At 49.0% G+C, this 72,089-nt stretch overlaps 1 protein-coding gene and 1 pseudogene across 12 annotated transcripts; both read right to left on the bottom strand.

Annotated features, from left to right (window-relative positions):
- Positions 1-30,432: 30,432 nt before the first annotated feature.
- On the bottom strand, positions 30,433-50,335 carry LOC147975676 (uncharacterized; annotated as a pseudogene).
- A 389-nt stretch (positions 50,336-50,724) lies between these two features.
- LOC125551408 (uncharacterized) lies at positions 50,725-62,258 on the bottom strand. 12 transcript variants are annotated; one of them, XM_087518299.1, is made up of 7 exons: positions 62,022-62,252; positions 61,202-61,945; positions 60,936-61,096; positions 60,680-60,786; positions 60,371-60,527; positions 58,355-58,515; positions 50,725-58,214 (listed from the first exon to the last, which is right to left on the bottom strand). In XM_087518299.1, the coding sequence occupies exon 7, from the start codon at positions 52,060-52,062 to the stop codon at positions 50,725-50,727; it is 1,338 nt and encodes a 445-aa protein (XP_087374425.1). In that variant the 5' UTR covers positions 52,063-58,214; positions 58,355-58,515; positions 60,371-60,527; positions 60,680-60,786; positions 60,936-61,096; positions 61,202-61,945; positions 62,022-62,252. The 12 variants fall into 12 exon arrangements, with proteins under 12 accessions (XP_087374425.1, XP_087374427.1, XP_087374424.1 ...); XM_087518301.1 differs by lacking the exon at positions 60,936-61,096 and having other exon boundaries at positions 62,022-62,255; XM_087518298.1 differs by adding an exon at positions 59,911-60,026 and having other exon boundaries at positions 60,680-61,945; positions 62,022-62,254.
- Positions 62,259-72,089: the final 9,831 nt, after the last annotated feature.

The following is a 72,089-nucleotide window of genomic DNA, read 5'->3' as shown; positions in this document are numbered from 1 at the left end:
AACAAGAGATATGTTGACATTAATTACCAAAACCACCCAGGGAGCACTTGTGCTTTCAATCTCCCCCTTTTTGGTAATTGATGACAACATACATCAAAGCTTTAGATAAAGATATAGAGAATAGCAAGTAAAGCTTTGGAAAGACATGTAACATGCATAGGCTCCCCCTACATGTACGCAATCATGTGAATATTGAATATAGGAGCATGTGAATGCGTAAACATGACAGAGTAAGCAATGTGTTACATGTATCTTGGCTATATGCATCAGAGCAAATGATGTGAATGTGAGAAATGTACCTTCATGATCATGAGTCCTTCTTGCAAACAGTATGTACATCAGCAAGAACTTCTCATTCACATGACTGTGATGCATATACTTACCTTGTGGTCTTGAGGTGGCTTAGGATGGGATGAACCTGTGCAAACAAGGTTAAATAACACAGATACACCTACTGACCAGAGCAAACAAGAGAAACCACAAGAGAACCAAGACTGGGATGACATGTAGAGTGAGTACTAAGTACCACATTGGATATAGACATGCCCCCAAAGGTAAAGATACGCAATAAAATCAGAGATTTCCTTCCCTTAGATGTCTTGCTCCCCCTGAATCTGCATGGGATATTGGGAGAAGATAGGGAACAGAAAATCAGAGCAACAAAAAAGAAACAACAAAGCTTGAGATAAAGCAAGCAACCAAACATGTCTTTCCCCTCTTAAAGACATGTGACATCTATCCTCTTGAACACCAAGCATCTGGGGTCTTTGATGATATTACTTTCTCCTAATTGAGAAACTCTCTCCCCTGAGTACTCTCTCTTTCTCCCCCTATAGGAAGGATTAAGCTTTGATGTGATCTCTCTCCCCCCCTTTGACATCAATTTCCAAGAAGGGCTCTTCTGGACATGTGATACAAATGGGTTGGTCCTTGAGTCACAGAGCAAAGCAGCATGTCTAATATGATGCTGGCAGAGCACAAGAATCATTGAGTGGAGCTGGAGCAAACAGAAATTAGGAATAAGTGGCAAGTTTGCTTTCCTGTGATGAAATCGGTGACTCCGAGTTGTGTGCTTCGGTTGCACCGAAGGATTTCGGTTGGGCCGAAGAGAACAAACCGGTGTGACCGAGTTCATCAGAGTGAAACCACTTGTCACCTCAGCTCACTAGACAAGTAACATCTCATAAGGATATGCAAGGAATTAACTGAAAGATTTGCAATGAATTGGATGCAGAAAATGCAGAACAAAAAGGAAAGAAAAGAAACTAAAAGTTCTAGATGAAGTTTTTTTTGAAAGGGGAAACAAATATGCAGATGCAAAAGCACGGAGAAACACTAGAGAACTTCATCTAGAAATGGTCGGTGACAAAGTCACCTATGTTAGAGTATATTGACTTAGGAGTCAAGTGAGAGCACTTGATCATAGGTCATACTCATCGTTTAAGCTCAAAATGGGGTTACCATTTTTCATTTAAGCCTTTTGATGTATTCACATCTTGTCGAGTTGCTTTGACTCATGCGTTGGAGTAAAGCTTCTCTAAGATGGAATAACATACCTTGGGTGGTGGTGTTGATCTTGTTCATGTAGTTGAACTTGTGTGGGTTGCTCAAGGTTGATGTAGTTCATCAAGGGTTGGGAGCACCACTTGGAGTTTGAGTTCATCTACCTACATGGGTTAGCTTTGCAAGGAAGAGCACTTGTGTATCCAAAATGACAATCATGAGACTCAACATGGAATTTGCCAAAGGATATGTTTGAATGGTTCCGTGCTTCCTTGTCTTCAAACACCATTGTGTAGAGACTTGGTGATGTAGAGATTGCTCAAGATGTGAGTGAGTTGCAATCTCATAGATTTAGATTCAACCAAGCACCTACACGGGTTAGATAACATGCAAGGTACAAATATATCCAAGACATATGAATAGCATCATAAGAGAAATATCGAGGATTAGTTATAGGCTCATGCCCCGCATGTATCAAATGGAGTTCCTACTCCAAGTTTGAAGCATCAATGATGTTCAATTCACCTCTCAACCTGCAAAACACTTTCTCATCAAGTGGTTTAGTGAATATATCCGCCAATTGCTTATCGGTGTGAACATGCTTAAGGTTAATGTCCCCTTTTGCAACATGATCTCGAATGAAATGATGACGAACTTCAATATGCTTAGTTCGAGAATGTTGCACGGGATTGTGAGAAATATTAATAGCACTTTCATTGTCGCATAGCAATGGAACATGTTTCACATATATCCCATAATCTTTAAGAGTTTGGGTCATCCAAAGTAATTGAGAGCAACATGAACCAACGGCAATGTATTCCGCTTCGGCGGTGGATAAGGATACCGAGTTTCGTTTCTTGGAAGACCAAGACACAAGAGATATACCAAGGAATTGACAAGTACCCGAAGTGGACTTTCTATCAACCTTGTCTCCGGCATAGTCCGAATCGGAGTAGCCAACAAGATCAAAAGAGGACCTCTTAGGACACCAAATGCCAAAATTTGGTGTATGGATTAGGTATCTCACTATCCTTTTCACAGCCTTAAGATGACATTCTTTAGGAGCAGCATGATATCGTGCACACATGCACACACTTAGCATAATATCGGGACGAGAGGCACATAGATATAACAATGAACCAATCATAGAGTGATAAACCTTTTGATCAACCGGTTCACCATCTTTGGTCAAATCAAGATGTCCACTAGTAAGCATGGGTGTAGTCATACCTTTGCATTCTTGCATATTGAACTTCTTGAATAAGTCATTGGTGTACTTCGTTTGAGAGACAAAGGTACCTTCTTTAGTTTGCTTGATTTGCAAACCGAGAAAGAATTTGAGTTCACTCATCATAGACATCTCAAACTTCTCCGACATTAGCTTTCCAAACTTCTCACTAAAATGAGGGTTAGTTGAACCAAATATGATATCATCAACATAAATTTGGCACACAAATAGTTCTCCGTTAACCCTTTTAGTAAAAAGAGTAGAATCAATTTTACCAATTTCAAAGCCTTTTTCAATAAGGAACTTGGTCAAGCATTTATACCATGCTCTAGGAGCTTGTTTAAGACCATAAAGGGCTTTGTGAAGTTTGTAAACATGATTAGGTTTCTTAGGATTGACGAAGCCGGGAGGTTGCTTAACATAAACTTCCTCTTCAATTTTGCCATTTTTAGAAAAGCACTTTTAATGTCCATTTGGTACAAGGTGATATCATGGTGATTAGCATAAGCAAGTAAGATGCGAATGGACTCAAGTCTAGCAACGGGAGCATATGTCTCACCATAGTCCATACCTTCAACTTGTGTGTAGCCTTGGGCGACGAGACGTGCTTTGTTGCGAACCACTTGTCCATCTTCATCTTGCTTGTTGCGAAACACCCATTTGGTACCAATGATGTTATGGTTGTTGTCGGGCTTCTCGACCAAAGTCCACACTTGATTTCTCTCAAAGTTGTGTAGCTCTTCATGCATAGCGTTTATCCAATCCGGATCCTCCAATGCTTTTTCAACCTTCATAGGTTCAATGCTAGAGATGAATGAGTAATGTTCACAAAAGTTAGCTAAACGAGTTTTAGAGCGAGTGATTCTCCCGGTTTGGATATCATTGTAGATTTGCTCGACGGGATGATCTTTGGCAATTCTTGCTCGAACTCGTGAAAGCTTTTGCTTGGGTCGGGGTGGAACATCCTCTTCATCTTGTTCTTCTTCTTAGCCTTCTTCATTGTTGACGTTGTTGTTCTCTTGTCATGGTGGAGAAGGGGGTTGTTGATGTTCATCTTGGTGCGCTTCCTCGTTTTCTTCATCTTGGCGTGTCCCACTTGTGGATGCTTCCGTATCAACTCTTGGTTCACCTTGTCGTGAGGTAGAAGCTTCCACTTGGACGGACAAGGTACTCTCCTTCACTTTCGTTGGACGAATCTTGCCAATGGACAAGTCTTGAATTGCTTCCGAAGGGTCTTTGTCTCCTACATCAATTGGCAATTGCTCTACTTGCGAGCCGTTAGATTCATCAAACTTCACATCTACTGTCTCTTCAACCTTTTGGGTGAAATTGTTGTAGACACGGTAAATGTGAGAGTTTGAGCCATAACCAAGTAGGAAACCTTCATGAGATTTAGGAGCAAATTTAGAACGACGATGCTTATCAAGAATGTAGCACTTTGAGCCGAATACTCGAAAGTATCCAACTTGGGATTTGTTACCGGTGAGGAGCTCGTATGCCGTCTTGCCGAGTAGCTTGTGAAGATACAAGCGATTTGTTGCATGACAAGCTGTCTCAACCGCTTTCGCCCAAAAGTGCTTTGGCGTTTTGTACTCATCAAGCATCGTTCTTGCGATCTCGATAAGAGTCCGGTTCTTCCTTTCAACAACTCCATTTTGTTGAGGTGTGTACGTAGCCGAGAACTCATGTGAAATCCCTTCTTCGTCAAGAAAGGTGTCCACATTTGCATTCTTGAACTCCGTTCCGTTGTCGCTCTGAACCTTCTTGATCTTCACGTCAAACTGAGTTTGGGCCTTCCTAGCGAAGTTTTTGAAGATCTTTTGGACCTGCGATTTGTCATCAAGAAAGAACACCCACGTAAATCTTGAAAAATCATCAACTATGACTAGACCAAATGAGTTACCACCAAGACTCTTGTAGGCATTTGGACCAAAGAGATCCATGTGAAGTAGCTCGAGTGGTCTTCTTGTGGTCATGATGTTCTTTGCGCGGTGACTTCCTCCAACTTGTTTCCCTGCTTGACAAGCACTACAAAGTCTATCCTTGTCAAATATGACATCTTTTATTCCAAGGATATGATCACCTTTAATAAGCTTATCAAGATTTCGCATACCAACATGACCTAGTCTTCTATGCCACAACTAGCCTTTAGAAGATTTGGCAATTAAGCAAGTTTTAGGTTGAGCCTTTTTAGTGAAATCAACAATGTAAAGATCTCCTCTACGTATACCGGTAAAGACCATTTTATGATTATCTCTATGAAACACTTGGCAATCTACTTCAGTAAATAGGACATTGAAACCGAAATCAGCAAGTCTAGATACTAAAAGTAAGTTGTAGCCAAGAGATTCAACGATCATGACATTTTGTATGGAGCTATCATGTGAGATGGCCACCTTATCAAGGCCAACCACCTTACCCTTTTAATTATCACCAAAAGTGACATACTTTCGAGGGCCGTCATTTTCAGCAAGCTCACGAAACATGTCTTTATCTTCGGTCATATGATCAGTACATCCACTATCAAGGACCCATTCCTTTCCTCCAGCCATGTAGCCGCGAAGATTTTCCATAAGACCAAAGTGTCTCATCGCATCATCGAGATCATAGTCACTATCATCATCATCCTCATCCGAGTATTCATGTTCAACATCATCTTGTGATTGATCAATTCCTAGAGAGGGAAATTCATTAGATAAATGATCATTTCTATAGTTATCTTTATGAATTCTAATAGCTCTGGAAACGATATTGCTAATGATTCCAACATCTCCTTTGGCACTCGTAAGATCAGTAAGCTCAAATAAGCAGTCACCAAATTTGGGATCATTGGAACTCATCTTAATCAAAGCAATAGACTTATGGAGGATTTCATCTAGATCTTTCAAGGAGTAATTAGGAAAGAGTTCCTCAAGAAATTTCCATATGGTGTAGGCACACTTAAGAGTTGGCAAACATCCAATCAAGTTTCTAGGCAAGCCTCTAGTGATAAGATTAACAGTTCTAAGATTGCGAATCATGTCAATATCTTCATCTAGGGTAGGGTGCAAAGGATCAACATGAGGTGCACAAGGGCTAGTAATGTACTTGTTCAAATGATATTCATTGAAAATCTCAAGCATTTCATTTTTCCACTCATGAAAATACTCTCCATCAAGAATAGGCACTCTATGTCTAAGACTCCCCAAAGTAGACACATCCATCTTCCTCCAATGGTGTTTAAACCAAGGCAATGGAGACCAATGCTCTGATACCAATTGAAAGGATCGAGAAGAGGTGTCTAGAGGGGGGTGATTAGACACTAAGTGCCAAAAGTTGCAGTTTTTTTTAATTCTTAAGTTTAAGTGGAGTTTAAGAACAAGTTTAACAAACACAATACATATCAAGCAAGCATGCAATGAGTATATGAGCAGCGGAAAGTAAAGCATGCAACTTGCAAGAATGTAAAGAGAAGGGTTTGGAGTATTCAAACGCAATTGGAGACACGGAGGTTTTTGTTGTGGTTCTGATAGGTGGTGCTATCGTACATCCACGTTGATGGAGACTTCAACCCACGGAGGGTAACGGTTGCGCGAGTCCACGGAGGGCTCCACCCACGAAGGGTCCACGAAGAAGCAACCTTGTCTATTCCATCACGGTCGTCGCCCACGAAGGACTTGCCTCACTAGCAGTAGATCTTCACGAAGTAGGCGATCTCCTTGCCCTTACAAACTCCTTGGTTCAACTCCGCAATCTTGTTGGAGGCTCCCAAGTGACACCTAGCCAATCTAGGAGACACCACTCTCCAAGAAGTAACAAATGGTGTGTTGATGATGAACTCCTTGCTCTTGTGCTTCAAATGATAGTCTCCCCAACACTCAACTCTCTCTCACAGGATTTGGATTTGGTGGAAAGAAGATTTTGAGTGGAAAGCAACTTGGGAAGGCTAGAGATCAAGATTCATATGGTTGGAATGGAATATATTGACCTCAACACAAGTGTAGGTGGTTCTCTCTCAGAAAATGTGTATTGGAAGTGTAGGTATGTTCTGATGGCTCTCTCTATGAATGAAGAGTGGGTGGAGGGGTATATATGGCCTCCACACAGAATCTAACCGTTACACACAATTTGCCAAACTCAGTGGGACCGAATGGTTAAACTCGGTCGGACTGATTCAGCAAACCTAGTGACTGTTAGGATTTTCGGTGGGACTGAGATGCAACTCGGTAGGACCGATATGGTTAGGGTTAGGGCATAACGTAATCTCAGTGTGACCGATTACACAAACTTGGTGGGACCGATTTTCGTAATAAGCTAACCAGAGAGTTGGTCAGGTAAACTCGGTGGGACCGATTCACTCATCTCGGTGAGACCGAAATGTTACAAAAGGGAAACAGAGAGTTTACATTGCAATCTCGGTGGGACCGATCGCTCATCTCGGTAAGACTGAAACGTTACGAAGGGAAACAGAGAGATTACAATCCCATCTCGGTGAGACCGAGATCCCATCGGTGAGACCGAACTGATTAGGGTTTCTGGCAGTGGCTATGTTAACTGAACTCGGTGGCTCCGGATAGAAAGAATCGGTGGGGCCAAGTTTGACTTTTGGTTTAGGTCATATGTGGATGTGGGAAGGTAGTTGAGGGTTTTGGAGCATATCACTAAGGACTTTGAGCAAGCAAGCCATTAAGCAACACCTCATCCCCTCTTGATAGTATTGGCTTTTCCTATAGACTCAATATGATCTTGGATCACTAAAATAGAAAATGTAGAATCTTGATCTTGAAGCTTGAGCCAATCCTTTGTCCTTAGCATCTTGAAGAGGTTCCACATCCTCTAGTCCATGCCACTCCATTTTTGAACTTATCTGAAACATACTAGGTAAAAGTTTTAGTCCAACAAGAGATATGTTGACATTAATTACCAAAACCACCCAGGGAGCACTTGTGCTTTCAAAATTGTACTCCATGGAAAAGGCAAAGTAACAATGAGGGGCTCAATTATTCTTCAATGAACAAGAAGGGAAAGAAGCTGGCTCAAAAACAAAAACGTCAATGCTGAGGAACCATATGTTATCGGCCAAATGATGTAATATATATGTTCCTATTTTGTATACACACTTAGCCATTATTATGCATGGGACCAATGATGTAATATATATGTTCCTATTTTGTATAACATATTTAACCGTCAAATGATGCAATATATATTGCCTTCCCTTCGTTCACTGCTCTCGGAAAAAAAAGTGAGAGAAAATAAAGGAAAAGAAAATAGAAGAAAACAAACAGGAAAACTGTTATATAGGTACTGGTTATAGCAGCAGCGCTTTTGTGAGAAAATAGCTACAACTAGTCAAGATTGCAGTAGCGGTTTCTACACGAAACCGCTATAGCTACATGGAGTAGCTATAGCACATTTTGCCTAAACACGCTACTCCTATGCCCACTTAACCCTCAAAATCCCTACTCCTCCCTTCATCCCGCCTCTTTTTCCCCAAATCCCCACACTCTCTCCCCGTCGCGCCGCCGGAGCCCTGCCCTCGCCGCGCCTTTGCGCTCGCCCCCGTGGCCGACCCCGGCGCCGGCTCCGGCCCCGGCCCACGACCCCGACCCTGAATGACCCCGACCCCGGCCCCGGCGCTCTACCCCGACCCCTCCCAACCTCGGCCGTCGTCGGGCCTGCACCCTCTATAAGCCCCCCACCGCTCCTCCTCTCTCTGGTAGCTAGGTTTTTTGGTTAATTTACTTAGGTTTTAGTTAGGGCAGATGTGATATGTGGACATGTGATGTTTTGGACATGTCATATTTGGAATTTGGACATGTCATTTGGACATGATGATTATGTGCAGGGTAAATGATCCGAGTGGCCTATGTTACGCCGGAATGTAGATTCATTTCCGTTCCCGTGAATTTCAGGCGCTCGATATGTCCATTTTTTAGCAAAGGTCCTGCCAAAATTTTCCGTGAATATTGGCATGATTTGTGCTAGATAGTAGGCATATCGATTGTTGGGAGTTGCTGGGAAACGACATTCCGGCAAACATAGATTTCTTTTTTATGTCATTTCTCATTTTTTTTCATAGTTTCAGAATTAAACGAGGAGACTTAATCATAGGAAACATGTCGAACAACGAAGAAACTAGGCCTTCTGACCAAGATGTAGACCAGATGGATTATGAGGGTGAACATGAGTACCTCAGCTATCTGACTACTAAGACGAGATTGTTGCAATGTCAAGGTTTGCAGGTCAGCCTCGATGATGGTACTGATGCCGACATCGACATCCACGTTCCACAACCAGCCGATCCCCGCTGGGCACTTCTGGGTTAACTTGTCCAATGTGAAATCGGGGCACGAGGATTTGCCTCCTCCAGTACAGCATGTGGGAGAGGACGATGAGATCACGCCGCGGATTGGAAGCTGCAAGGGTTGGGTGCTGCTATGGCCGAAGAATCTTATTCGTCTGGAGCCAGCCGAGAGCACACCAATAACCACACATCAACAAGCATGTGCGGAGACCACCACCCCGCCTAAGCAATTACCAGCTCTTGTACTGCCGGGTAAGAGCGGTGGATGAGGTGATGAAGGGGGTGCAATAGTACTGGCTGATGTAATCAGTCCTGTAGAACAGAGAATGGATGATGAGACGGAGGTCGACCCAATGGGTTTCCTCAATACAAATGTGTGTGAGTGTGACTTAGATATGATGAGTCAACCATATGACGAATCGGGCTATGAGCATGCTAATGAGGATATGGATGATCTGCCCGGGCAGGAAGGTCGTAGCAGGGATTGCAAAAAGTCTCTCTTCATGAAATCCTCACAGGACACGCCTGAAGATGCCGCCTCAACATAGGCTCAACTAGACGGGGGTCGTACAATGCTTAGCCCGGGAACACCGAGGCAGGGATTAAGGAAGGGTCTGGAAGGTGTGCCTAAGAAAAAGGAGAGGAAGAGACTGGGGAAGATAGCTGCCTCCAAACAAGCCAGAGCACATAGCAGCCAGACGATGGATTCTGAAGAGCATGTACTCGTGCAAGGTGCGGCCATGTTCCATCTCACGGGCGAGCCGATGCTACCACCGAAACTGCTGGAGGCACTATCAGGGGATCTCAGGAGACTGCATGACCTTGTGCTGTTGACTGAGAAAAGCCTACTGTCTGTGAGAACAACACATATGGGATCATTGGGATCCCTTCTATGGTCGGCGGGCACGGGGTCGTGAGAAGAGCAGGTTTAGGAGCAAGCACACGGGTCGTTTACCCAGGTTCGGGCCGCGAGGATGCGTAAAACCCTAGTCCTGCTTTGGTGGATGTATTGAGTGTTCTTGAGCTTTCTGAAGTAGCTACGGTGGTTGTGCCGTTCGAAAAAGTCGAATCCCTCTCCTGGTCACCTCGGGCCTCCTTTTATAGGAAAAGGGGGCTGCCACAGTGGCACACAGGAGGTGGAAAGGCCTACAGTGCGCGAGCTTATCGCATAGCATTACGGGACAAAGCACATTAAATGCGCTACGTAGGTGTCCATTAGCTTTATCGGGGACTGCAACGAGGCCTGTCCAGTCCGTCGCCACTTCGCGTTGCTTCGACACGCGCCCAGACCAGTGATGCATGCAGCGCCATGTAGGCAGGCAGGCAGCTGAGGTGGCACGATGGTAAGGCCTTCATGAAGATCTGCATGCCGCCACGCAGGTGCTTGCTGATTTGGCCTGAAAGCTGCATGTTGCCACGCAGGTGCCTGCCCAGCTGGTTGGGCTGGCAGCTACGGGCGAACGGCGGCGGAGTCTTGGCTGGTGCGGGCCTGGCAGTGGCCCTGTTGATGCCCTCAGCAAGGGCCTTGCCGGGGGCCCGGCAAGGGTCTTGCCATGGCATTGCTATCATCCCCGGCAAGGGTCTTGCCGGGGGTCTTGTGGATTCCCCCGGCTAGGATCCTGCCGAGGGTCGCCGTATTCTGGTCCTCGTTTGATCTTGTGTTTATGATCTTGACGAAGATTTGCATGCCACCATAGAGGCGCCTCCCGAGCCTTGGTTCCAACGCAGTTGTTTGGGTCAGAGCCTGTGGGCTCAAGGGTGGCTCGCTCTGCTAGTGTTGGGCAAGTTGTTCCGCCAAGGCTCTTGCCGAGGCTGCGGGGGGGACGCCTCGGCAAGGATCTTGCTAAGAGAGTCCACCTCGCCCTCTTTCCCTCCCGCGCTTCTGGTCTTGGCGTTGCCTTTGTCGTCTTGTGCTTCGGCTTCTCTCTGGCTTCCCTCCTCTGTCCTTCTTAGTGTGGCCGCGACGCGTGGCTCTGACTGCCCGTGCACAAGTAAAGGGGCGAAAAGGAGAGCCCCTACTTTTGTACACCGACAGGAGCCCCGGGTCTGGGCCATACATAAGCGCGATGCGTTGTTGGGTTAGGCCTAGAACGGTGCACGGACAGGTGGGGCGGATTTTACCGTAGTAACTTCTCATCCGCTGCGCTTCCCCACGACCCGCGTTGAACGCGCGACATGGAGGGTCGTGCGTGACGTGGGGTTCATGCGTGGCGCGGTTCCTACACACATGCGTCACATCGTGGTAAAGAGGTGGCTCACGCCTTCCCCATAAAAGGAGGAAGGCGTAGAGGCACGGCCCATTTACTCGGGTGGACTCGGGTCGTGGCCTTCAAGGCGCCCGCGCCCCACGATCACGGGGTGGGGAGAGGCCGCTTTGCCTATCCTTTCAATGTTGCTCGCTCGCCATGGATCCCTCATGCAGGTGGCAGGAGGTGGAGGCGGGAAATCGGGCCGTCGCTGATTGGGGCAGCGGGCCGGTCCTGATTCCCTGCGCCCCTGATGACCGGATTAGTCGAGTGGGGCCGCCAAGCCACGACTCTGCCCCTTTATAAGGAGAGGAGGGGGCGGCATTCCACATTCTTCCATCATCCGTCTCCTTCCACCTCCTCTTCTTTCTTCCATCTGCCATGGCGAGAGGAAGCGCTGGCCCTTCAACGGTGGTGGCGAGGGTCGCTGCTCGTTAGCGCGCTCCTCCTCCCCAAGAGCTCGTGGCGGCGGAACCGGCCACGAGAGGAAGGGGAAGGGGGCGAGGCCGAGGTCGTCATGGCGATCGGGGGAGAGGAGGACGGGGCGACGCATCGGTCTCGCCTCCGCCAGCGAAGCCTCCGCTCACGGAGCACCACGTCGGGGACCAGTCCCGCGAGTTCTTCATCAGGCTGCGCCGGCCACCGCGTCGCCGCCTCCGTCTCCCCACTACCTTTGCTCGGGAGATGGAGCTTGATCCACCCCAGACCCTCTGGTTGCACATGAAGGGCTGCGGGAACGGCGGCACGCGGGTCGATGTCGACTTCCCTGCCCCTCACGTCTACCTCCGTCGCGGATGGAAGATGTTCACACGCAACAACAGCCTGACGGCGAGGCTTGTCCTCTACTTAAAGTTAACAGAGGGCATCTTGCTTTCCGTCAAGGTCTTCGGATATCTCGAAACTCACTTGAAGTGATGCGTGGAGAGCTCCTCCGACGATGAAAATTCCTCCTCAAACGGGAGTGACGAGGAGGACAGTGACAGCGACGACGAGGAAGTCGAGCGGCAGGATGCCGACTCCGACTTCGACTGATCGCGCCGCCCCTCCCTTGGCCACGCGCCTTGCCGAGGGCCATCCTCGCCAAGCTCTCCATCGGGGTGCTCCCCGTCGTCTCCTTGGGCGGCTGGCATAGGAGGGCCGGAGAGGGCGAAGAAGGCGGGTGGCGGCCGTCAAGTCGGAGTACGCGGGCACCGACACCTTCGTCGCGTATTGCCGGCCCGCTGCCTCATCTTCCAGCTCCCCTCCCGGCACCGGGATGTTCTCTTGGTGCTTTCTGCTCCTCGTACCTCGCCTAGGCATTCTTTTCTCCCACCTGCCTTCTTGTTCCACCTTCTGAGGAGGGGGACAAGAAAGGTATTACGGGCATCTTGTATTTTTTTAGTTCGTAAGCCTGCGGGTACTTGTTAATTCTAAGACATGTAATCCCCTTGCTCATGTTTTTAATTCCGTTGAACTGTACCTGTATGGGATGTTTTTAATGAAAAAGGGTGCTTGACGGGTTCTTTGTGCGTGAGCGAGGCCCATGCCAAGGATGAACCCTTGTTATTTTTAATATAAACATGTCGCCCGGCAATAGGCCTTGCCGTCTCCCCACTTCGGTCGACCATTCTCGCTCTCTTGACGGAGGCAGGGGTGAAGTAGAGTTAGGCCCCTCGTTCATCTCCTCGCCACCGCGACTACTACCAAATTCCAACCCATGAGGTAGCTCTTTGGTACAAGAAAGGGGGAGCACGGTGGTTTTAAGAACATAAACGAGGTTTCACATGTCCCAGTTCTATACGGAAATGCATAACAGGGGGATGAAAGACTTATCTGGATCCGCAGCCCCCGGCAACCTTGGCTTGCCGTGGTTGGATCCTTGTATCTTCAGCCCCCGGCAGTCTTGGCTTGCCGGGGCCGGAGCACCGGTTCGTTCTCTTCTTCCCGAGCGGCTCGGCAGAAGTGTCTGCGTGCCCTGCGAACCAAAGAGAACAGAAAGACGCACACTCAACCTCTAGGCTAGGGGTTAGTCGCCGCTAAGCACTATCAACCCTAACCGAGGGAGAGACTTAACCTAGCATGCATGCTATAACTTAGGGCGCCAGCGCTTGCTTAGGATCTACGCCTGGCTTTATACAGAGGGTTACATGCCTTGCCGGCAAGGCTCGTACAAAAGGTGGTTCACCGGGAGGCCCGACAACCGCGCCTTATGGGTAAAACTTGCGAAGATGTTCGATGTTCCAGGAATTGCTTACTGGGACAGCATCTTCGGTCTCCAGGCGGACTGCGCCGGGCCTGGTGACTCGTATTACCCGATAAGGGCCTTCCCACTTCGGCGTCAACTTGTTGGAATTCTTGGTTGACTGAATGGGCCGAAGAACAAGGTCGCCTTCCTCAAAGCTTCGGGCATGAACCTTACGGCTATGGTAGCGGCGCAAGGCTTGCTGGTAGCATGCTGCTCTCACAGCCGCCCGAAGACAATCTTCCTCAAGGAGCATTGCGTCATCTTGCCACAATCGCTCTTGCTCAAGCTCATCATAAGAGAGCACTCGAGGTGACCAGTATATGAGTTCCCTGTGGAGAAATGCTTCTGCCCCGTATACCAGGGCAAAGGGTGTCTGGACGGTGGCTCGATTTGGCATCATCCTGATCGACCAAAGAACCGCTAGCAACTCATCAATCCAGCTCCTTCCGCTCTTGTGCAGCTTGTCAAAAGTCTTTGTTCTCAGGCCTCATAGTACTTCAGCATTTGCCCTCTCCGCCTGGTCATTGCTCCGTGGGTGTGCCACGGAAGCAAAACATACCTTGTTATCGAGGTCTCGAATGTATTGCATGAAGGCGTGGCTTGTGAACTGTGTGCTGTTGTCAGTGATGACTCTGTTTGGCGGACCAAAACGGCAGAGTAGTCACTTAAAGAACTTGACGGCTGACTGTGCTGTCACCTTCCTCACTGCTTCCACCTTCGGCCACTTTGTGAACTTGTCGATTGCAACGTACAAGTACTCAAAGCCCCAGACAGCACAGGGGAAGGGGCCCAGTATGTCGAGCCCCCAAACCGAAAATGGCCAGGAGAGAGGGACTGTTTGAAGGGCTTGAGCTGGTTGATGAAGCTTCTTCGAATGGAACTGGCACGCTTCACACCTGGTTACTAGTGTCGTCGCATCCTGGAGGGCGGTGCGCCAGAAGAAGCCTTGCCAGAATGCCTTGCCGGCAAGGGCCCTCGACACTATGTGGGAGCCACATATGCCTCCATGTATCTCTGCCAACAGCTCAATCCTTCCTCCCAGGGGATGCACTTAAATTTCACATCGTTCGGTCTTTTTCTATACAGGACGTCATCGACAAACTGTTACAGGGCAGATTGACAGGCTACTTTTTCCGCTTCTTCCTGCTCCTCAGGAAGTTCCCCTGTCTGGAGGAAACAGACGGTATGTTGTGCCCATACCGAAGCCTGGGTCTCGACGGCAAGGACCAAAGGTATCTCTTCCGCCATGGGGGCAGCCGTCTCTACGGCCAGGGCCTGGTGCCCTGCTGGAGCCAGCTGCCCCTTGGCAGGCTCGGAATCCACGGCAACACCCTTGCCGGCAGCCCCTAGGGGCTCGGCGGGAAAGTACTTGCCGGGGCCCGATTTCCTCTGCTTGTTCTGCCCCGTTGACGGTTCGACGGATGGTTGGGTTAACCGAAGCAAAAAGGTACCTAGTTCCACAAGTAGCTTAAATACAGCGTGCTTTGACGGGTAGTCAACGATATCATTCTCCGCTCGGGGAATGTGCTCCGCTTGAATATTGTCGAAGCGCTCCTCCAGCTTCCTCACCTCATCTACGTAGGCCTCCATCAACGGACTCCGGTAATCTTTGATGACCTGTCTGACGACAAGATGCGAATCACCCCTGACGATGAGCTTCTTCACCCCGAGGTATGTCGCGATCCTGAGACTGGCAAGCAGCCCCTTGTACTCAGCAGTGTTGTTTGTGGACATCTCCCTGGGAAAGTGCATCTGGATCACATACTTGAGGTGCTCTCCGGTGGGTGCGACAAGCAGCACACCGGCACCGGCGCCTTGCAGCAAGAAAGCCCGTTCAAAGTACATAACCCAGTCATGACTTGCTTCCTTGCCGGGGAGAGCGGTCTCCTGGATTTCCTCGTCGGGCGTAGAGGTCCATTCTGCAATGAACTCCGCCAAGACTCTGCTCTTGATTGTCGAAGTGCTTTCAAACTTCACCCCAAATCTTGACAACTCCAAGGCCCACTCCACAATCCTTCCGGTTGCATCTGGGTTGTGAAGTATCTGTTGCAATGGGAGGCGGGTGAGGACAGTGATCTCGTGGGCTTGGAAGTAATGACGCAGCTTCCTCGAGGCCATAAGGAGGATGAAGAGCAATTTCTGCATACTAGAGTACATTGACCTGGCCCCCTGCAAGAGGGAGCTGACAAAGTAAACTGGGTGCTACATCATCTTCTTCTTCTACACCACTTCACTTGGTTGCGCGGGCCCTGCCCTGATGGTGTCGAACTCTGCCGGGGGCCTTGCCTTGCCAGCACCAGGCCCTGTCGGGGGAACCTCTGACTTGCCATCTGCCAGTCCTGCCGCGGCCACTGCCTCTTCATCGACCTCCCTCTGTGCCACTAGTGTGGTGCTGACCACTTGATTCGTTGCCGCCAGATATAGCAGCAACGGCTCTTGTAGAGGAAAGGTATTTCTTCAGATCTTGCAATGCCGCCTCGGCCTCTGGGGTCCACTCCATTGGGCATGCCTTCTTCAAGATTTTGAAAAAGGGAAGGGCGTGCTCAGTGGACTTGGAGATGAACCTGCTCATGGCGGCAACGCAGCCAGCGAGCCGGCGCACATCCTTGATTCACTTGGGTGCCTCAATCTGCTCAATAGCCTTGATCTTGTCTGGGTTTGCCTCGATCCCACACTGCGACACAAAGAACCCAAGAAGTTTTCCTGACGGGACGCCAAAGACACACTTCTCAGGGTTCAGCTTCAGGTTGATCTTGCTTAGGTTGGCAAACGTCTCTTCTAGGTCTTGTACAAGGGTCGGCTTGTCCTTGGTTTTGACCACTATGTCATCCATATAGGCTTCCATATTGCTATGTAGCTGGGGCTCAAAACCAATTTGGACCGCCCTTGCAAATGTCGAGCCAGCACTCTTCAACCCGAAAGGCGTCCGTAAAAAGCAATACGTACCACATGGGGTGATAAAGGTTGTCTTCTCTTCATCTTATCTTGCCATGAAGATCTGGTGGTAGCCCGAGTAGGCATCGAGGAATGACAATAGATCACACCCGACCGTGGAGTCAACAATCTGGTCGATGCACGACAACGGGAAGGGGTCCTTAGGACAAGCCTTATTGACATCTGTGTAGTCAATACGTAGCCTCCACTTCCCATTTGCCTTGCGCACCACCACAGGATTGGCCAACCACGTAGGATGGAGCACTCCTCTCACCAAACCTGCCGCTTCCAATTTCCTGACCTCCTTTGTGATGAACTCATGTCATTCCAAAGCTTGCTTCCTTACCTTCTGCTTGACGGGTCGCTCATGGGGACAGACAGCAAGGTGGTGCTCAATCACTTCCCTGGGAACGCCAGGGATGTCGGATGCTTGCCACGCAAACACATCGACATTTGCCCGCAGGAAAGCGACTAGCGCGCCTTCCTATTTGCTGTCGAGGGTGGAGCTTATGGTGAAAGCCCCTCCCGTGCCATCCTCCTTGATGGACACCCTCTTGGTCTCTGGTGGTGTAGCTCTGGATTTCTTGCTCTTGCCGGTAGAGCTGTCAGGCACGTCCTCGACGGTAGCACAGCACTCCGAAGAGGTGTGCTTGCCGGAGTGGGTGCGAGAGGTCTTGCCGGTCTTCTTCTTCCCTCCCGGGGCCTCAACGGCAGGAGCAAGTGCCTTGGCGGCAGCTGCCGCAACTGCTTCTCGGTAGAGTTGGTCAGCGCAGATCAACGCATCCTTCTTGTCGGAGGGGACGGTGATGATGGTCATCGGCCCAGGCATCTTCAGCGTATTGTAGGCGTAGTGCGACACTGCCATGAACTTGGCCGGTGCTGGGCGGCCGAGGATCATGTTGTAGGGGAAGGGGATCTCGGCCACATCGAAGACGATCCTCTCCGTCCTGTAGTTCAACTCACCTCCAAACGTCACGAGAAATGTGACCTTCCCCTTTGGCTGGCTCCTTCCCGGACTGACCCCTTGAAATGTACCCATTTCCTCAAGGTCTCCATCAGGAATTTGTAGCCTTTTGATCACGACGGGCGAGATCAAGTTCAGGCCGGCCCCGCCGTCAACCAGCATCTTGTTCACCTTGAGGTTGCGTATCGTTGGTGAGACCAACAACGGCGAACACCCGACCGCAGTTGTGCATTCAGGGTGGTCCTCGGTGTCAAAGATGAGGGCCATGCTGGACCACTTCAGTGACTTCTGAGCGTCGAACGATGGCTCTGCTGCTGTAATCTCACGTGCCCACTGCTTGAGCTGGCGGTGAGAAGTGTGCAGCGAGGCGCCATCATCGACGCACATGGCCTCCGTAGCCTTCTGGAACTCATGCTCACCAGACTCGTCGTCCTTGTCATGATCATCGTCTTCCTGCTTCTTGTCGCGGCCCCGAGCGGGCCTCTCTTGCTGGTTATCCTTGTCGCGGCGACCTCCTTGGCCGCCACGCTTCTTGCCGGATCCTTCGGCACCATCCCGACCCTTATCCTTGTCCCACCTCTCATACTCGGCTTTTTGCTTTTCAGCAAGCAGCTCAACTTGTCAGCAGTTCTGGAGGTCGTGGCCCTTGGTGCGGTGGATCTTGCAGTACTGCTTGTCGGAGCCCCTTGGCTTGTCGGCAGCCGCCAAGGCCCGGCAAGCAGTGCACCCGGCAATCTCCTTGCCGGGGTCGTCTGCCTTAGCCTTCTTGGTGGTGCTGGTGTCGCCAGATCCCTCGACGGCAAGCACGGTCTTGTCCTTGCGTTTCCTGTTGCGATGCCAGCCCTTCTTCGTCGGGGCGACCGTGTCTTCGTCAGTAGAGTCGGTTTCCGCACCGGCGTCTTCGCCGGGGTACTTCCTTCCCTCTTCGGCCCGGGTGCATCTATCAGCCAGAACGTAAAGTTCGGCCATGTCCTTGACCTTGTTCATTGCCAGCTCTTCATGCATCTTGCGGTTACGCACATTCTGATGGAATGCGCTGATCACGGCGGCAGGATGAACATCTGGGATGTTGTATTGCACTCGGCTGAACCTCTGTATGTACTTGCGCAGGTTTTCACCTTCCTTCTAGGGAATAATATGCAAATCACTTGCCCGGCCATGAGCTTGGTGGCCTCCAGTGACGGCACCAATGAACTCGTGGCACAGATCTAACCAAGAAGAAATGGAATCCGCCGGCAAGTGCATTAACCAAGGCATGACATTGGGTTTCAGGGCCAACGGGAAGTAATTGGCAAGCACCTTGTTGTCACGAGCTCCAGCAGCTTGCATCGCGAAGGTGTATATGCTGAGGAACTCTGACGGGTGGGTCTTGCCGTCGTACTTCTCGCCAACGTCAGGCTTGAACGTCCGGTGGGACGGCCACTAGAACTGCCGCAGCTCACGGGTAAAGGCTGGGCAACCCACCTCGTAAGGTAGGCCGCCGGAGCCTCCCAGTGCTGGATGGTCCATAGCGGGCCACGCCCGCCTGTCTGACGGGTGGTGTGTATCGCGTCGGCGCTCGATGGTGGTTCGAGCGTCTTCATGGGCTCGCTCCCGAAGAACCTGGCGTTGGTCGCGGCGGGTTGTGGGGACCCCGACTCATAAGTCGTGATCACCGAATGCACGTGTACAGTGATCCCAAAGATCAATGCTCACTGAACACACAGAAGCTGAATAACATGAGTCTTACATCCATGCATACCGTCTTACATAAATTATGACCATTATGGTCAAGTCTTGAGTATAACTTCACAGCAGATATCTTCGTCGATAACTTGGACCCATGCCATTTGCCTTAACCCTACAGGCATTCTGACTGGGAAGCGTCCTAGCTCGCATGTTCGTCACCAAGGTACTCTTCAATATATCCAGTTCTTTCATGCCTGGCCAATAAAATAACCAGTGGCAAGCCAATGAGTACTTTGAATGTACTCGCAAGCAACCCATGTTTTGGTTCAAGATACAACAATGCATGATATAGGTAAATTTTTGCGGAAAGCTAGTTTTGAATGCAATGACATGTTCAACAACTCGTAAGACATGCATCAGGAGAATTCAAGTAACCAAGAGGACGGTTACAGATATCAACATAAAGGGAGTGGGCTCCAAACCAACTCAATCATGTCAAGTCCTTTGACTTGACCCAAGTAGTTCTCCCCACTTATCCAAACAAACACTGGTTTGTAAACATGTGGACGTAGCCCAAGAGCGGTTACCCAACTGTCCTTGACCATGGACACGGCTATTCGAATAGTTTTACACTCTGCAGAGGTTGCACACTTTACCCACAAGATCCGGGGAACTTCCATGTCATCCATGACCCGCGGTACCTCAAGTACCCGGGGTAAGCACTCGATCATTATCTTTCCCTAGACGACACTAACAAGCACTCCACTCGTTGTTTTGTATCCTCACGATGTACATCATACGAGACTCACTCAAGATCGTAACATCCGAGAGGGGACACAACGGTGTATCCGATGCCCTATGAAAACAGTCATGGCCGCCCTACCTGGCACGACCCCGTCCCGAGAGAGAGCACCAACTCTCCCCCGTCACTAGTAATGCGGGCTCCAAGCTAGTATCGGCCTAGGTAATCAATAATGCCCTTTCCCATACAAGGGTAGAGTGGTTGCGCATGTAAGGTTGGAATAACGGTCGCAACTTAAACCAATCCGTTTTGAAAACAACACAAACACTTGCCCCGGTACACCACTTCGTCACAAGTGGCTACCCAACTCATCATCTCCCCCGGGCATAAGTGGCACCCGATGGGGGTTTTCGAAAAGTCTTTTGAAAATACTTCGTCTCCATCACCATGCATATTCTCGTCCCTTTTTGCGTAGCACTACTTTAGCATCCTATCTACTCCCACCGGCATAACCCTCATAAGGAGGTAGGGTCATGCACAATGCAAGTATCAACGAGGAAGTAATAGAGGCAACCCATCAAAGTGGTTACCATATCATCATGATTCCGATGCAACACTAATAAAGTGCTATACGACATGCATAAAAAGGGTTTCATAGACATGGTCAAAGGGCTGCTTGCCTGGTTCATAAGAGTCTTGAGATCTTCTGGTCCTTCTACAAGTACTCCATCTACTTCGTCAACTAACATCGAAACAATCATAATAAGCAACACAACAAGGCAGAAAATAAAGTGCTCTAAAAATATGGATTTGACTTTTTAGGACTTCCCTAGTCATATGAAAAATAACCAGGGTGGTTTCATTGGAATTGGATTAGTGAATATTTCTGAACATTTCAATATGATGGAATCAAGGGGTTTATAGATTTGCAAGAAGTGTACAGAAATATATTTTTGAAAAATTAGAAAAGGCACACATTTAACAAACCATGATTTTAGATGCATCTAGGAGTTGGTTTCACTGGATTTGGAGTTCAAATGATTTTCCTATGAATTTGCAAAGTTGACAAATATGAAGAAATGGCTCATTATATTGTGTTGTACAGAAAGTATTAAGAAAAATGTTCATAAACTAAGTTATGAACTTAGAAGCATCTAGGAATTTAAATCATGGCATTTGGATCAATTTTGAGCTCTCTGTGATTTTCTAAAGTTTATGACAGAAATGGAAAAATGGTATTTGATAATTATTTGTGAAAGAAATATTTCTGTAAAAATGTGCAAATAGCACCATGAGGTAGGGCATGAATTTAGAAACCACTAGAAATTTGAATCATCAAATTTGGAGCTCTGTTGGATTATTTATGGATTTTTGAATTTGACTAAAAAAAGAAAAAGGGAAAAAAGGTTTAGGGTTTACCCAAAGCGTGCACAGGGCGCAGGATAGCCACTGGGCCGGCCCAGTGGCTCAGCCGCGCGGCGCTCGGGCGACGTCAAAAGCGGCTTCCTGCAAGTACGCCTTCACGAGGGGGAAACGGGTTTACTCCCGGCCCGTCTCCACTTAAACGGGCAGGGCCCGCCCACCGGGTCGCTGACGAGCGGGGCCCGGTGCTCAAGCCATCTCCTACCTCCCGCTCAAACAGAGCAGAGGCAGGGGAGGCGAGGCCAAGCGGCACGGGCCACCTCCGGCCACGCCCGGCACACTAGAGGACTCAGCGCGCCGTGGCACACCCGTCCATGTGCTGCACGCCCACGGGGGAGCCCGGAAAGAGGAGGGCTTCGGGTGCGGCAGACCAGGGCTGACAGCGGGTTCGGCAAGGCGAGGAAGGCACGAGGAGGAGGGGATGGAGCACGGGAGGAGTTCGCGGTGGTGATGAGAGGGTGCGGATGTGTTCATGGGGACGAGAGAGGGGTCGAGGCCCATGAATTTAAGTGGCGGCCGGCGGCTCGGCTCCGGCGATGGACGGGGTTGGAAGGCGCGAGGAGGGGAGTTGGTTGGTCCAGGGGATGCACGGGAGGGTGAGAGGGCCAAAGGAGTAGAGAGGGGGCTCAGGGGTGGCCTTAAGTAGCTGACCAGCGGCTCACCGTGGATGCGGCGTACGGGTGGCTGCGGCAACGGCTCGGGAGGCCAGGAGAGAGGGCGAGGGGCTGTCTACGGCGTCCGTGGGAGTTGAGTGGGGCGCCCGGAAGAGAGAGGAGGAGCGGGGCAAGGCTCCAGTGCTCGCGCGTGCGAGGCCATGCATTGGCCGAGCTGGGCGGCTCTCGGCACGCGCCGCAGGAGGTGAGAGAGAGGGAGAGACGAGGAGGCTTGCACGGTGGCGTGTTGCGGACATCGAGGCACCTCGACTGGCGCAAGGGGGAGGCCCGAGGAGGTCGGGGGACGCGGCGTCAACGGTCGAACGCCCTGCCAGGCGCTATAGAGCATGCAAATGGCCGTCGTCCGCGGCTTTTTGAGCGCACCCGCGCGTCCACTTGTGTCTGGCGTCTGCAGGAAGAGTAAACAAGAGGGAGGGAGGCTTTGGATGCTCTTTAACTTGCCAGGAGAGGGAGAGAGATGAGAAAGGGAGGGAAAAGTGGCTGTCCAGAGAAGAAAAATGGGGCTCTACCCCCCCTTAATCATGGCTCCTCGGGCAGGGAAAGATGCAGGGGGTTAGAGGAGGACCAGATGAGGCTGTGGGAAAAGGTTGAGATCATGGAGATTTGTGGAAATGTACAAAACATGCATTTTAAGTTTCTGCCAGAAGGTGTTTGATGTAGGTTTGGGAAAGCAAATGGACTTCTCTTGTAATGAGGCTTGACAGGGTCAAATGGCATGAGAAAATAAGAGGTTCCACCAAGATTGAGTTCATTTGGGCAAAGTTGCCAATGCAACTTTTGTAAACCCTAGAAATCAACAGAAATGGACTTTCCAAGATTTAATTATGCAAATCAATTCTCCTTGATGCACCACTTGGTGTAGTGTCATCATTTGAGGATTTGAACATGTCCACAAAAATTCAGATCAAAAGGACACACTTGGCAATGTAGAGTTGTTCAAACTTGTATCTGGACGGAGAGGGTTTTGGGGCACTTTTGTGAACCAAAGTTATTTTGATTGATATGAAACTTTGCAAGATCATCACATTATGAATATGTGACTTGCTAGAATTTTCCTGGATTTATTTGAAAATATTTCTTATAGAAATATTTCAAATATTTGAAATGAGCTGAAATAGTTCTGGAGGGTTTTGTCCAATATTTTGATCATGACCATGTGTTGAAACTCATATATATGGACAATATATGTCCACTGAGCTTCCCTGATTTTTCTCAAATATTTTTCAAGCTTTAAAATAATTTTAACCTATTAAAGACCATTTCTGGCCTAAAGAAAAAGCCTTTAAATAAAATAGGAAAATAACTTTTAAAATTATATTTTTGTGGTTTCTAGGTGTCCTATATCTAATAGGAGTCAAATATATTTTTGGAAAGATTTTTACTTCCGTGAATTAAGTACTTGCAGTACAAACCTCAATTCAGGGGTTTTTGGAAAACTATTTTTTGAAAATACTATTTGGCCAAATTATTTTTGTCAGAAATTATTTTTATGTCCTATACACATGGCATGATCATTGGTTCGAGGGTTTGGAGCAAGTAGATGAAGTATAGGAGTTGGAGGATTTATTTGATTTTTAGAGCACTTCCAAACAACAGACAAAATCCAATCAAGGCAAGGTCCAAAATACTCAAAAGTTTTTGTCAAACCACATTTTATCATGATTTATTAGCTTAAGTGTTGTGGCATGAAAATCAGGGTGTGACAGACCTACCCCCCTTACAAGAATCTCGTCCCCGAGATTCCCAGACTAGGCGCGGAAAGGGATACAGAAACTTGGATCTGGGGTAGTCTTCAAATCCTCATGTTGCTTCTGCTTCCATGTAGTGCTCCATTGTATCCTTGGAGTGCTTGAGGGTGTGGCTTCGCGTATGACGTTCTTCTTGATCCAGGTTGCTAATGGGTGGCTCGCGGTAGGTTAGATTGGGTTGGGGGTCGATGGCTCGGTGATCGATGCCCTCATAGAGATCGGGCTAGTTAGGAAGTCGAAAGCACTTCCGGAGTTGTGTCATGTGGAAACATGTTGTGCACAGTGGGTAACTCATGTGGTAACTCAGGTGGTAACTCCAGCTGGTAACTGTCTTCTCTTTGTTTCGTAGCGATCTCAGAGGGGGTTGTTAAATCTTGGTGTGAGCTTCCTTTTGACATGGAAATGCTCGGTTTCTTTAATAGGAGTGGTTTGCAGATACGCAAGGTCTTCGATGGGGAAGTTCACTTCTTGACGATGGTGGTTGGTATAGTTCTTCCTCCTTGACATGGCGGTCTTTAGATGTTCCCTAACCAGCTGAACAACTCTTCTTCCGTCTTCAGGTGGACACGCATGTCCTCAATTAAAGATGATAACTAACTTGCCTAAGTACTCTATGAAGGATATGGGGTACGTAGAGTGGGCTGAGGCATTGGTGGTGGTCACGGTTGAGTATTGGCCAAGGTCTTCTCGACCCTGATTCAAGGCCCAAGGTCAGGACCCAACCATGTTGTGGCTTGGTAGGGCTTAAGGGTTTCAGGGATTCTAGTGTGCGAGCGAGCGTTTGTCACATTATCCTTAAGCACGGTTCCTGAGATGCCAATTGTTCTATCTAGTCCTTTAAACAAATAACCTTATACCACCGAAAGCATCAACTCTTGTAGGTCAGCTCCAATCATCACTCATGCTATTATTATTCTCAGGACTTCTGAGAGGAGGTTTAACAGGATCATATATGTCTACAATCCCCAAACTCATATGTATGTCTACCCCTAAAAATCCATGGGTAGAACATACAAGCTACTAGCTTGAACGTGACAATCCAAGTGCTCAGCCTACTCTTCCAAGGTCTAAGGCATTTCTACCCTAAGGAAACACGTCGTATGCCACTCCAAGATCTTGTTTCCTTCTTATGAATCAACTCCAAAAGCCCATTAACTACATAATTCATTAATTCTACCAATCCAATGTCTATGGTGTTCCACATGATCTTCTTATGTCATACAATCCCCAAATGCTAGAAAGGGCTACCCCTACTATAGTCACTCCACCAATTTCCATTATCATGGTCAAGTAAACTCCAAGGTCAGGCGTATATAGATCCCTAAATCAACTCCAACAATTTATCCAATCTCCTAGTTTACCATCCACCGAGAACATGGTATCATGATCGAGACCTTTAATCTAAATCCAATTTACTTCGAACCATGCAGACTTACTCAGCATCTATACTCAACTAGGATCACCTACTTAAATCCAAATCTCATGTCCAACAAGAATTCCTATATGTTTCCCCCAAGTCAATACCGTAATGCCAACTATCTTCTATGAATGTCCGCTTGGCTAAGTCAAAACCTAATACTTCCAGGAGTTTCAGCTTGCGATCATAATCGTCCTATAAATCCAATTTACTCAGGGGTAATGAAGCTATGCTTCTCTATTGACATGATCCCACCAAGTTCATCTATCAACATGAAAGCCTTATAATCCACCAAAGAGTCTTAGATAATTCCTCAAGGTCACTGATATAAACTCATCAAGTCATTTGTCTTCTATTCCTATATCCTCAAATAGGTCTTCCCAATGGCATTGCCAGTTTTGGTGCTATCATAAGATGACAATGTGCTCGTCCACTATGTCCACTAGTTCCATAATGAACCCAGTGTTGTGCAAGGTTGCGAAGGCTTAACTAGTTCTCTTGCAATACTGCGGGTTAAGCACACGGTTAAGGATTTGAGATGGGGTATCTTGTGAAGTCTCGATGGGTATAGGGATGGGTTTCCAGTCTTGAGGGGTAAACATAACTCTACGGGGTTGCACTTGGTCGAGGAGGCCGTAGCAAAAGTCTTCAGTGCTAATTGGTTGCCGAAGTAGAATCCTTGGTGTATCTTGTCTTGCCGATCTTCAGTTGATGAGAGAGATGAGAGAGAAAAGTGGCATAGATGGGGATGCCTAAGGGGGTTCTATAGTGCAGGTGCAAACAAACAAGTGCCAAAAAGGGCCAAGCACCAACAACAAAATAAGGCAGGTGATATAGTCGCGTACTTGTTGCCTAGGGCAAAAGTTGTGACCTATCTTATAACACAAACAAATAAAAACAAGCAGCACACAATCATGGTTCTATTTGAACCATCATACGGACTCGATTGCGCATAGGGGGTACACGACTCATCCTACCCTAGGGGTTCTCGGACTCAGTAGTCGTGCCTTGTGCCTCGTGCAGTCTTCTGAGTTTTCCTCAGGTGTTGCTACGTCTCTTGTAGTTATTCGATGAAACGATCTGGGTTGAGCCTGAAGAGTCTTCAACAACTCCTCGCCTGTTGAGGTGATGGGGTGAAGGTGGCTCCTCGTAGCCGGCATTGACTCGGTCTTCTGTTGTCTTCTTAATCATGACGATCTCTTTTGCCTTTTAAGGCGTCAAGGGTTTCGGGTAAGCAATCATTTATGCAATGACATTAACAAGGCATAGTAGAGGTCCAACCTATCAGTTACGTCAATGACAACATCGATACCAAGAGCGGGGGACGAAGAGAACCGTTTTCCTGCTCACTATAGTGAGGCGGACCAAATGGCGAGGTTCTCATCCACCGGTGGTTGCCGATACAACAACGGTAAGAACAGGGTTGCTCTATTAGTGATGTATATCATGATCTTGCATATCCTATGCCATGATCATCGTAGGCCAAGGTTGCATCATCCTGGGGCAGTGTCGAGGGTGTCACCATCTTCGAGGTCTTGATGTCCTCATTCCTTGAGAAGGTATCTTCTATTGGTACCATCTTCTCGTGGTGTCGCCAAACTTGTGTTCAGAAGAGGTGGGTGAGTGTTTGGCAAGGTGTACTCCTTCGAGGATTACAAGGAATCCCAGGGTCAGTGCTTGAGGGTGCTAGCGACCGTTGCAATGGTTTTGAAGGGGAAGAGATCGATAGGGAAAATATACCTTAGTTTTTCAGAAAAACTTAGAAGGGAAGAGAAGTATAGATAGTTTTGAAAACTTGTAATAGTTTTGGAAATAGTTTTACCCTAACTAACGACCATGCTAACTAAGGCTTCCTACAATCAGGATGGCTCTGATACTAGCTCTGTGGGGACCCCGACTCATAAGTCGTGATCACCGAATGCACGTGTACAGTGAGGTGGGCCTCTCTTGCTGGTTATCCTTGTCGCGGCGACCTCCTTGGCCGCCACGCTTCTTGCCGGATCCTTCGACACCATCCCAACCCTTATCCTTGTCCCACCTCTCATACTCAGCTTTTTTCTTTTCAGCAGGCAGCTCAACTTGTCAGTAGTTCTGGAGGTCGTGGCCCTTGGTGCAGTGGATCTTGCAGTACTGCTTGTCGGAGCCCCCTGGCTTGTCGGCAGCCGCCAAGGCCCGGCAAGCAGTGCACCCAGCAATCTCCTTGCCGGGGTCGTCTGCCTTAGCCTTCTTGGTGGCACTGGTGGCGCCGGATCCCTCGACGGCAAGCACAGTCTTGTCCTTGCGTTTCCTGTTGCGACGCCAGCCCTTCTTCGTCGAGGCGGCCGTGTCTTCGTCAGTAGAGTCGGTTTCCGCACCGACGTCTTCACCGGGGTACTTCCTTCCCTCTTCGGCCCGGGTGCATCTATCGGCCAGAACGTAAAGTTCGGCCATGTCCTTGACCTTGTTCATTGCCAGCTCTTCATGCATCTTGCGGTTACGCACATTCTGATGGAATGCGCTGATCACGGCGGCAGGATGAACATCTGGGATGTTGTATTGCACTCGGATGAACCTCTGTATGTACTTGCGCAGGTTTTCACCTTCCTTCTAGGGAATGATATGCAAATCACTTGCCTGGCCATGAGCTTGGTGGCCTCCAGTGACGGCACCAATGAACTCGTGGCACAGATCTGACCAAGAAGAAATGGAATCCGCCGGCAAGTGCATCAACCAAGGCATGACATTGGGTTTCAGGGCCAACGGGAAGTAATTGGCAAGCACCTTGTTGTCACGAGCTCCAGCAGCTTGCATCGCGAAGGTGTATATGCTGAGGAACTCTGACAGGTGGGTCTTGCTGTCGTACTTCTCGCCGACGTCGGGCTTGAACGTCCGGTGGGACGGCCACTAGAACTGCCGCAACTCACGGGTAAAGGCTGGGCAACCCACCTCGTAAGGTAGGGCGCCGGAGCCTCCCGGTGCTGGATGGTCCTTAGCGGGCCACGCCCGCCTGTCTGACGGGTGGTGTGTATCGCGTCGGCGCTCGATGGTGGTTCGAGCGTCTTCATGGGCTCGCTCCCGAAGAACCTGGCGTTGGTCGCGGCGGGTTGTGGGGACCCCGACTCATAAGTCGTGATCACCGAATGCACGTGTACAATGCTCACTGAACACACAGAAGCTGAATAACATGAGTCTTACATCCATACATACCGTCTTACATAAATTATGACCATTATGGTCAAGTCTTGAGTATAACTTCACAGCGGAAATCTTCGTCGATAACTTGGACCCATGCCATCTGCCTTAACCCTACAGGCATTCTGACTGGGAAGCGTCCTAGCTCACATGTTCGTCACCAAGGTACTCTTCAATATATCCTGTTCTTTCATGCCTGGCCAATAAAATAACCAGTGGCAAGCCAATGAGTACTTTGAATGTACTCGCAAGCAACCCATGTTTTGGTTCAAGATACAACAATGCATGATATAGGTAAATTTTTGCGGAAAGCTAGTTTTGAGTGCAATGACATGTTCAACAACTCGTAAGACATGCATCAGGAGAATTCAAGTAACCAAGAGGACGGTTACAGATATCAACATAAAGGGAGTGGGCTCCAACCCAACTCAATCATGTCAAGTCCTTTGACTTGACCCAAGTAGTTCTCCCCACTTATCCAAACACACACTAGTTTGTAAACATGTGGACGTACCCCAAGAGCGGTTACCCAACTGTCCTTGACCATGGACACGGATATTCGAATAGTTTTACACTCTGCAGAGGTTGCACACTTTACCCACAAGATCCGGGGAACTTCCGTGTCATCCACGACCCGCGGTACCTCAAGTACCCGGGGTAAGCACCCGATCACTATCTTTCCCTAGACGACACTAACAAGGAGTCCACTCGTTGTTCCGTATCCTCACGATGTACATCATACGAGACTCACTCGAGATCGTAACATCCGAGAGGGGACACAACGGTGTATCCGGTGCCCTGTGAAAACAGTCATGACCGCCCTACCTGGCACGACCCCGTCCCGAGAGAGAGCACCAACTCTCCCCCGTCACTAGTAATGCGGGCTCCAAGCTAGTATCGGCCTAGGTAATCAATAATGCCCTTTCCCATACAAGGGTAGAGTGGATGCGCATGTAAGGTTGGAATAACGGTCGCAACTTAAACCAATCCGTTTTGAAAACAACACACACACTTGCCCCGGTACACCACTTCGTCATCAAGTGGCTACCCAACTCATCATCTCCCCGGGCATAAGTGGCACCCGATGGGGGTTTTCGAAAAGTCTTTTGAAAATACTTCGTCTCCATCACCAAGCATATTCCCGTCCCTTTTTGCGTAGCACTACTTTAGCACCCTATCTACTCCCACCGGCATAACCCTCATAAGGAGGTAGGGTCATGCACAATGCAAGTATCAATGAGGAAGTAATAGAGGCAACCCATCAAAGTGGTTACCATCTCATCATGATTCTGACGCAACACTAATAAAGTGCTATACGACATGCATAAAAAGGGTTTCATAGACATGGTCAAAGGGCTGCTTGCCTGGTTCATCAGAGTCTTGAGATCTTCTGGTCCTTGTCCAAGTACTCCATCTACTTCGTCAACTAACGTCGAAACAATCATAATAAGCAACACAACAAGGCAGAAAATAAAGTGCTCTAAAAATATGGATTTGACTTTTCTAGGACTTCCCTGGTCATATGAAAAATAACCAGGGTAGTTTCATTGGAATTAGATTAGTGAATATTTCTGAACATTTCAATATGATGGAACCAAGGGGTTTATGGATTTGTAAGAAGTGTACAGAAATATATTTTTGAAAAATTAGAAAAGGCACCCATTTAACAAACCATGATTTTAGATGCATCTAGGAGTTGGTTTCACTGGATTTGGAGTTCAAATGATTTTCCTATGAATTTGCAAAGTTGACAAAAATGAAGAAATGTCTCATTATATTGTGTTGTACAGAAAGTATTAAGAAAAATGTTCATAAACTAAGTTATGAACTTAGAAGCATCTAGGAATTTAAATCATGGCATTTGGATCAATTTTGAGCTCTCTGTGATTTTCTAAAGTTTATGACAGAAATGGAAAAATGGTATTTGATAATTATTTGTGAAAGAAATATTTCTGTAAAAATGTGCAAATAGCACCATGAGGTAGGGCATGAATTTAGAAACCACTAGAAATTTAAGTCATCAAATTTGGAGCTCTGTTGGATTATTTATGGATTTTTGAATTTGACTAAAAAAAGTAAAAGGAAAAAAAGGTTTAGGGTTTACCCAAAGCGTGCACAGGGCGCAGGATAGCCACTGGGCCGGCCCAGTGGCTCAGCCGCGCGGCGCTCGGGCGACGTCAAAAGCGGCTTCCTGCAAGTACGCCTTCACGAGGGGGAAACGGGTTTACTCCCGGCCCGTCTCCACTTAAACGGGCAGGGCCCGCCCACCGGGTCGCTGACGAGCGGGGCCAGGTGCTCAGGCCGTCTCCTACCTCCCGCTCGAACAGAGCAGAGGCAGGGGAGGCGAGGCCAAGCGGCACCGGCGCTCTCCCGGGCGGCACGGGCCACCTCCGGCCGCGCCCGGCACACGGGAGGACTCAGCGCGCCGTGGCGCACCCGTCCATGTGTTGCACACCCACGGGGGAGCCCGAAAAGAGGAGGGCTTCGGGTGCGGCAGACCGGGGCTGACGGCGGGTTCGGCAAGGCGAGGAAGGCACGAGGAGGAGGGGATGGAGCACGGGGGGAGTTGGCGGTGGTGATGAGAGGGTGCGGGTGTGTTCATGGGGACGAGAGAGGGGTCGAGGCCCATGAATTTAGGTGGCGGCCGGCAGCTCGACTCCGGCGATGGACGAGGTTGGAAGGCGCGAGGAGGGGAGTGGGTTGGTCCAGGGGATGCACGGGAGGGTGAGAGGGCCAAAGGAGTAGAGAGGGGGCTCGGGGTGGCCTTAAGTAGCTGACCAGCGGCTCACCGTGGATGCGGCCCACGGGTGGCCGCGGCAATGGCTCGGGAGGCCAGGAGAGAGGGCGAGGGGCTGTCTACGGCGTCCGTGGGAGATGAGTGGGGCGCGAGGAAGAGAGAGGAGGAGCGGGGCAAGGCTCTGGTGCTCGCCCGTGCGAGGCCATGCATCGGGCGAGCCGGGCGGCTCTGGGCACGCGCCGCAGGAGGTGAGAGAGAGGGAGAGACGAGGGGGCCTGCATGGTGGCGTGTTGCGGACGTCGAGGCACCTCGACTGGCGCGAGGGGGACGCCCGAGGCGGTCGGGGGACGCGGCGTCAACGGTCGAACGCCCTGCCAGGCGCTCCAGAGCATGCAAATGGCCGGCGTCCGTGGCTTTTTGCACGCACCCGCGCGTCCACTTGTGTCTGGCGTCTGCAGGAAGAGTAAACAAGAGGGAGGGAGGCTTTGGATGCTCTGTAACTTGCCAGGAGTGGGAGAGAGATGAGAAAGGGAGGGAAAAGTGGCTGTCCAGAGAAGAAAAATGGGGTTCTACCCCCCCTTAATCATGGCTCCTCGGGCAGGGAAAGATGCAGGGGGTTAGAGGAGGACCAGATGAGGCTGTGGGAAAAAGTTGAGATCATGGAGATTTGTGGAAATGTACAAAACATGCATTTTAAGTTTCTGCCAGAAGGTGTTTGATGTAGGTTTGGGCAAGCAAATGGACTTCACTTGTCATGAGGCTTGACGGGGTCAAATGGCATGAGAAAATAAGAGGTTCCACCAAGATTGAGTTCATTTGGGCAAAGTTGCCAATGCAACTTTTGTAAACCCTAGAAATCAACAGAAATGGACTTTCCAAGATTTACTTATGCAACTCAATTCTCCTTGATGCACCACTTGGTGTAATGTCATCATTTGAGGATTTGAACATGTCCACAAAAATTCAGATCAAAAGGACACACTTGGCAATGTAGAGTTGTTCAAACTTGGATCTGGATAGAGAGGGTTTTGGGGCACTTTTGTGAACCAAACTTATTTTGATTGATATGAAACTTTGGAAGATCATCACATTATGAATATGTGACTTGCTAGAATTTTCCTAGATTTATTTGAAAATATTTCTTATAGAAATTTTTCAAATATTTGAAATGAGCTGAAATAGTTCTGGAGGGTTTTGTCCAATATTTTGATCATGACCATGTGTTGAAACTCTTATATATGGAAAATATATGTCCACTGAGCTTCCCTGATTTTTCTCAAATATTTTTTAAGCTTTAAAATAATTTTAACCTATTAAAGACCATTTCTGGCCTAAAGAAAAAGCCTTTAAATAAAATAGTAAAATAACTTTTAAAATTATATTTTTGTGGTTTCTGGGTGTCCTATATCTAATAGGAGTCAAATATATTTTTGGAAATATTTTTACTGCCCTGAATTAAGTACTTGCAGTACAAACCTCAATTCAGGGGGTTTTGGAAAACTAATTTTTGAAAATACTATTTGGCCAAATTATTTTTGTAAGAAATTATTTTTATGTCCTATACACATGGCATGATCATTGGTTCGAGGGTTTCGAGCAAGGAGATGAAGTATAGGAGTTGGAGGATTTATTTGATTTTTAGAGCACTTGCAAACAACAGACAAAATCCAATCAAGGCAAGGTCCAAAATACTCAAAAGTTTTTGTCAAACCACATTTTATCATGATTTATTAGCTTAAATGTTGTGGCATGAAAATCAGGGTGTGACACGGGTCCATGGGTCGGACGACGCTATGGAAATGTCATCACAAGCATCATCACGACGGACCAACATCCGCGGTGATTGGCGTGGAGGAGGAGAGTGCACCGTGGCCGCGGCGCCTCCGGCCCCTCCACCGCCGGCATGTAGTGGCTCGATGGAGCGCCGGCTTGAGGGCCCCACCGGTCGTGGCTCGTCTTTGTTGGCGACGCTGATGAGGGTCTGGATAGTGGCTCTCCACTCGTCGAGCTTCTCCGCGGTGGGAGGGAAGTCGAGGAGCAGCTGCGCGCGCCAAGGCTTCTGCTGGCGTGGGTGGCGGCGAAAGTTGCGTGGACCGTGGCGCACTTTGACTTCTAACCATGTTAGAAGGAGCTCTGTCACGGCCCAGCGGTTGTGCGCCGTCCTCGCCAGAACTTTGGCGGGCATGATGGTCTCCTTCGTCCTGCGAATGACGCACAGGACTCTTCCGACGGCGACGTCCAGGGTCACCGGTGAGGTGACACTGCTCGTCGCGCACAACCTGGGAAGAGCGCACTGTGGGCGCCGGAGTGGGCGTCTTGGAGTTCGCCGCACCGCCCGCGGGTGGTACGGCGATGCCCCCGGAGGGTCCCGCGCCGTCTGCGGGGGGCAGCTCTATCTCTGGATTTCATGACGTGTGGCCCGTCGCCTTGCGCACGAACGATGCCACTCGCCAGGCTCAGACTGCCAGGGCGATGTTGGTGCTCGCGGGTCGCGCCTCGGGTTCTGTCCGCAACAGGCCCGCTGCTCGCCCGCACTGTGTAACACCCTCGATGCGACTATAGCTCCCACGTGTCGAGGCACGACTTAGAGACATAATCGCATTGAAGGCATATGTCGCAAGTAAGGTAATCTTTACACATCCCATGTAATATAATAATAAAGGGGAGATAACATAGTTGGCTTACACTCGCCACGTCAATCAAGGTACATAAATAACATTACATCATCCAAACACTCATGGCCCCACTACGGCGCCAAAATAAAAGATAACCCAACATGTGACACGGTCCCGATCACCCCCAACTGGGCACCACTATTGATCGTCAGGAAAAGAAACATAGTAACGTTGAGAGTTCTCGTTGAACTCCCACTTGAGCTCGAGCGCGTCACCTGAAGCGGAATCATCAGGCCCTGCATTTGGTGTAATAGTAATCTGTGAGCCACAGGGACTCAGCAATCTCGCACCCTCGCGATCAAGACTATTTAAGCTAATAGGTAAGGCAAGGTAAAAATAAGTGGGGCTGCAGCAAGCGGCTAGCATATATGGTGGCTATCCTGTTTCGCAAAAGAGAGTGAGAAGAGGAGGCAAAGCGCGAGCGAGAAACTAGAGAGCAACATGCGCAAGCATTACTCCAACACCGTGTCCACTTCCCGGACTCCGCCGAGAAGAGGCCATCACGGTAACACACTCGGTTGATTCATTTTAATTAAGTTAAGGTTCAAGTTATCTACAACCGGACATTAACAAATTCCCATCTGCCCATAACCGCGGGCACGGCTTTCAAAAGCTCAAATCCCTGCAGGGGAGTCCCAACTTAGCCCATGACAAGCTCTCACGGTCAACGAAGGAATAGACCTCCTCCCGAGACGTTCCGATCAGACTCGGTACCTCGGTTCTTCAAGACACTTCGACAGGTTAAAACAAATCCAGCAACACCGCCCGAATGTGCCGACAAATCCCAATAGGAGCTACACATATCTCTTTCTCATGGCACACTCAGATGAACACTACGTACGACTAAAACCAACCCTCGAGTTGCCCCAAGGTGGCGCTGCAAGTGGCTCTATTTGGACCAACACTCGGAGGAGCACTGGCCCGGGGGGGCTAAAATAAGATGACCCTCGGGCTCTGGAAACCCAAGGGAAAAGAGGCTAGGTGGCAAATGGTAAAACCAATGTTGGGCATTGCTGGAAAAGCTTTAATCAAGGCGAACTATCAAGGGGTTCCCATTATAACCCAACCGCATAAGGAACGCAAAATCCGGGAATATAACACCGATATGACGGAAACTAGGGCGGCAAGAGTGGGACAAAACACTAGGCGAGAGGCCGAGCCTTCCACCCTTTACCAAGTATATAGATGCATTAAGATAACAAGTTAATATAATGATATCCCAACAAGTAAATAAATGTTCCAACAAGGAACGGCCTCCAATCTTCACCTGCAACTAACAACACTATAAGAGGGGCTGAGCAAAGCGGTAACATAGCCACTCAACGGTTTGCTAGGACATGGTGGGTTAGAGGTTTGACATGGCAATTTGGGAGGCTTGAAAGAAAAAGGATAGGCATCGTAGCATTGGCATAGCAAAAGAGCGAGCAAAACTAGCATAGCAAAGATAGTAGTGATTTTGAGGGTATGATCATCTTGCCTGCAAAGTTGTCAGAGTTGAGTGGATCCTCGAAAGCAAACTCAACGGGCTCCTCGCTAGCGAACTCGTCTCCCGGCTCTACCCAAACAAGACAAACAAGCAACAAGGACACAATCAACCACGTGCAAAGCTCAAACAATATGATGCAAAGATGATATGCTATGCGGGATGCAATGCGGGATGCATATGCAAGATTTGACAAAGAATGCATGAATCTGGCCTCAACTTGGAAATCCAATTGTGCCACTGGAAAGATGAGATGGAATCGCTTGAAAACGATATAAAGAACGCCGGAATCGGAGTTACGGTTTGGAAATGGCAAGCGATTCAAATATGACACCGGTCTGCGATTTACAACAAGTGGTCATCTAAATGCAATGAGATGAACATGATACAGCACCCAAACATGACAACAAAATACATGGAAGGGATGCATTCAAGATGCTTAACAAAAGTCTAGCACTGAGCTACGGCCAATTCATCCATTAACAGGTTCAAACAAGCATGGCAAAAATGCATATGGTAAACAGATCTCAAACTTAGTGAAATTAACACTTGTCTGGAATTTCAGATCAGGTAGCCCTCTTCGGAGCCACAAAACTACATGCTACAGGACCTGAACATGGCAAAGTAAAGCATGGTATGGAGCTACTCAAAGAGCTTAACAAAAGTCCCTTAGTGACCTTGAGCCAAAAGGGGTCAGAAAATACAGTTGCAAGCATGTGAACATGGCAAAAACATAATCAGATCACAGACTTAGTGAAAACTGGAGCATGCTGAAAACAGATATCAAGTAGGCATGTTTACGAGCTCGAAGCACTCACTACGGAGCAAGTCATGACAAACTAAGCATACACCCATCAAGAATACACAAAATGCAAGCTAGACATGGCAGGAACAATAGCATAGCATGCACGGATCAACTACAACATCATCGGCAAAATTGCAAACAAGTTGACAATCTGCCCAGATTCACAAAGTAGCAAAAGTAGAGCTCGATTGACTCAAGCTAGGGTGCTCCATAATTGCAAACAAGTACATGGATGGATAGAGCACTACAAGATTAACAAAACATCCTTGTTGATCATCCTCAAAAGAGGCACGGATCACTCGGAAACAACATGAACATATTGCCATATGAAAAGAACAGCCCAAGGACTTAGTGGAATTACTAAGTCCCTGAAATCAGCACTACCAAGTGCCTCACTTCGCAAGCTTGCACTAGTCACCACACACATCACAAAAATACATGGGTTGCACCTCTAGAAAGATGGCAAAACCCTTAACAAAACATATGTAGAGCTCATGGGCATAACATGCACACAATAATCATGGCAAAAATGACAAATATGCAAATGGAGTAGCAGATCTGACAATTAACTCAAGTAGCCCTTTTCTAACAGCATTTCGGGCATCAAGATGAACTCAAATGAAAATGATGCAATGGAATGAAATGATTTACTCTCTGAGATGAACATTTTGATATGCTATATGCCCAAATCGGAGCTACGGATGCAAAGTTATGGCATGATGAACAGGAGCATATGAGCTAGGGTTTTGGGCGAAAAAGTCAACCATCTCAGATTTGGATCTAGATCGGGCACGCAATCCGAGGTTCGATGTCGGGGCTTCGCCGGAGTTACTGTAGCAGAAGAAGAACTCGCCGGAGAGGAGGAGGCCGGCCGGAGTCGGGGACGTCGGAGGGCGGCGGCCGGAGGCGGTTGGCGGCGGGGTGGCGCGCTCGCCGGCGCGGGACGGCGGCCCGAGCTCGCCGGCTCGGCCGGGGAGGGAGGCGAACGGCGGCGGAGCTTGCCGGGCAGCCGAGGCGAGTGGGCGCGGGCGGCAGCCCATGGAGGACGAGGGCGGCACGCGGGAGGCAGGGCGCGGCCCGGTGGCGCGAGGGAGAGGGCCCGCCCTGGGCCGGGACGGGCCGGCGGCGGCGGTGGTGGACGGGGCCACGTGGCGCGCGCGGAGTGGGCGGCGGCGATGTGTCCGGTGCCGGCGGACAATGTCCGGCGCGCGGAGAGGAACGGGACTAGGGTTAGGGGTGGAATGGACCGCGAATTTCGGAGGGGGTGATATTTATAGGCGTAGAGGGAGCTAGGAGAGTCCAAATGAGGTGCTGTTTTCGGCCACGCGATCGTGATCGAACGCTCTAGATGATGGAGCAGGTTTAGGTGGGTTTTGGGCCAACTTGGAGGGGTGTTGGACTGCAACACACACGAGGCCTTTTCGGTCCCTCGGTTAACCGTTGGAGTATCAAACGAAGTCCAAATGGTACGAAACTTGGCAGGCGGTCTACCGGTAGTAAACCAAGGCCGCTTGGCAAGTCTCGGTCCAATCCGGAAATGTTTAATCTCCACACACGAAAGAAAGCTAGAAATGACCACCGGAGGAGAACGAAGCGCCGGAATGCAAAACGGACAACGGGGAAAATGCTCAAATGCATGAGACGAACACGTATGCAACTGTAATGCACATGATGACATGATATGAGATGCATGACAACGACAATAACACACGGAGGCAAAAACCCGAACCCGAGAAAATAAAATAAGTTAACGCCGGAAATGGCAAGAGTTGGAGTACAAATTGGGAAAGTTACATCCGGCGTGTTACACACTGGTACGGGCCGTCCGGCTCCCGACGAACCGACCGCCGTGGCATCCTTCTTCTTGGGAGCCATGGCGACGAAGAACTGCTAGGCCAATTGCTAGACTAGATTCTCACAACTGTAGTTTCCCCTACCTGGCGCGTCAAAGATGTCGGTGAGAACGACACCTATGGGATCACTGGGATCCCTTCTATGGTCGGCGGGCGCGGGGCCGTGAGAAGAGCAGGTTTAGGAGCAAGCACACGGGTTGCTTACCCAGGTTCGGGCCGCGAGGATGAGTAAAACCCTAGTCCTACTTTGGTGGATGTATTGAGTGTTCTTGAGCTTTTTGAACTAGCTACGGTGGTTGTGCCATTCCAAAAAGCCGAATCCCTCTCCTGGTCGCCTCGGGCCTCCTTTTATAGGAAAAAGAGGCTGCCACAGTGGCACACAGGAGGTGGAAAGGCCTACAGTGCATGAGCTTATCGCATGGCATTACGGGACAAAGCACATTAAATGTGCTATTTAGGTGTCCATTAGCTTTATCGGGGACGGGAACGAGGCCCGTCCCGTTCGTCGCTGCTTCGCCTTGCTTCGACACGCGCCCAGACCAGCGATGCATGCAGCGCCATGTAGGCAGGTAGGCAGCTGAGGTGGCACAGTGGTAGGGCCTTCATGAAGATCTGCATGCTGCCACGCAGGTGCTTGCTGATTTGGCCTGGAAGTTGCATGTTGCCACGCAGGTGCCTACCCAGCTGGTTGGGCTGGCAGCTGCGTGCAAACGGCGGTGGAGTCTTGGCTGGTGCGGGCCTGGCAGTGGCCCTGCTGATGCCCTCGGCAAGGGCCTTGCCGTGGCATTGCCGTCATCCCCGGCAAGGGTCTTTCCGGGGGTCTTGTGGATTCCCCCGGCTAGGATCCTGCCGAGGGTCACTGTCTTCTGGTCGTCGTCTGATCTTGCATTTGTGATCTTGACGAAGATTCGCATGCCACCACAGAGGCGCCTCCCGAGCCTTGGTTCCAATGCAGTTGTTTGGGTCAGAGCCTGTGGGCTCAAGGGTGGCTCGCTCTGCTGGTGTTGGGAAAGTTGCTCCGGCAAGGCTCTTGCCGGGGCTGCGGGGGGGGCGCTGTCGGTGTCAAAACCGGCGGATCTCGGGTAGGGGGTCCCGAACTGTGCATCTAAGGTTGATGGTAACAGGAGACAGGGGACATGATGTTTACCCAGGTTCGGGCCCTCTCTACGGAGGTAAAACCCTACTTCCTGCTTGATTGATCTTGATGAATATGAGTATTACAAGAGTTGATCTATCATGAGATCATAATGGCTAAACCCTAGAAGTCTAGCATGTATGACTACGGTATTGAGTATATCCTTTCCGGACTACACCCTCTGGTTTATATAGACACCGGTGGGATCTAGGGTTACATAGAGTCGGTTACATAAGATGGAATCTTCATAGTTGTTTGCCAAGCTTGCCTTCCACACCAAGGAGAGTTTATCCGGACACGGGTACAATCTTCGGTCTTCATATCTTCACAGCCCATCAGTCCGGCCCATAGATAACAGGCCGGACGCCCGAGGACCCCTTAGTCCAGGACTCCCTCAGTAGCCCCCGAACCAGTCTTCAATAGCGAGGTGTTCGGCACATAGATTGTCTTCGGTATTGCAAGGCGGGTTCCTTTAATGATTTCCAAGTAGTGTATTCGGTCGTAGATCCAATGTCTCCCCTCGGCTTCTGCGTGCTTAATGTCCCCGTTTTCCATGTGTCGAGCGAATGCGGACAGTTAGGGTATTTTTTGCAAATAACACCCCAACACTGCAAGGAAGAGCATCTATTTAAAGAGCCTGGATCTCAAATCCTTTCGGCAACAAGCGGAGAAAATCCTCAGAGACCGCCAGGCAAGACCATTCCAATATGTCCAACATCCCTAGCTCCTCTCCCCATTCCAACCTAGAGAGAGGCGAGTGGGAGAGATGCTCTGTGTCCCATAGCCGATTGGCAAAGTTGGAAATGCAGGGATTTCTCCCTCCAGCAAATCTGGTCCCTGTTCGAGCAGAGTTAACCTCCTTCAACGACAAAACCCAGGCGAAGGATTCTCCCAATCCACCTGCGGGAGAACGAGTGTGCTTCGTCCCCTATCTGCTGAGGGGGGTGGGGTTTTCAATTCAACCATTCCTCCGAGGGCTGCTGGAGTACTATGGCCTCCAGCTACACAATATCACCCCCGGCTCCATCCTCCACATTGCGGGTTATGTCGCTCTATGCGAACTATTCTTGGGTTGTGAGGCCCATTTCGATATATGGAGAAGACTATTCTGCCTTGTCCCTCGCAATCAAGGTGGATCAATTTTTTAAGTAGGGGGAGCCGAAGTGTGGTGCATCGCCGGGACTGGATACCTGTCCGGCACGCCGAAGAAAGCTCCCAAAGAGTGGCCTTCCGAATGGTTCTACATTGACGACATCGCTCTACCCGACCCTGTCCGCATTGGCCTCCCCGAGTTTTCAAATGCTCCGCTAAAGAAACGCCATAGCTGGCGTCCTCGGAGCCTCGAGGAAGAGGATAGTGCAAAGATCAGCTTGCTACTGGGCAAGATCAAGACGCTTGCCCAGTACGGATTGTCAATAGTCAAGGTGATGGTGATTTCTATAACGCGGGGGGTCCAGCCACTCCAATACTGAGGACTGCCAATGTGGCATTATAACAGAGAAGACGACGCCTCATGTTATGGCCGAAAGGGCCTGAAGACCCCCGCCGCTCTAGCCAAAATTCTAGCCGAGCTGTATAAAGGGGAAAAGGAGGAATTCAGCCGTCTTCAATATCGGGACGGACTTTCCATGTACAATCCTCCCAGCTGGGTAAGGTTCAGCTCCACTATTTTACTCTTGTACCTGGATCATTTGTTGACAGGCAACATCTTATCTACTCATAACAGGAGTGGCAAAAGGCTGTCGAGGAGATCCATGACCCTGCCCCCCAACCGGAGAATCGCAGCCGGGATCTTGACCCCGGATATGAAGAAGATCCGGACATATTTGTGGAGCTTGAGGAGGGAATATTCTATCACATGAGCTATGATGGTACATATGTACCCATTATCGCCGATTACACCGGCCTCCTTCCAGCTTCACACGTAAGTAATCCGAAGACACCTTATCCAGAAGAGATCTCTTCTTCCTTGTTACCCACCGCACTGTTCTGTGCTCAAAAGGGGAAGCGTTCAGCGCGCCGTACCGCTCCGGTGGTATCTCCGAACAGAGCGTCCCCCACACCAGGCGAGCCTTCCAAGAGGAAAACAAACGAAGACACGGCCGGGCCTTCATCGAAGAGGTATGAATTTGCCAATATGCACCTGGGCAGTCACATCCAACCATGACCTTCCCGTTTTCCATGTGTCGGGAAAAAGGTGCGCCAGACTATACCCAGAGGTTCGAGCGGCCGTACTTCCCGCAGCCAGGACTCAAAACCTGCCGTGAAGATGGTGGCTGATGCGGGGGCGATGCCGGACTGTCCTCCAGCCAAGGACTCGGATGATGTATCCGTCACCAACTAGGAAGTGGAGAGTGCCATGAATCATCGTCGCTACCGGTCAATTTAACAAGACCCTGGCTTTTCAGAAGAGTCGTTGAACGCCTTTAACTCGGCTGATGCATACATCCGAGCTGCTCGAGATGGGCTTAACAGGGCCACAAAGCAGCATTTGAAAGATGTGCAGGTAAATTTGTTTTGTCTGACTATGATAACCATATGCCAGTAGCCCCCGAGACTTAAAGGAGTTGAAACAACTGACTTAAGGATCAATGTACAACCAGGTGCTTACGGAGAAGAACACCCTGTTAACTCAGGAAGTAGAAAAGTGTCAGTGTCGGCTGCTTCCTGCCAATGCCGAACTGGAGAAATACAAGGCATCTCCCGGTAATATTTCCCTCTATCGAGAATTCAGAATGATACACTAATAGTGTGAATCTGGGTGCTTATCTTTGTATTGGGTCGTTAGACCAATTACGAGAGCAGCGGGACGCCGTTCGAGGCGAAGAACACGGAGCCAAAAAACTACTAGCAGCGGGCGAGCGTGTATTAAAAAATCGTTCAAGAGAAAAAGAAACTCCAGGATTCGAACACCAAGCTGGGCTAAGAACTGAAAGATGTGCGAGCTCAGCTAGCTGACTCTATGAAGGAGAACAAGAAGCTGCGAGGCGGCATATTCAGTACGTGGCCGCTTTTATCTTATAACAGTTTGGAGGTAACAGTAGCTGATATAGTTGTAATTGCAGGTGTATTGACGAACCGCCCCGAAGAGGAGGTGTCCGGATCATCAAGTGATCTTCTGCAAGGGCTATCACAGTTGCACCAGCAAGCTCGGCAGGCGATGCGGAGTGTGGCCAAGGCCTTATGGCCATCCGACTCCCCTCCAGGAAGCATGGAGAAGATGGTAGAGCTGTTCAAGGGAGCGCGGTGGCGTATCCGACTGTGGAAGATATCGGCTTGCCGAGAGGGTGCTCGAGAGGCCTTGGCCATGGTGAAAACGTGGTATACCAAGCTAGATCCAAATCACATGGCCCGGGTTGGACCGGTAGGGTCGAATGGGGAAGAAATTCCCGTTAGTTTAGTATATGACCAAGTGGAAGTGGTCGCTAGATATTCCCAACAGGATTGTAAGTTAGAGCACCTGTTGGACGGTATAGAAGAGGAAGTCTTTGAGTCTTAGTGACTATGTACTTCCTTCTAGCTGGATAATAAAGACAATTGTCATCGCCGACCTTTTCACTTCAACCTCTGGACCCGAAGGTGCGGAGTGTTTTCGAATACCCTAACGATAGAATATACCGACGTATGCATGGGAACCAGGCATATGGGTCATAATTGCTCGAACAGACAATGTGTATCCGGCTAGATATGTTATATTACATTATCTAAGAAACATCTTCCAGAGAGAATAGTTCCGTTAAGGGTTCCTTTCCCTGGGTGTGCATGCGTTTAATGTGCATGTCCAAACTGTGATTGAAAAAAATCGTAGAGTAAGTAACATCTGGGGTTCACAATGGAGTGAATGCGGAAACGTCTTTAATTCGCCGACCAAATATTCCCTTAAGAACGCTAGCTTTTGGCTTCACCCAGTCTAAGGTACACATCCGGATGACCCGGCAGTAACAATCGCAGAGGTGCTCCCTTTATACCCTGGCCGAACTAAGGAGAATGTAGGGCATAAGCACAGGAGCCAGGCAACACAGCTTGGCCAAAACTTAAGTCATATGTATGCATATAGTGGTGAAGAAAAGGTACATATGGAAAAACACATATGTGGTGAGCTTGATGCTCGAAGAATAATAGCAAGCTTTTGTACGAGAAGCCCCCAGGTATAATGAACGTACATATGTAGAGATGCACGCATGAGGTAAGGATGGTCTAGCCGTACTGAAGCCGCAAGGCTAAAAAAACGAAAAAAGGTAAAAAAACGAAAAGAGAGGGAAAAATAACTGTAATAACAGGAGGGAGGAAACGAACACAGAGTTCAGCGCTAGGCATAAAATCGTCGTAGTCTGGCCGCGTTCCAGGGGTTCGGCTCCAGGTGATTGTCTGACGTATCACGTAGACGGTACGCTCCTCCGGTGAGAACTTCCTCAATGATGAAGGGACCCTCCCACTTGGGCTTGACTTTGTCCTTTTTCTTCTCCGGCAAGCGTATAACGAGTTCAACATTATAAGTCTTGGCCCGCACTTCTCTGCTTTGGTACTTGCGAGCCTGCTGTTGATAATATGCGGAACGGGCTTTTGCTACATCACGCTCCTCCTCCAAGGTATCTAAGCTGTCATGCCGATCTAGCTCGGCTTCTCTCTCTTCGTACATACACACTCGAGGTGATTCATGAATAATATCACAGGATAATACTGCTTCCGCACCATACACCATGAAGAAGGGTGTATATCCGGTAGTGCGGTTGGGCGTGGTCCGTAGCCCCCAGAGTATGGAGTCGAGTTCCTCCACCCAGTGCTTGTCTGATTCCTTCAAAGACCGCATTAGTATGGGTTTGATGCCGCTCATGATAAGACCATTAGCCCGTTCGACTTGACCGTTTGTCTGTGGGTGATAGTCAGAGGCGTAATCGAGCTTAATGCCTAGATTAGCATACCAGATTTTCACTTCACCGGATATGAAATCTATTACCGGCTCCGCTTCGGCCGTTTTGACTGGTTTAGCCTCTATCCACTTAGTGAATTTATCCACCATGACCAGCAGATACTTTCTCTTATGGCTTCCTCCTTTAAGGGGTCCGACCATATCGAGTCCCCAAACCATAAAAGGCCAAGTGATGGGGATTGTTTGTAAGGCAGTGGGGGCATATGGCTCTGGTTGGCAAAGAGTTGGCATCCGACGCAACATTGGACAAGGTCTTGTGCATCTGCTCGGGTCGTCGGCCAATAAAACCCTGTATGGAAGGCCTTGCTAACAAGGGCCCGAGCTGCGGCGTGGTGACCGCCGAGTCCGGCATGAATTTCAGCCAAGAGTCTCTGCCCCTCTTCCTCGGATATACATCGTTGAAGGACTCCGGTAGTGCTTTTCTTATAGAGCTCTCCATCATGAACCTTGTAGGCCTTCGAACACCAGACAATGCAGCGGGCCTCATTCTGGTCCCCAGGAAGCTCCTTCCTGTTAAGGTAGGCCAGGAAGGGTTCGGTCCGTGGGGCAATGACTGCCATGATGAGATGTGCTGACGGTGCTATTTCGATGACTGAGCCTCCGACGACGTCGGTGTTTCCAGGATCTGGGGTTATGTTTGGATCCGGACTAATGTTGTCGTTTTCCCCCTACCACATCACGGATGGCATAAAAAGCCTTTCCAAGAAGATATTAGGTGGGACGGGGTCGCGCTTAGCACCGATACGAGCAAGAACATCTGCCGCTTGATTACTTTCTCAAGCCACGTGATGGAACTCGAGCCCCTCGAACCGGGCCGACATTTTTATGAGTGCATTACGATACGCTGCCATCTTCGGATCTTTGGCGTCGAAGTCTCCATTTATTTGAGATATTGCAAGGTTTGAGTCCCCGCGCACTTCTAGGCGTTGTATGCCCATGGAGGCAGCCATCCGGAGACCATGCAATAAGGCCTCGTATTCGGCTACGTTATTGGAGTCTGTGTATAGTATTTGGAAGATGTACTGAACAACATCTCTAGTAGGGGACATTAAAACGACGCCCGCTCCTAACCCTGCCAGCATTTTGGAGCCATTGAAGTACATGACCCAATTGGAATATGTGTCATACTCTTTAGGGAGTTCGGCTTCTGTCCATTCAGCGACGAAGTCGGCCAGTACTTGGGATTTGATAGCTCGACGTTGTTTATATGTGATGTCAAATGGGAGAAGCTCAATGGCCCATTTGGCAATTCGGCCTGTAGCATCGCGGTTGCTTATAATGTCATTGAGTGGTACTTCAGAAGCCACCGTGATCGAACACTCCTGGAAGTAGTGACGGAGCTTTTGGGATGCCATGAAGACCGCGTATGCTATCTTTTGATAATGAGGGTACCAGGATTTGCATGATGTAAGGACAGTAGATACGTAGTATACTGGCTTCTAAAGTGGGAATTTATGTCCTTCCTGTTTTCGTTCAACGACGAGTACGGCACTCACCACCTGATGTGTTGTCAATATATATAATAACATTGGTTTGCCGGCATTTGGTGCGGCCAGGATTGGATTGCTCGCAAGAAGGGTTTTTATTTCCTCCAGTCCGGCTGTTGCCGCTTCCGTCCACTCGAAGTGGTCGGTTCTCCGTAGAAGGCGATAGAGTGGTAGTGCCTTTTCTCCCAATCGGCTTAGAGCTGCCATGCAACCCGCGAGATTTTGAATTTGTTTAAGGTCTTTTGGTTTAGCCAATTGTGACAGAGCTCGGATTTTGGTTTGGTTTGCTTCAGTTCCTCTATTGGAGACGATGAAGCCCAGCAGTTTTCCGGCAGGGACACCGAAAACGCACTTTTCTGGATTGAGCTTAATGTCATACATGCGGAGGTTCTCGAATGTGAGACGTAAATCGTCTATTAGTGTTTCGACGTGCCTAGTTTTGATGATGACGCCGTCCACATAAGCTTCAACTGTCTTCCCGATCTGTTTCTCCAGGGATGTTTGAATCATGCGTTGGTATGTGGCGTCGGCGTTCTTGAGCCCGAAGGACATGGTGTTGAAGCAGAATGGCCCATATGGGGTGATGAATGCTGTTGCAGCTTGATTGGACTCCTTCATTTTCATTTGATGGTATCCGGAATATGCGTACAATGAGTCGTGTCCTATGGTGGCGTCGATGATTTGATCGATGCAGGGAAGGGGGAAGGGATCCTTGGGGCATGCCTTGTTGAGGTCTTTGAAATCGACGCACAGGCGCCAGGATTTGTCCTTCTTTGGTACCATCACCAAATTTGCCAGCCAGTACGGATGTTTTATTTCTCTAATGAATCCGGCCTCGATTAGCTTGGCTAGCTCTTCCCCCATAGCTTGTCGTTTGGGTTCGGAAAAGCGCCGCAGTGTTTGCTTAACCGGCTTGTGTCCCTTTAATATGTTGAGGCTGTGTTCGGCCAACTCGCGTGGGATTCCTGGCATATCGGAAGGGTGCTAGGCGAATATATCCCAATTCTCGAGCAGGAACTCTCGTAGAGCGGCGTCAACCGTTGGGTCTAGTTGTGCTCCGATGGATATTGTCTTCTTGGGGTCCGTTGGATGGACTTGGAATTTGACTATTTCTTCAGCCAGTTTGAATGAGGTGGATTTGGGTCGTTTGTCTAGGACCACATCATCACTGTCCACCGTGGAGTGCAGCGCAGTTAACTCTTCGGCCGCAAGGGCTTCGGATACTGCCTCAAGGGCCCAAGCTCGAGGCCACGCGCCCGCTCTGGTGGTCCAAGTACGCCATCACCTTCAGCTCGGCGGACCAGCTCAAATGCGCGGCGACCACTGGTGTCCTCCCGATGCTCTGCTCACCGATCATCAGCAATGTCCAAGTCACCAAGACCCTCATCGACGGTTGCTCGGGGCTCAGTGTCCTGTCCGTCGAGACGTTCGACAGCCTTCAAGTCCCCTATGATCAGTTGCAGCCTACTAAGCCCATCTTAGGAGTGACCGACGGCTGCACCACCCTGATAGGGCAAGTTCGTCTCCCTATCACCTTCGGTCAGCGCAACAACTACCACACCGAGCTCATCGACTTCGACGTCGCCCACATCCGTCTACCGTACAATGTCATCCTTGGGTACCCAGCAATAGCCAAATTCATGGCAGTGACCCACCATGGCTACAACGTCCTCAAGATGCCAGGAAGCGGCAGAATCATCACAGTCCCCTGCGAAGAAAGAGATGCAGTGTGCTCCCTCGAGTGCGCCTTCCAAGCCGCAGCAATCGAAGACCCTGATAGCGAGGGCACGCAGTACCCTCCTAAAGCCATCCCCAAGAAGAAGAAGCGGCTACTCCGCACAGGGCCTTATGGGAGCGACGCCTCTAGCGGTGCCACATCAGGATCGGCGCCCGCACCTGGGGCGCCTCCCTCCCTTGCATAGGAAGGAGCGCCCAGCGCCCTCCTCGGGTAGGGCTCGGGGGCTCTCTTCTGGAGGGCCTCAGACCTAGCCGACATCGCGAGGGAGGCACTCGGGCACCACATGGAGGAGTGCTTCGCGGCACGTTTCCCTCGGGAGGGCACCGGGCGAGGAGCGCCCGGCGCTCAGGAGTTCATTGTCAGGGCCACTCAGGAGCTGCAGGAAGCAAGGGCAATATGCGGCGACCGCCGCCCACCTGGTGCAGCTCCCCATCCAGGCGATGGTGGCGAGCTGCGCATCTGCATCGACATCCCAGGGCTCAACAGGGCCGCATCTCAGGAGCACTTCTGGCCTTCGCGCGCTGGCCGATGCGAGGGTCCACCTCACAGCTACGTTCGCATGCCGTTTGGCCTGCTGAGCGTGGCAGCCGCCTTCCAGTGCACCTTCGAAGAATCCTGGCAACCCAGGAGGCCAGGCATCACACTGTCCTGGCGGAGATGGAGAATGTCCTCAGGGAGCCACCAGAGCCCCCGAGCCTCCCGAGGCTCAGGGTCTTGGCGGCTCATGAGGAGCAACTTCTTCAGCGCGCACCTTCAGCTACCCGAACGCTCCTTCGACAACAAAACCAGGTGACACTTTCCAAAGCTTATTCAGCTGGGAGCGCCCCTCGGGCTACATTATTCCCAGGTCGCATGGGCCTGTCCCTGCGGCGTGTATCCTTCCGCATTTTTAGCTTACCTTACTGGAGGCGCCCCTCGGGCTGCATCATCCCCAGGCCGCTCGGGTCCGTCCCAGTGCCATGTATCGTTCTCGCATCTATCTAAGCTAACTGGTTCCCATGCATGATTTATTTATAGTCATCACCTGCTTGAGTGCCACCCACCTCGGGAACCGCACGCAGATCGTTTTTCTTTAGGATCCTTCGCACGAGAAGACTAGGCACGGCGCCTGTGCTTGGGTCCTTCCCTGTAGCGTCAACAAGCCCAACGGCTGAGCTCTGTCTAGCGGGCTGGCCCCGTTCACGTCACCTCCTGGGGTCGTTGGTGCTTGGCCTCCTCATGCGATAGCCTTAGGAGATCCGCTTGGCGCAGGTTGCCTAACCATCTCGCAGGACCACCACAGCCATCAAGAGCCAAGACCAGGCGCAAACTGCCTTGAGGTAGGGCCTCGTGAGTCCCGCGCTGGCTCACGAGTGCCCAGACACACCTCGTCCAGCCCTGTCGTGCAAGCCATGTGTCAGGGCAGGGTTGTACACACCCCGGGGGCTCCACTCAGACGGAGCCCTCACCCACGCACTAGTGGAAGCATCATGCTCCGTGCTGGCGGCCGACACTGCCGAGGAGCGGCTATACCCATGCAAGTGTGGAAGCGCTATGCTCCGCGCTAGTGATAAACAACTGAGGGCAGCCTCATGGCCGTATCAACCTCGGGGAGCCTTCGAGCTCAGTGTCTGGCCTCATCGCAACACCTCCCCTCGGAAGAGTCGCACGAGGGGGCTGGGCACGGGGGCTGCACTCGGGTCATGCCCGAGCGTAAGCCACACTGCCAGGTCACTCAAACCTGGTCATCACGCGCCCACCCAAGCGGACCCAAGGTATGAAGGTCGTTTGGACGTCAAGGGGGACTCCTGAGCATCGCGACTCAGGAGCCTAACTGGCCACGTAGCCCCTCACTACTTGGTCTGTTCTGGTGATCCGGACGACCTACTAGCGGCTGAGGTATGCGCGGGGTCGGGCCCTACCGACGTAGAGCACTAGGCCAACTCTCGCATCTCCTTTCTATAAGTTGTTTGCGCGTCAAGGGGGACACCTGAGCATCGCGACTCAGGAGCCTCACTGGCCACGTAGCCTCTCACTCCTTGGTCCGTCCTGGTGATCTGGACGGCCCAATGGCGGTTGAGGTATGCGCGGGGTCGGGCCCTGCCGACGCAGAACACAAAAGCAAACCGAAAGGAAATGACGGAATTTCAAACAAATATTACAAGACATACTATTTCTCGAATACCAAGCACAAGTTTAAACACCTCCACGAGGCATGGTTCATGTTGCAGAAGCAAAGCAGGAAAAGGAGCCGCCGGCAAGTCATCCCATCATCCCAGGATGCCGCCGTCGCTTGCAAGAGGCGTCCCTTCGACGGTGATGCCGCCCTCACCTGAGCTGCCAGCTGGAGTTGCAGGTTCAGCAGCGTCACCAGTTGGGGCGCAGGGTCGAAGGCGTGGAACTTCAGCAGATCCTCCACCTGGCCCTTCACGGCTTCGGCAGCAGCTGCGTAGTGCTCGCCATCCACATGCTCTAGCAGCTCGTTAAGGTTGGCGTCAGGATCACGAAGATGGAGATGGCTGGAGACGCGCGTCAGCGCGGCCGAGGAAAGCGTGTGGGATTCCTCGTCCACCAAGGGGCCGATCCCGTCCACGGCATCCTCAAGTGCCGCGACCAGATGAGGAAGTAGCTGGATGGGGCCCTCGTCGGCTGTCGCAAGCGGCTCCTCCAAGCCCTTCTCGTAGAGTGCCTGCAGCGCCACGCGGGACCTCTCCTCAAGGGACGTGAAGGCCACACGGTCCTCAGCCAGGACCTTCGCCTTGACTTCCATCTCGGCCTTCTCCGCCTTCACCTTCTGCTCCAACTTCTCCAGCTGGCTACACTCCGCGGCCTGCACCTTCGCCAGCTGCTCCAGCTCAGCGTCGCGACCCCTGACGGTGTCCTCCCGGGCCTTCATCTTCTCCTCCTCCTCCTTGCGGTCTCGAGCTTTAGTCGCACGCTCGTTGTGCGTGGTCTCCAGCTCAGCCTCCAGCGACCTACAGCGATCCTGGGCGGCCCCGGCATCCTTCAACGCCACCTCACGAGCAGCCACGGCTTGGGCGGCGGCCTGCTTGTCCTTCTCGGAGGCCACCGCAGCTTGGCTCAATGCTGCCCAGACGGATGCATCGGAGTGAAGCCAATCAGAAATCAGCTCCAGGCGCCCGGCCGCCAGGTGACGGTCGGTGCCTTGAAGATCCTCTCGCGGCAGGGTCGGCGCGGAGAGAGCGTGCTCCAGGACGTTAGGGGAGGCAGAAGGATCGAAGGTCAGCAGTGCGGCGGAAGGAGGAGGAGACAAAGTCGTCACCATGGCCTGAGAGGCTAGGAGCTCCTGAACTTGGGGGACCCCAGCAACCGAGCCGGACGTCGGCACCTGCGGAGCTAGTGGAGCTACGAGGGCTGCCTCCTCCAGAGGACGCTCCCCCAAGTCTTGCGAGGACGATCAGGTTGGGGAAGCGCGAGCGCTCTCACTGCCCTTCCCCGCGGAGGAGGGCGCGGCCGTTGCAGGCGATTTGGTCCCGAGCAGTACTGCCGCTTCCTCCTTCCTCTTCTTTTCCACGGGCATCGTCCTAATTACGTAACGGAGAAGCGTCAAGAATCAGCAGCAGAAGCAAGAACAAGGCAGGACGAGAATACTAACGGGTCCACCGCGGTGTAGTCTCTCCGCTTCCTAAGCTTGAAGCCTGAGAGCCTCGCAGCCTAAGGCGCAGGCGTGCGGCCTCCAGGTGCTGAAGAGGGGGCATCAGATAGGCCGGAAGCAGCTCCAGCCAGCGTCAGAACGGGGGCGTCGTTTTGGGAGATCAGCGCCGACCTTCCCCTCATCGGAACCTCGGCCGGTGACCTCCTCCGAGGATTGACCTTGGACCCCGTGGAGCCCCCTGCCGCATGCAGCTCCCGACTTTCCAGGAGGACATCATCCTCATCATCGTCATCAGGCAAGGTGCGGAGGATGTCGGCCTTGTGCAAAGGGGAGGTCTCCCCCACCCCTTCGCGGGTCGCCTCCGAGTCGTGCTCCTCCTCCTCCTCTTCTTCCTCCTCGCGAGACTCATGGGAAGACACGTCCACCGGAGTCGTCGTCACCGGGACGTTCGAGGGCGCGGGCAGCACGAGCCCACGGCCGTCGAAGACGGGCAGAGCGACGACAACCTTCACCCCATCCGGACGGCAGTACAAGGGAACGAAGGAGTCCGGCGGGTACCCTTGGTCGTCCCCAACCAAGGAGCGGAGCGCCGAGCGCAGCTCCTCATTAGAAAGGGCCTCCGGGCACAGGCGGAGGTCGCCCCCTTTGTCTCGAAGCTTCCACAAGGGGCGCGGGCGCGACTGGAGGGGAGCCACGCGCTGCTTCATGAATTCTTTGACGATCATGGCCCCCAGCAACTTCGCCGCCCTTGAATCACAAGGCCTCAAGTCAGCGGTCATCCTCTCCAACACCTGCGCCGCCCGAGAGTCGGTGAGCTTCGCGTGAAGCCACCCCTCGTGGGACACAGGCATCTCCGTCGGCAGCACCAGCCGAGGGTGGGCGCGCTTGGCGTCCATCAAGACCCACTTGCCCCTGAAGCCCTCGGCCTTGTTCCCGGCCTTCGAGATGGCGTTGGTCTTGTTGGCCGCGGCGAAGCCAACGCACCCAGAGCAGTGGCCCTCTTTGATCCGGAGGAAGAAGAATAGGCCCAGCAGCGCCATGGACGGCATCACCCCAACATACGCCTCGCTGTAGAAGGCGAAGATCGACAGGAGGAGGATGGAGTTGGGATGAAGATGGAGAGTGTGGATCTTGTAATGGCTAAGGACGGAGTAGAAGAAGTCGGAGAAGGGGAGAATCAGCCCGGCGACGATGCTGCTCATGAAGAAGGGGTAGAAGGTGCTGCCTGAGGCCTCCAGCTCGTCGGAGCCAGCCCGAAGCACAATCTTCCTCTTCTTATCACCCTCCGCTGTCATCAGGAGCATGGCGGCAAGGTTCTTCTCCGAAGCGCTCGGCGCATCGAGCACCGGCTCGTACCAAGACGACAAGGGAGTGGCCCGAGCTTTCTTGGGCACCATAGGCGGCAGGCTTGAAGGAGGATCCGGGCGGATCTAGAGTCTCCGGAAGCAAGGAGCGAGAAAGGGGATCTGGAGCAAGACGAAGGAAGGCAATGAAGGGAAATATAGCCCGCGCCAATCTTTTGTCAGTCAGGCAGTTGCCAAGGAAGCGTGGCGAAGCGGAGATGCCCACGTCCCATCAATCGCCAAGCGTCAACCGAGGCCGCAGGCTATTGGGGCTCACGGCGCTCCGCACTTGCCCCTTGGCTTCGCCTCGAAGCCAAGTCCGAGCGCGCCTTGGGCCTGGGGGCTACTGTCGGCATCCTGGGAACGGGGGTCCCCAAACTTGCCTGCATGCGGCCCACGGCGTGGCTCTGCCAGCAGCCCTATACGGCCCATCTTCCCCAGCAAACACTCAAGACCCTCGCGAGGGGCGAAGCCTCTTGAGGCGGACGACACAAGACCTCCTCGGGGGCGACCTCACCAGGCTGGCTCGCGAGGGGCGGAGAGATCAAGGCAAGGGGCACCTCGTGAGGTTCCTGTGACGCAAGCCATGACGATCAAGGCTAGGCAGGCACCAGGCGAGCGCCAGCGCGCGCAGAGTCCTCGTTTCCTCTTTGGTGCTAGAGGGACAGGCGCAGGAGAGGAGTCTCGAGGCATCAGGCAAAGGTTTCCGTATCAGTGCAACGAGACCAAGACCAGCAGGATGGCAGGACAGAGGTCATCGTGGAGCCCAGGATGGCGTAATCACCAGAGCCTTTGGCAGGCGAAGACCACCTTTAGTCAGGATAACTTGTACTAGTTATCTCCCTTCAAATCTGGCCATTGTGGTGTCCCTTCCCGCCAGAATTTGGGAAGAGGACTAGGGCCTCTATAAATAGGGCTAGCCACCATAGTAGGAAAGGACGGATCCGAGGCCAATCAGATCACCCTCAGCCACACAAAACTCACCAAGCACAAGAGCACCTCTCCTCAGGAGGTTGTTCATCCCTTGTAACTGTTCATCCTCAGCCCAAGAGGCAATCCACCACACCATATTGGAGTAGGGTATTACACCACTTCAGTGGCCCGAACCAGTATAAATCATGTGTCCCTTTGTTCTGCAAGTTCGACGTGCTTAGCTCTGAGATCGTGCTGAGAGCGTGAGCTAGGTGGTGGGAGAGATCTTCGTGCGCACCCCAGTGTTTGAACCTCAAGGGTTTTGCCGGAACCCAAAATCCGACAGCTACCAAATTTGAGGTTTGTATCCCTTCCCATTATGAGAATTCTTCTTGAAGTTGGTAGAATGTGACGGCTTGTTCTTTGCATCAAACTTGCCTTTCTCCTGAGATTTGTTCTTGTTGTTTTGGGGATGGAAGTTCTTCTCGTGTACCATGTGGGCACTAGAAGCTCCCTCAGCGACCCAAGCACGTGTGTCTTTTGCTCTCGCCTTCTCTTCAAAATGAAGAGTGCTAATGAGATCCGAAATGGAAAACTCATGTCTCTTGTTTTTCACAGAAGTAGCAAAATCGTTCCACGAAAGTGGAAGCTTGGCAATGATGGTCCTAGCAACAAATTTGTGCGGCAACACACACTTGAAGTACTCAAGTTCCTTGGCGAGTGACTGTATCTCATGAGTCTACTGAACAACAAAGCGCTCATCAGTCATCTTGTGGTCACGTAATTGCTCCATGACGTACAACTCGTTGCCAGCGCCCGAGGCCCCAAACGTGGCCTCGAGCATAGCCCACATGTCTTTGTCGTTGTCAAACGACATATATGAATCCATAATGGAATCGTCAAGAACACTCGGCGGGGTGGCTTTGAAGACGGTATCCATGTTCTCAAAAGCTTCCTGCTGTGTAGGATTAAGATCGCCCTCAGGCTTACCCTTAGTGGCGTCATAGCAGTACATGATCTAAAACCAATATACTGCTCTTGTGCACCACCTTTTATATTGTACCCCCATAAAAGTAGGCGATTTCAAAAGCGCAGCAAAACCACTCGGAGTAAATTGCCTATAATCAGGTTTTTGGTTTGGATTGTTGAATATATGAGCAATTTACTATGAGATGTATTCCGAATCAACGGTAAATAGATCATGATGACAATTGTAAAGATCAAAGTAATGATGCGGACTAAACCAGGAGGACAGAATCACATACTGTACAGCGGGAACAGAACCGATGTGGTTGATGTTGTCACTCATGTCGTTGATGAAGAGGTTACCGAGGTCGAGGAAGAAGGCTATCGTTTAGGAAGTCGTCGCTGGCAGCAGTCACAGGAGTGTGCTCCCCAAAAACCTGATCGCCCCTCTCCCGTATAGGATGGCGGGGTTCGGAGGACTGATGCCCCTTCTCGCGGTGCACGCCGAAAGGAGGGATGGAGAAGAATTGTGTGGCGGCGCTAAGATCTGGAATGGTGTGAAACCATATGATATAGCAGCTAGGGTAGAGCCTGTCAGGTCGGTCGTGCGAGTAAGACCAAGTATTACATAATAGTAGGCCTTTGGCCCAAACCCCACGTCCAAGTCAATAATATCCCCACTATCCAAAAAAATCAGAAATTGCTGAGTAATTAAGGCGTCCGTTAATTATTAATTAATGACTTGATAAATTTTCCGACTCACACCATACTTAGAGCATGGTTAATAGTGTAGCCAACATCCGGCTATATGAAGTTGACACATCATCTAGTATTATACGTAGCATGCTTACAATAGTTAGTCCCTTTGGTATAATACTATATCATTAATAATGGCCGCACCTTTTGTCTCACAAATATGTGTAGTCTGAAATGTCGGGCGTGCAGCGGGCGGTGCCCTCGGTCGGCACGCCACTTCAACGGCGGAAGCAGTGAGAGGTCGCGTCGCCCTGACTTGCCATCAATGTGGAGCGGCGGGCTCAGCTCGCGCCGGGCGGGATGGTTTCGATTTTTGATTTAGTTGTTGTGATGGTACCGTCCAATATTCGCGTGTGGTTGTTTCTAGAATAAAAAAAGGAGGCACTCCTACTTATGTTACTCCCACTATGGCTAGCCTTGCGCTTGGCTCTTCGCCTCCTCCGGAAGTCAAACAATAATGGTGGTACTACAGTAGTACTTGTGGCAATCTAACACCAAATGAACAGTTGCACATACACCGCTTGTAAGCAAAAGTTTCTTCTCGTGCTGTGAGCCACCGCGCACGCGTTGGCGAGGGAGAAGACGTAGTAAGCAAGCTTCTCGTCGTTCTGTGAGTTGACGGGACACATCAAAGTTATTTAGCACGTAGTCTCTCAAAAAAGGGCTGGCCATGTCATGGCTACAATCCCATGCTCCGTCGTTGAGTACGTGCACTATTCACGTGCCATCGAGGGCTTCTTTTTTATAGAAAGGGTACATGATTGTTCTAGACCACAAGTGAGATAGCAGCAGTGTACTATTTATGCGAATCCTACTGATATTGGCCGTTGGATCTAGAAGATCAACGGTAATGATTGATATTCTTAGTCCTACTTAAAATTGGTACACTATATATAGAAGATAGAAATAGAAGAATAGAAGAAGAAGAAGAAGATAGTATAGATATTATAACCCGCGTGGAATGCAAGAAACCAACTCCGGCCACAGACGTCCGTTCAGGAGCAGGACGCCGGCCAAGCTCCTCCTTCCACCATTTTGTCCACTCTTTCGGCAGCATCCGATGAGTAGGAAGAGCAGTTTTTCGGCATAAAAGCCATCTGGGTGGCCCGCCGAGCCCGGCAACTCGCATCTCCACCTACCTCGCCTAGCCCGTCGGAGGCAGTTGCCGCACTAAGCCAGCGCATGGTTCCACAGCTGGCCTCTCCAATACAGCTCGAGGAAGAGTGCCGACTTGCTCCACGTCGGTTTGTCGAGGAGCACGGAGGCACGGGCATCGTCGCTGCCCTCGACGCTGCCGCGTCGTACAGCGCCTCCAGTGTCTGCCACTGTGCCATCCGTCGTCGACGCGCGCGTTACCGCGACATGCAGGCAGAGAAAGAAGTCGACGAGGTGATGCGGCTACGTGGATGTGGACGAGGTGACGGGCAGCACGTCCCCGCCTGCCGCCATCATCGAGGAAAAGTAGAACCCAGGAGGCCACCGCCGATTGTATCCCATGAAGGCCACCGTCGAGGCGACGCCGGCGAATACAGCCGGTGTCTTGCTCGATTCTTCTTCTGTCGGATGCTAAAGGAGGACAAAGAGATCGGGCGGCGACCATTTAGAATAGGTATTTTAATTCTATCAGGCTGGTTGTAATGGGAGTATTATAGGTAGTATCATGCATGCCAACTACTCCCTCCGTTCTTAAATATAGGAGTATTATAAGAGCATGGTTAATAGTATAACCAGCTGATGGCTACGTGACACTGCCACGTCATCTATAGCCAACCTTGTAGCCTTCAAGTATAATACTCCCTCCGTCTAGGTGTCATCTTACGAAAACCAAATAATCCCAAAATACTTAGGCGCAGTGCATTAACTTCTACCTCATTTCTTTTTTCTTCACATATCAACCAATAAAAGATATGGGTGTGCATGTTTTTAATGACTTGAGACTAGCAAACACGACATGCAGTGGTTAGTTCATTGCATGCAATGCTATTAATTAGAAAATAAGGCCTCCTTTGGTTTGAAAGAATTTTGTAGGATTTTCATAGGATAGGATTTCTATAGGAAAAATTCCTTCAGAGCTTTTTGGTTTGTAGGAATGAAATCCTATTTCTATGGAGGAATTCTTCCTATCCTCCACATTCCATAGGAAAATAAACATTAACCTAGACTTAATGGAAAAAATCTTATGGTATAAATCAAAGGGCATCTCTTTTTCTATTCCTATGCATAGGATTTGAGATACATGTCATCTCATTTCCTATAACTTTTCTATTCCTATGATTTTTCAATCCTATGAACCAAAAGAGGCCTAAACATTACTAGTAAATGTGCCCGTGTGTTGCTAAGACCATCGATGACGCCTTGAGCTACTGTACTGGGTTGGAAGAATTGTGGTCGGATAGGGAGGAGTGCTCGGAGGACCCAGTGTCTCGCAGGCTTGATAAGATATAGTACCTCTTTAAGGGGCGGAGTTCAAGTGAACCAAACAAAATTTGTTAGTATATTCCTTATCAAATCACAGTAGCTAAGACTAATGAAATAATTGAACCCATTGTTTAGCAGAGCTGAAACCATTGATACGAGCTACTACAAATGCACCAAAACTGTCCGGTATGCAAGCATGTCGAGAGGGAGCTTACCAGAAGCCGATGAGAAGGTTATCTCAGTGTCGAGCATGTAAATAGCAGGAATATGAGACATGCAGCCACCTATCTTACAATTTACAGCTAGCAGAGCAGACTATGATATCCTACAGCTTAGAAAAGGCTCACGTACTATCTTTTTGGAAGAAGTACCTCTTCAAAATTGAGTAGTCGCCTATATACTGAATTATTTTTTATGCTTTCAGAGCCGGTGACTTGCTAAATCTCCCCTATTGTCTAATTTGTAGGCACAATTGCCTATTGGCATGATAAAGACAGTGCGACTTTGCTTCATTTAATAAATGCCTCTACTTCTAGCAAAAGTGCCCGTGCATTGCAACGGGGAAAAATCAGCTCACCCTAGTTGAATGGCTATCTACCCTGTTCAAACATTTCGCGAAGCATCACCGTGTTATCGACATGAAATAAAAAGTGCATGCCAGTGCTTAGAAATGACATGTTCATTGTCATTATAAAAAATGGTTAATTTAAATATATAATTACCTTGCAAGTTGTGAATTAACATGCAGAGTGAATCGGACAAGATAAGAATCAGATGCTTCCAAGTTGAATCCTCGGTGGAAAACATGGCTGAACTCCGATAAAAAAAAGATTAACAATTTTGTAAACATTGACATTGGAAATGATATCTTCAAAAGCAAGTGCATGAGTAACAACATATGTGAGAATTGCTAAATGCCCCAAAAATCGGTTTAAACAAAACTGTCATGCAAGCTATACATCTAAATAAACGGGGACTTAATATACTTATACTAATCTAGGGGATAAAATGAAGTTAAGGTATCCTTTCAGTATTGTTTCCAAGCAAATCCCTTCATAGCTTTACACCAGAAGTCTAAAAAATTGCCACGACCAGAAGACTAATAGTGATAATCTGAACCACCGAGGTAAGCTTACATTCTAGATCACTCAATCCTGTTGAAGGCAAATTAAGGAGTTAATTACATTTTAGATTCAGATACAATAGACAGATACGTAAGATGCATCACTATTATGTGGATAAATAAGTTCAATGAATACATGTTAGAATTGCAAGACGATGATGTTGTTCATACCAAATAGTATCCCATCGCTACTCATGTGTGTATGAGTTATGGATCATATAGGGAGATACAATATCTTGGTAGTTCGTGCAATGCATAAAGGTAAGTTCAGGTATGAATCTTTCTTGGTGATTGTATCCCCATCAAGTCAAGTTGGTCCTTCCTGCAGCTAGCTGCACCAAGCATTGCTCTATTACAGGTACACATATAGTAGAAGGATTTAGATTCTCTACTTTATTGTCTAAACCCAACAAGGAATAATAAAAATAATATTTGACCAAAGCTGTTGCAACTTCTCTAGCAAATTTCGATGAAGATTATCTATTGTTATTGTCTAAAACCAAGAAGGAATAATGAAAATAATATTTGATCAAGGCTGTTGCAACTCCTCTAGCAAATTTCTGCTAAGCTCTGCTAAGCATAACATGCAATCTTACTATATGTATTATCACAGCCAACCACTAATGCACATCTTCAGCCAAATAACTACAGAGGAGTAGAGTGGAATCATACAGTACCTATGACCAGGACAACAATCTTTTTTGCTGGAACTATTTTTTATGGGACCAGCCAAAACTTTTGCTGCGACCTGGCAGGAGCGAGCCATTGTTTTTGCTGGAAATGACGAGTTTTTTGGCCGTAAACATTTTGTTGGAACAAAATATAAATAGCATTAACTAACAGCAAGGCTATTGGATCTTGACACCGAAATAGTCAATTAAATAAGTAGAAGTTGAGAGGAACTACTGCTATTTAAAAACAGAGGCATATTCTGTTGATCAAATCAGTAGGGTTTTTTTAACTGAAAAGGCCTTTCCGTTAAGCAAAAAACCTTAGATAAATCATTATTCATGCACCTTGCCAATTAGCACAAATAGAGATGCAAATTATCCCAGAGAGTTAGAAGACCCAAAAAAATTAACCCGCACATGGTGCACTCACACATAAGAGAAGACCCAAGCAGAGCGATCAAGCCATGCAATTCAAGTTATTAAAATACTAATTAGTTATTGTATCTCGACGGATAGTCTTATCTAAAAACAATTAAACGATATGGAGTAGTTTGCAAGGAGTATATACATACTATTTTTTCAAATGGGATATATACAACTATTCTCAGAGTATATACCTATGATACTGGCAATAACGATCAGTGTATACTCATTGTCACAAAGGAGTGTATGGTGTGTTTTCTTTTCAAATGATAGTATACTATTTTTCGCAAAGGGGTATAGAAGAGAGGGCCTTTCTGTATGGTGTGTTTCAGTATCGATCAACAGTATATGTTTCTTTCTGTCTTGTCGTACATATACTTCACTGCTGAGGAGAAAGTATACACCAAAAAAATTAAGTACTGAACCAAGGGAAACCTGTGAGGAGAAGCATGCATGCATCCGGTGAGAAAAAGTAAAAGTGATAAAAAGTAGTATATACTTGAACAAAAGTAGTATATACTATATTATCTGAAAAAGTAAGAAGAATGAATTTCAAATACTCGTGGCAATTTAAATGATAGACAAAAGTAGTCTTTGATGACAGATGCAAATTGATGACACTGCAGTATGTACCTCAGGTCAGACAAAGTTCCGGCGAACAGTCGAGTACGAGAAGTGTACAGCCACGCGAGGTCGGAAACGTGAGGCGCAACGATAAGCCAAAAAACTTCATATTATCCAACCTTGCACTAGAATCCAAAAGGGTTCAGTGATGTGTGCCTCTCTCTCTGCTCTCTCTGTTCCTCTCATATTTCTCCTTTTTTCTCACCAAAATACAACGCAAGAGAACATATGATATACGTCCATCCGTCGTGAAAATGACAATGCTCGATATACGTCCATCCGTCGTGAAAATGACAATGCTCTATTTCTAATTGACACATTGTTATGAGTCCAAACTAAATAAGGTCTCGTCAATTCTGGGATTAAGAAATTGGAAGCACCTTATATATTTGTTCTATATTGCAAAAACAACACTGCTTCATTTGACAGGACTACAACACTTAGCCGTAGAGAGAAAAGGTTGCCAAACCTGAGGATTAAACCGCAGCCTCCATGGATGAAAGTGGAATTGGACAGTCAGCTTAAGTGCTGGGGTAGCCGGGTGGTACTGTCCCTAGCTCGTTCCCTTAGCTCAAACATACTGGCTTTTGCGTCGTCGATGTCGTGTTGTAACTCAGCACTTGCACCTGCCGGTCAGAAAAATATTCGCTAATATCAAGAACTCAATCCACAAAGACTGGTTGAACCAACAATTGAGTCAGTGGTGAAGTAGATTACCAAAAGAACAAATAAGAGAACATGTATAGCATTTCCGGAGCATGTGTTTAACGCTACAAACCTGGTTTTTTTTAAAGATTGTTCATGGCCTCCCCTGCTAGCCGATAAACATCTAATGAACGGTCAAAATGGGTGTGGATGGCCCTGGGTACATGAGGTGTGTAAGACCTAAAAAACAACAATACAAAGTATATTGTAAATTCTGTCAGAACTTGATTTCACCATAAAAAAACTCACAGCTATGTTCATTTCAGAAGAAAAAAATAAGAACATTCAAATGTCCAGTTAAATTTTGGGAAGATGACAGTTGCTGGCACCGGATCAACCAGCAGGAGGCACGCGAGGACATGGTCGTACTGGTCGCCGAGGCACAGGACGGCGGCCAGGATCTCCTCTTGCACGATACACTCATCTTCCTGTTGCTTCAATAGTTCAGTATGGTGCTGAAGACAACTTCTCTTTCTCCCCATTCTCTAGGCTAATATAATCAATTAGAATGTACAGAACATGAGTAGCATCTGAACAAAGACCTTCACATTAGTGCTGGATGGAACACCAAAGGAACAAAAAAATGGAAAAATACCTCGTGTCTGTTGGGTCAATTGACCGAACAGTTGGCGTGCAGCCGTGCAGATGGCCGCTGGATCTAGAGAAGGCGATGGACGTCGAGGCTGGAAGTTGCAATGGCATGGAGGGCAGATGTTTTATATGTCCCGCAGCACCGGTCAGAGGTTGGGGAGAGGCCGAAAGTCGGAGAAGAGGGTTTTCCATGCCGGAAATCAGAGAGGAGAGCGGGCAGTGCCCGGCATTGGGAAGGAAATAGGAGGTCGAGCTGGTGGAGCGGGGGTTGGGCCTGGTCAGGGAGGAGCGCCTCCAAAGGGCTGCCTTGCCATCACGGCCTCCGCTCCGCGCGGCCGCGCATGGCGGCGGCGGCGCCGTAACCATAGGCGAGGAGAGCTTGTGCTCGTGCCTGAGTGTGTGTGTGTGTGTGTGTGTGTGTGTGTTTCTCTGCTTTGCACTTAAAGTAACGTGGACGCCTCGCTCTCCTCCGGCTCAGCTTGCCACCCTCCTCCCGTCGCTGGCCGGCGAGATCACCAGGTCGGACGGACTCGGCGAGCAGGGTCGGGGCATAGAGCACGGCGGTCGCAGCCAGAGCATCCACGTCCGTGTTGCCGTAAGCCGAGGCCGGATTCGACGCGTTGATTCTGACGCTGCCGTGCCTCCCGCGCGTCCTCCTCCTCCTCCCGGCCGTTGCCCGCGGCGGCGAGGAGAGTGTTGAGCAGCTCGTCGTGGTGAGCGGCGCAGCGGCCGGTGGCCATGGCTGCACCTGTAGAAGAAGGGGAGAGGCAATCCTTGTGTGAGGGAGAGAAACAGAGGGGAAGGAAACGGAGAAGAGGGCCAACCATAAGAAGGGGCGCGAGACGTGGAGGTCCGGCTATGGTCGACGGCGGCGCAGCGGCCGGTGGCGAGGCCGAGCGCGAAGGCAGCGGGGCGGCGAGGGGCTCTGGATCGGGAGCTCCCCTCCCGATCTGGAGCTCGGGGGCGCTGCGCGGGGGGAGGAGAGCCCGTGCGTCAGCCCACGAACGAAACGTTTTTTCACCGCAGACCACTTAAATTAGTACCGCGGGTTAATTACCAAAAACAGTAGGAACTTTTATGAAAAAAGCCACGACGGTGAACCCAACGAAATCAATCTGTGCTTTATTATTACCAGGACTAGGAAAATGGCCCGTGCGTTGCAACGGGAAGACAACCGTGTCTGGGTTGACACCCTTTTTACCCTACCAGTGATCCATCCTAGCCTCGCAATGAAGCCCGACTGTCCACACGACCGTAGAGCATGGCAGTCTCAAGAAGGTCCTCAAGGAATTGGTCAGACCCAATGCGACCCATGGCCTCCTACTACCCATCTGCCCAACAATTCGGCCTATGAGAGAACATGAATGCGCGGTGGTGTGAGGCAGGTGTCCTTGCCGAGGCCCAGCTACGTGAGCATCCAATCTATGGCATCCTCCCTCATCGCATTAGTCCAGTCAGGCGGGTCAGCCGATGGCATCGTCATTGTGTGTGCGTTGCTATGAAAAAAGTGTTTAAGTTTATATCCCGAAGGGGACGTTCAAATGAGAACGATGCAGCTCACATACCCAGGTCATTGTGTCTGGAGTTTCTATTTATTCAGGATAGCATAGGAACACATTCAATAACGAAATATAATCTAATTATAGTAAGGCACTTTATATCAGCTGTTTGTGTTTTTTCTTCAAGTAGTACAGAAACATATCCGATGACCATAATTAATATAATGTGTGGTAATAAATAGAAAGGGACTTATTTTGGTTACTGTCAACTCTTCATGTTGTTCTTACCTTAAAAAAACATTTTTACAGCTTCAGGAGATGATGACCTTTCTTTAAATAATAAAACTTGGCAAATCTCATAAAGCTTCTACGTTGCAGCCATTGAAATGATCAGCTGAAGGGCTTATATAAGTTAATAAATAAATCTCAGCCCTAAGAAGAATTCACTTTGAACACATTTCTCTGAGACGGGATAGAACAATCCTTGGATTTAACTTGACATAATTTGTGAAAGGAAAGAATTCACTTTAAACACATTTCTCTCTGCCAATGAGGAGAAAATTAACATCAACAATCTCAGCAAATGCACATACGCTGCATTTAACTTGTGACTAATTTGTGAAAGGAAATAAGAAGATCACTCGTGCTCATTCCTTTCACATTAACTTCAGGTACCTAACAACCACCAATCTTTGAATAATCATTCTGATTAATAGAGAATTATAGATCAAACTAAAAAATGAAGAGCAATGGTGTTGTCGCTGCTGAACATGACATTTCCCGTTGTTTTGTGTTTTGCAGACTACTTGTGCCTACTTATTCCTCGAAATAGAATTTTCTCGGCGTGGCTCTATGTATGACTAATAAAATGCAATAGCCAGTAATTGCACGTGTCGGTAATTAATCATGATTCCCCAAGAAAAGGTAATTAGCCATGGTCTCTCTCCATTAAATCTCCACCATTTGTGTCAAATTCCTGAACATGAAGCCTGCCGGCCTATTACTTACAAAATAGCTAGAACACCGGTCAGTGAAAGTCAAGAGAGATGGTGATGAGATTCCTAGACTTGTGCTTTGCCTACGGCATGCTGGAGATCCCACGGCTGGAGCTCAACGACTCCAGCGAGTCGATGTTCTGGAATGTGATTGCGTTCGAGCAGACATACACATACCTGAATATTATCCTTTGTGAATCTGAATCTTCACAGGAAAGGGTTAATGACATGCAAACAATTTTCCTTCATTCTTGGAGAGAATGTTAATTATATTCTCATACTGAGAAACCATCTTGAGGTTCATTTTCTTCATAATCTGCTTCATCCGCCTATATTGATAAAGTATGACCAGCAGCTACATTCACCTCAACATAATCGAGAAGAGAAATATTTTTTACAGTGGAGAAGACAAATAATGATTGATAGAAACCTACCCAACTATGAATAGCTCAGATTAGCTATTTATAATTTATATAATGCTCTCAAAAATCATAATTTGATCAAAAAATAACTCATCCAAGGTTGTGTCGCAACGGATTGCTCTAAGTCTATCAAGGAATTTCGGATTTAGGACCACTCTTTCTGCGCAAATCAGCCACAAGATTGAGCATCAATTTATGCCAACAATGTATATACAACATTAAAAGATTAATCTAAATAAATAATTTACGGCTATGTGTATGTAGTTTATAGCCAGAAAGCTATATGAAAGCTACAGGACATAACAAATGCTGGACAAAATAAAGGGCGACCAAATTCTAACAATTTGCAAGCATCCGGAATTGGTCCCTAGTCAACATGAACTTAATTAGTAATTACGTAATTACAAAAGGCAGGATAGTCTACTACACGCAGAATAGTAAAAGGAACTTGGATTATTCGTGTAATGTTACCATACGTTCAAATCTTCTAGAAATTGTGTGCAAGAGACACAATCACCAAACAACAGTTAAAAAAGAATTATTTATATGCAAGCCTAAATATATATTTAATGGCTCTTGCACAATTAACTTGGTTGCACAGAGAGTACATAGTAGAGACTATATATGCTGAAGAAACCATGAGCATCGAGATGGTATATCCTATTGAAAATTCCCACTATGGGGTACAGTCTGGATATAAAATCTTCTGTTACGGCATCGTTGGTCATCGTTGGTCTGGATATAAACGATTCCACAGGGCTTGTTATCTACATGAAATCTGATTTTGGTGGCACAGCTGTGCATAGAGTGGTGGCCAATGTTGTGACAACCGGGGGACCAGGGAACTCACTCACCTCAGACTCACACATGGCAGCATGGGCAATTTTCCTTTTCTCTCAACTAATCTCATCTAAACAGTCCATGGTTGCATGAACCTCCTCGAGGCCTTCTCCTCTCAAATTCAGAGGAAACACTGAGCGGAACAGATGGCCACCAGAGGAAACGCAGTATCGCACAAATAGATGGGTCCAGACGAAGCTCGATCTAGAGCTTGAGAGCGGTGGGAATTGGAGTCCGGTGAGCAGCCTGGGGGCAGCGACCTGCTCGACCAGGATGATCCCGTCCGGCCGCACGGCACCACCTCCGCCACGCCCCACTGTCACAGCCTCCCGCTCTCGACCGCACCACCCTCTCCATCGATTGTGAGTCTGGCCGGCCGGCTCCAACGCCACTCCGCCGCCTCCCACGCCTAAATCGACGCAGCCGCCGCACAACTTAGCTGGCTCCACATCCGCATACCATGGCTGAACCCGTCGCCTTAGTTGTCAACGCCGCACATGCACCTGGCTGCCACTGCCGCATGAGCACCCAAGCTCCACGGTGACTTCGATGCCGTCGGCCTCGGCTTCACTCATACCCGGATGAATCGCCCCGTGGGATCGGCCTCGCTTGCGCACGATTTGGATACTCCTCCACTCCACGGATCCACCCTTCCCCACCTCTCTCCTCCGCTCCTTGGATTTATGGGAGATGACTGGGAAAGCTGCCATGGATGTTGTGTTCGATTCCAAGTGATGGACCGTATTGTGATGGGTCACGAGAAAAATAAACGAGAAAAATAACCGGACAGATATATTCTTTCCAAAAAGATCCAGGCAAGTCCTAAAAAAAGAAATCCAGGCGAGGCACGTGGAGGTTTGCGTGCGTGTGGGATGAGGGAGACGTACGAAGCAGACACGAACATATATGTAATCAAACCGAACTTAAACATTGACTCACATGAATAGTACCACCTCGGATGTAGAAAATAATTTAGATGAAAAAAACTGAAAGCGTAAATTCACGGGAAGAAAGCGTATTGTGACGGTGAACCCACGGAGTCAATCCGTGCTTTATTATTAGGGATAGGGATAGATTAGGGAAAACAGATTACTAGGAAAATTGTCTGTGCGTTGCAACAGGAGAAAATAGCATCCCTACATTATCCTTCCTTCAACTAAAGTAACGTAGCTTGCAAGGCACGAGAATCGGGTTGTGCAGATGTGGTAGACATGAAACATTTTTTTTCTGAATTCTCGAGTGCGAAAGTTCGTCGGCTTGTTTTCGAGCACCCTCATATTGAGTTGGTGCCTAGGTGATGTAATCTTTAATGGGGTCTAGTTAACATGAAAACCGTTGAAGAGGAGGTAAACATGTGCCATAAAGAGATAATTATTTTTCAACCGAGAAATTGATAGTATTTTCATGGCTTGATTTTCTAAGGCGCAACTGTGAAATATTCTTTTACCGAGCAGTCTCGTGTTGTTGATGGACCCTACCCAATTTAGGCAGATGAATCATCCACCTTGTCTTGACCTAGACCTATACATAGTTTGTTCCATGATCAGTAAAATAGTAAGTTACTAACCAGTCAAGCTGTGAAATTGGACAAGACAAAACCATGTGTGGAGGCAAAATAGGCCTTTAGTTTCCGCTATCTCCATGATGCTCTCTCATTGTGCACACATCCATCCTATAACATCAACAATCAGAACCAAGTAGTTGTTTGACATCATCAACATTGACATGCAGAACCAACAAACCAAGGTACATGAAACTATGTTGTGTTCAGTTTTGCCCAAGTTTACACATGTACACAGTTATAGGACAAATCGACCCAGTCTTGCTTTCCTATAAGATTTGCATGCAGATTAAGCTGGTATATGCAGAACCTATCTCGTGTACCTAGCTATAGAAAACTTAATGAGATTGAGCTTTACACAGCAACACACATGCACACATCGAGGAGGAAACTGAAAAGAGTACAAAAGAGTCGTTCTTCATTGTATTTGGTTAGGATCCAAGCAGGGCCGGATAGCGGCCGCCCTCCACGCCAATTACAGGAAGGCCCTCCACACAAATACACTCAGGTGCCTTAGAAAAACTCTCCTTTAATTAGAGGGTTTCTTGGCTTTTTCTTGAACAACCACCAATTAGCAATTTCACCTAATCTCCTTTAATACTTGTTTTCTTAAACGCCTTCTTTTAAATTTATGCAGCAAGCATGGCATTATGAATCTCATTAATTTCCCACAAGTTAATTAGCCCAAATTTCGTCTAATTAGTCCACATAGGACGCACTGCATCATTCTTTTTTCCTTCCTTCCAGTATAATTAGCGCCCACGTAGTATGGATATTCCTTCCTTCCTATTTTAATTGGCCCACCATATTTCTTTCCTTCCCAGAACTCATTGCCCACTAATTTTCTTCCTTCCTTCTTTCTTCGTTTCCTTTTAATTAGCCCACATAGTATGGATGTATATATCTTTCCTTCCCTGGACTCATTTTCCTTCCTTCCTTAGTCGACTTATTGAGCTGGTTGATAAAGTGTAACTCTAAGACGTATATATGTTGGGCTTTCAGTTGTAAGGGGGCGAGGTGGTACTATTGAATAAGAAAAGTAAACATCTTGAGTACACATGGTATGGTTTGAGAGATCGTGAGTTCAATTCCTGACGCAAGTAAATGTCCCTTTTTGCCAAAATATCCGACCAGGCCCACCTTGGCCCATGCGGGGATGCACAAAATAAGCTATGTGCGGCCCATGCGGGGAATTTTGGTTGAGACGGACGAACGGAACGAAGACCGACAAAAATTAGGGAGTAACCAATTAGTACCGCCTCGCGTATATATTTTATATTTATAAACTGGAAGCGTAAATTCACGAAAAGAAGCGTATTGTGATGGTGAACCCATGAGTCAATCCGTGCTTTATTATTAGGGAAAGACTAGCACATATGTCTGTGCTTGCAACGGGGATAATACTTATCTCTCTCCCTCCATCTCTCCCTCGGTGTTGATGCTTTCGATCTTCTTGAGCAAGTGTATAGTGTTAGAGCTTGATGCTCCTCTAGAAGGCAGCACTCATATTGTTGTAAATAAATCAATGTAAATAATTAAGGAGCAAAGTCATACAAATTCAACCAAAATGTTACAAAATAATTTAAACCAATATGATATTTATTTTTCTTTGTGTCTCGAGAATCCAGTGATTTGTTGTACATGGAGCAGAGTACAAAATGTGCCCCCAAAATGATAAATAAAGTTACGATCAGAATTTCTAGAGATTAAATTTAACTTTCTACATCTCTTAATTATCGACCCAAGTCAAAATCAAGCTCTCCAAAGTTGCTTACACCAGTAATCTGCACAAACATGTGCCCATTGTGCTCTCAAATAAATTCCACAATATCATTTGTACACGTATGTCCATCTTATAGTTCGTATAATCCTCTTATAGTCATGTTTTACAGCTTGAGGCTAACAATTCTTTCAACCTAACATCGTCTATATGCCCCTTATGTTGTACATTGTGCTACTGTAAATTTTCTCTGAAAATGTAATGCATTCCACTTTCACATGGTTCGTTTAGCTATCGCAGATGGCCCAATATGATTGATTTATTTTATTAGCACCTAGAAGTACACTAAGTCATGAAAATCAACAATGTTCTTAATCGAAGAAGAATTGAAGAGCTAAGTACTAAATTACTAACCTTCAGATTCTCTGTGCCCATAGCATCACTGTATGACCTCCAAAGAAGTAAGGAGTTAGCTTACAGGAGGCACGCCACGGCCATCAGGTGCAGCACATACACCACCTCATACCAAGCATACGCCACCGGCATGGATGCTCATGCAATCAGACCATGAACATACTCTGAACATTTATCTCAGCCTTATCTCTAAACATAGGTGTAACCCATCCTACCTCAGCATTGTGTCGTCCTCGTTAGCACAAATAAATCAGACTTTATTTCTCAGATCACCGCATGCAACATCACGCATGATGAATCAATCAAAAAACACCATCTGAAAACCAAAGAAAAACATTGTAGGATTGGATAATAACTTTCTTTCATGAATTCTAGCTGGCATGTACTCTTCTAAAGCCTGGAGAAGATTAACAATGCTAACAGTCAAATAGAACAGGAGTAAGAGAGGAGATAGAGCAGACCGTGCAACTACACACGCAAAGAGAGGACGACAGTTCCTGCTTGAGAGTTGCGGCTTGGCATGTTCCCCTCAGATCAAGTCAATGATACATGCAAGCGATCGGCTGCATCTCACTCGAGGATCCGTTTGGCAGAGGCGGAAGCACCAGGCAAGTAGGACGCTGAGGCGTTCACTCCGGCGACACCGACACTGACAATGTGATCCAATCGGCGCCGGCAATTTGATCCGATTGGCGGAGTTAAAGGTATGAATTGGCCACGAGTTTCCTTGGACCTCTATGCCACTCTGCTGCTCTCTATACTGCCTTTCTCCCTGCACATGTTTGTTTTTGTATGTCCTTTCTGTCTCTTGATAAGCCCTTCCATCAAATTTATATACGCATCAGACTGCAATTCTGTGGCCGGTGTATTCGTCGTTCCACCGCTGCGCTAGCAACATGAACGCCGGCACATCCGGAAGTGGCACTGAACACGCTAGGATCTACACAGTGGCCTTCGTTTTCCCCTGGTTTGGTTGGCTGCGCTAGGCCCAACAGCAGAAGCATCACCGCGTCTCTCCTCAAAATTCACAGGAACCTTGGGTCGACCTCGAGTACGGATTCCCTGCCGGCGCCATGCTACGTGAGGCCCAGCTGCAGCAGTCGCTCCGCATGGCCCTCGTCGAGATCGTTGGCGGTGAGAAATACGGATTCCCGGCCGGCGCCATGGTACATGAGGCGGCGAGCCTCGGGTCGGCAGCTTTGCACCCGACAGATCTTTAGGTTTATCGATCTGTTCCGATTCGATTCTCGAGATGCTATCTGAGGAAATCGAGAAGATTAATTCATCTTTATGGCGATGGCGATTGGATTGGTTCTCAGGGTCCGTATGATTCTATTCATGAGTCGGCAGGAACACGCTATGAACGAACGGACAAGAGTGGTGGGTTGGATGTAACGGGCTAACTTCATTGGCCCAAATAGATCAATAAAATAGGACTGCGGGTTTATATTAAGGAAAAAACATAAGGAGCTATTAATTATTACCACCTCGCCTATATGTCTAAATTCAAACTGAAAGTGTAAATTTACGAGAAGAAACGTATTGTGACGGTGAACCCGGAGACTCAATCCGTGCTTTATTATTAGGGAAAGACTAGAAAAAATGCCCGTGCGTTGCAACGAGAGAAAAAATGTCACGACCCTAACTCGATAATTATTCCCTCTCATCCCACACATGATCAAAAATCTATCCTCGGCCAAAAATCTATCTTACTGGCCTGTTCATTTAATCAAATCGAGACTCGTGCAAACTCGAGACTCTGAATATTCAGGATGCGGAATGGAGTGCAGAGTGGAAATCCTAGAATAGAAGTACAACTGTACATGAGGAGGGACATGAACAACCTCGTTCGCAGAATGGCCTTCATGGCGAACTGACCCAAAGATGATGATGTAGATCTTGCAGATGGTCGTCCACCGTAGGTCCAGTACTTCATCATCCACAACCGCCGCAAGCATTGGCCACACACCCTACCGTGAAACGTTGCGCGCTACTGTTTCCCACGCTGCTAGCCCCGTCGCCTCCAGCCACCATTGTTGTCGCCACCATCCGGAAGCTTGATTTTGGCACTGCCCAGTTAATCATGCCCATACTGCAGCTCCTAGATCTTTGGGTCTAAATGTGATGGCGATATGCATCAAGGTGATCCCCTGCTTGTTGCTTTAGTGAACTCGGTAGGCTTGGCATAGGGGATGCAATTTATTGCCCAACCACATCTCATACTGGGAACATGATGAGCCCCAAATTATTTCTATCTCGGAATAGATATATCGATGCAAAATAGAACTCTGCTGTAACGCCCACGATGCGACTATATCTCCCACGTGCCGAAGCACGACTTAGAGGCATAACTGCATTGTAAGCAATGTCGCAAGTGGGGTAATCTTCACACAACCCATGTAATGGATAAGGTAAAGAGGTACATAGTTGGCTTACACTCGCCACGTCACACAATAGCATGAATATCATTACATTCATCCAGATACAATCAAGGTCCGACTATGGAACCAAAATAAAGACAACCCCAAAATGCAACAATGTCCCCGATCGCCCCAACTGGGCACCACTACTGATCGTCCGGAAAGAAAACGTAGTATCGTCCTGAGTCCACATCGAACTCCCACTTGAGCTCAGTCGAATCTCCTGGAGCGGTATCATCGGTCCCTGCATCTGGTTTGAAGTAATCTGTGAGTCACGGGGACTCAACAATCTCACACCCTCGCGATCAAGACTATTTAAGCTTATAGGTAGGTTAAAGGTATGAGGTGGAGCTGCGGCAAGCACTAGCATATATGATGGCTAACATACGCAAATGAGAGCGAGAAGAGAAGGCAAAGGCATGATCGATGTACTATGATCAAGAAGTGATCCTAGAACAACCTATGTTCAAACATAACACGATACCGTGTTCTCTTCCCGGACTCCGCCGAAAAGAGACCATCACGGCCACACACTTTGTTGATTCATTTTAATTAAGTTAAGTTTAAGGTTTTCTACAACAGGACATTAACAAATTCCCACCGGCCCATAACCGCGGGCACGGCTTTCGAAAGTTCAAATCCCTGCAGGGGTGTCTCAACTTAGCCCATCACAAGCTCTCACGGTCAACGAAGGATATTCCTTCTCCCAAGACAATCCGATCAGACTTGGAATCCTGGTTACAAGACAACTCGACAATGGTAAAACAAGTCCAGCAAGACCACCCGCTGTGCCGACAAATCCCGATAGGAGCTACACATATCTCGTTCTCAGGGCACACCAGATAAGCTAAGCGTATGGGAGCCAACGTAACCCAAGTTGCCAAGGGACGGCCCCGCACGGTGCTCTAGGTTGGACCAACACTCAGAGGAGCACTGGCCCGGGGGTTTAAAATAAAGATAACCCTTGAGTCCACGAAACCCAAGGGAAAAAGGCTAGGTGGCGAATGGTAAAACCAAGGTT

The sequence above is a fragment of the Triticum urartu genome, chromosome 4A (assembly GCF_056163025.1).
Source record: "Triticum urartu cultivar PI428250 chromosome 4A, HENAU_Tu73, whole genome shotgun sequence".
In the NCBI taxonomy this organism is placed as follows: domain Eukaryota; kingdom Viridiplantae; phylum Streptophyta; class Magnoliopsida; order Poales; family Poaceae; genus Triticum; species Triticum urartu.
Note: the sequence above shows the minus strand (reverse complement) of the source record. Positions and strands in the feature narration are given on the sequence as shown.

Coding starts and splice junctions, on each gene's coding strand:
- LOC125551408 (XM_087518300.1), bottom strand. CDS start 52,062: ATGGTGCCCAAGAAAGCTCGGGCCACTCCCTTGTCGTCTTGGTACGAG.